This window comes from Hibiscus syriacus, unplaced genomic scaffold (genome assembly GCF_006381635.1).
Source record: "Hibiscus syriacus cultivar Baekdansim isolate YM2019G1 unplaced genomic scaffold, ASM638163v2 tig00110721_pilon, whole genome shotgun sequence".
Taxonomy (NCBI): Eukaryota; Viridiplantae; Streptophyta; class Magnoliopsida; order Malvales; family Malvaceae; genus Hibiscus; species Hibiscus syriacus.
In genome coordinates this window covers 865,681-937,769 of record NW_024062839.1, presented here as the reverse complement: position 1 = coordinate 937,769, position 72,089 = coordinate 865,681, and the positions used below count along the sequence as shown (strand labels likewise).

General features: G+C 35.8%; 3 protein-coding genes and 2 pseudogenes across 10 annotated transcripts; 2 read left to right on the top strand and 3 right to left on the bottom strand.

The window, feature by feature from the left end:
* Positions 1 to 15,350: 15,350 nt before the first annotated feature.
* LOC120139067 lies at positions 15,351 to 15,965 on the bottom strand. Its single transcript, XM_039154399.1, has one exon. It carries the CDS (start codon positions 15,963 to 15,965, stop codon positions 15,351 to 15,353), a length of 615 nt encoding a protein of 204 aa, XP_039010330.1.
* A 5,342-nt stretch (positions 15,966 to 21,307) lies between these two features.
* On the top strand, positions 21,308 to 28,860 carry LOC120139077. Of its 5 annotated transcripts, none has more exons than XR_005517587.1 (7): positions 21,308 to 21,509; positions 21,619 to 21,650; positions 21,769 to 21,962; positions 22,367 to 22,417; positions 23,887 to 23,951; positions 24,042 to 24,161; positions 28,849 to 28,859. XR_005517587.1 is itself a non-coding variant. In XM_039154416.1 (7 exons), exons 1-6 carry the CDS (start codon positions 21,436 to 21,438, stop codon positions 24,141 to 24,143), a joined length of 513 nt encoding a protein of 170 aa, XP_039010347.1. In that variant the 5' UTR covers positions 21,313 to 21,435; the 3' UTR covers positions 24,144 to 24,161; positions 28,849 to 28,860. The 5 variants fall into 5 exon arrangements, 4 of the variants coding, with proteins under 4 accessions (XP_039010350.1, XP_039010347.1, XP_039010348.1 ...); XM_039154416.1 differs by having other exon boundaries at positions 21,313 to 21,509; positions 21,769 to 21,957; positions 28,849 to 28,860; XM_039154418.1 differs by having other exon boundaries at positions 21,315 to 21,509; positions 21,811 to 21,957; positions 28,849 to 28,860.
* LOC120139076 lies at positions 24,585 to 25,883 on the bottom strand. Of its 4 annotated transcripts, none has more exons than XM_039154414.1 (5): positions 25,614 to 25,883; positions 25,403 to 25,481; positions 25,098 to 25,330; positions 24,940 to 25,012; positions 24,585 to 24,830 (listed from the first exon to the last, which is right to left on the bottom strand). In XM_039154414.1, the coding sequence occupies exons 1-5, from the start codon at positions 25,725 to 25,727 to the stop codon at positions 24,676 to 24,678; spliced, it is 654 nt and encodes a 217-aa protein (XP_039010345.1). In that variant the 5' UTR covers positions 25,728 to 25,883; the 3' UTR covers positions 24,585 to 24,675. The 4 variants fall into 4 exon arrangements, with proteins under 4 accessions (XP_039010345.1, XP_039010346.1, XP_039010343.1 ...); XM_039154415.1 differs by having other exon boundaries at positions 25,403 to 25,478; positions 25,614 to 25,882; XM_039154412.1 differs by having other exon boundaries at positions 25,098 to 25,481.
* Positions 26,611 to 41,111, bottom strand: LOC120139065 (annotated as a pseudogene).
* Positions 41,112 to 43,372: 2,261 nt separating this feature from the next.
* LOC120139078 lies at positions 43,373 to 50,240 on the top strand (annotated as a pseudogene).
* Positions 50,241 to 72,089: the final 21,849 nt, after the last annotated feature.

Below are 72,089 nucleotides of genomic sequence, written 5' to 3'. Positions count from 1 at the left end.
AAAATTCAGATTCTTGGTCAAAGTCAAAGTCAACCACTTTGACCTTCGATTTGGAGACCTTCGGGTTTGAATTTGGTGAAACGGATTGCGGAAATGGATTTGGCACGTCGAAAACTATCAGGATAGGTATACTCGGAAAAGATTTACGGTCGTTTAAGGGTCGGTCAAAGCCATTTTAAGTTTTAGTCAAAGAAAGTCAACGGTCACGGTCAACGGTCATGGTCAACGGTCAACGGTCGGTCGGGTCAACAGTCGGGTCGGGTCAACAGTCGGGTCGGGTCAAACCGGTTCAAAACTGGTCAAACCGGTTTTCCAGCAGCTCACTCTCCCTACGGCGGCGCGTGCGGCGCGTGAACAGTGCCACGGTGTCGGAAAATTCCCGGAAAAATTTCTAAAAATTATTTTGAGCGATTTCGAGATACTTACAACGATCGGTTCAAATTTTTGAACGGCGGAGAGCTCGTATTTCAACTCGGCCGAATCTTTGACTGCTCCACCTCCTCACGCACCGCCGTCGACGGCGAACAAAGTTGACACCGGCAGACTCGCAACGACACAAGGAACACGATGGTGCAGGAGGTGTCGTAAACGGAACAACGATCGGCGGTGAATTTAAGTTTTTCCCGACGATAGAGCTAAAAAAAACGACGATACTTTGACTGAAAATTCCCGACGTTTGGCAGCGTTTCACTTCAATTAATTTGAAGGGTTTGTTCCTCGCTTGATGATGAGCACAACGGTGGTTTCAATTTTACGATTGGACGTCGAACGGCGTCGGAATCGGCTTTGAAGTAGAGTGCAGGAGGAGGAATTTCACAATTGTTTTCTGTTTTAAAAACAGAAAACCATTCATACGTTTATATTAAATTTTCTGCCGACACTAAAAGGAGTAATGCAGGGCTTGGTCCCTGAATTTCCTTTAACTTCTAAAATGGCCTACAATTTTGAAAACTTCCGATTTAATCCTCAAATTTTGCCAAATTACTTAATTAAATTTTTTTTTCTCTAAATTTATTCCGGGTTGTTACAATTCTCCCCCTCTACAAGAAATTTCGTCCTCGAAATTTACCTTATGAGAATAGTTGAGGAAACTGAGCCTCCATTGACTCCAATGTCTCCCAAGTAGCTTCTGAGGGGCCTCGATTACTCCACTGAACTTTGACCATTGGAATTCGCCTATTCCGAAGAACTCTTTCATCTCTTTCTAAAATCTGAATGGGCTCATCCTCATATGACAAATCCGGTCTCAGCTCTACTTCTTCAACCTGAATAATGTGACCTGGATCTGGAAGGTATCGCCTTAACATAGACACATGAAAAACATCATGAATACGACTGAGGTGGGAAGGCAACTCAAGCTGATAAGCAACAGGTCCAACTTTCTTCAGAATACGATACGGCCCAATAAATCGTGGACTCAATTTACCCTTACGCCCGAATCTCAATACTTTCTTCCACGGTGAAACTTTTAAGAAGACCTGATCACCAACCTCAAATTGTATATCTTTCCTTCTCTGATCTGCATAAGACTTCTGCCTATCAAATGCCTCTTTCAAACGGTCACGTATAAATCTGACTGTGTCCTCTGTCTCTCGCACTAACTCAGGTCCCAACGTTTTCCTATCACGCAACTCAGTCCAACAGATCGGAGTGCGACATTTACGCCCATAGAGTGCTTCATAGGGTGCCATACGAATGCTGGTCTGATAACTGTTATTGTAAGCAAATTCAGCCAAAGGCAAAAATTTCTCCCAGCTACCATGAAAATCGATTACGCAACCCCGTAACATATCCTCAAGTATCTGAATCACTCTATCAAATTGACCATCAGTTTGTGGGTGAAAAGATGTGCTATAATCCAATCTTGTTCCCAAAGCCGTATGTAGCGCCTTCCAAAATCTCGAAGTAAATCTCGGATCTCGATCAGAAATAATAGACAATGGAACACCATGCAATCTAACAATCTCTGAAATATACAATCTTGCCAGCTTGTCCAAAGTATAATCTACTCGCACAGGAATGAAGTGAGCTGACTTTGTAAGTCTGTCAACAATCACCCAAACTGAATCTTTTTTCGAAGGAGTCATAGGCAAGCTAGTAACAAAATCCATAGTAATACGCTCCCATTTCCATTCAGGAATCTTAATAGGCTGTAACAAACCTGATGGATGTTGATGTTCTGCCTTAACTTGTTGACAAGTCAAACACCTCGCTACAAAATTTGAGATGTCCTTCTTTATGCCGATCCAATGATACCTCTCTCTCAAATTCCGATACATCTTATCTCCACCGGGGTGCATAGCATATGGACTACTATGAGCCTCAGTAAGGATAGTCTGTCTCAACTCAGCATCATCAGGCACACAATACCAACCTTTGAAGCATAGAACTTCATCCCGGTCAAGGGCGTAATCTGAGCTTGTCCCCTGCTCTACTTGCTCAAAGATGGGAAGCAAGGAGCTATCAAAGGGCTGCTTAGCCTTGATCTCATCAACCAAGGTCGGCTTAACTTGCAATTCTGCTAACAAAGTGCCATCATCATATAAATTCATCCTGGCCATTAAAGATCTCAACTCCGATACCGCCTTTCGACTCAAAGCATCCGCTACAATGTTAGCTTTACCAGGGTGATAATCAATCACACAATCATAATCCTTCAGAAGCTCTAGCCAGCGCCGTTGTCTCAAATTAAGCTCGTTCTGGGTCAGGAGATACTTTAAGCTCTTATGATCTGTGAAAATATAACACTTCTCTCCATAAAGATAGTGTCTCCAAATCTTCAAGGCAAAAATCACTGCTGCTAACTCCAAATCGTGAGTAGGATAATTACACTCATGAGGTCGCAGCTGACGGGATGCATAAGCCACCACTTTACCTTCCTGCATTAAAACACAGCCAAGTCCTGAGTGTGAAGCATCACTATACACTGTAAAATCCTTCCCGGACTCTGGTTGAATCAACACCGGTGCTTGAGTCAAAACCGCCTTTAATTTTTCAAAGCTCTCCTGTTGTGCCTCGCCCTAGTCAAACGGCACATTCTTCCTTAACAACTTTGTCAAAGGAGAAGCAATGATCGAGAAGCCCTCAATAAAACGTCGATAATAACCAGCCAAGCCCAAGAAACTGCGGATCTCAGATATGTTCTTAGGTCGTTTCCAATTCATAATAGCCTCTATCTTGTTGGGATCGACCTGAACACCTCGCGCAGAAATAATATGCCCCAGAAACGACACTTCTTGAAGCCAAAATTCACACTTGCTTAGTTTGGCATATAGACGATGCTCTCTCAAGTTCGCAGAACGATCTTCAAATGCTCGTCATGCTCTGCTCAGTACGAGAATAGATCAGAATATCGTCAATGAAGACCACCACAAATTGATCCAAATATGGTCGGAACACCCGATTCATCAAATCCATGAAAGCTGCAGGAGCGTTCGTCAAACCAAAAGGCATCACTAAGAATTCATAATGACCATATCTAGTGCGAATAGCCATTTTTGCAATATCTGATCCTTTAACTTTCAATTGATAATACCCCGAACGAAGATCAATCTTAGAGAATACAATAGCTCCTCGCAATTGATCAAATAAATCATCAATCCTGGGTAGTGGGTATTTATTCTTGACCGTCATCTTGTTCAATTTCCGATAGTCAATACATAATCTTAACGACCCATCCTTTTTTTTCACGAACAGAACTGGAGCTCCCCATGGTGAAGTACTATGTCGGATAAATCCTCGATCGAATAATTCTTGCAATTGGACTTTCAACTCTTTAAGTTCCCTTGGAGCCATACGATAAGGTGCCATAGAAATAGGTGACGATCCCGGATAAGTCTCAATCTCGAACTCTACCTCTCTATCAGGAGGTAACCCAGGCAACTCCTCCGGAAAAACATCAGGAAACTCGCTAACTGTACGAATCTCCTCGATCGTGGACAATGCACCTTTGGTGTTCAAAATACAAACAATGAAGGTCTCATATCCCTTCCGGATCATACGATCAATTTCCATCGCTGAAACTATATTGGAGAGATAACCACGCCGTTCACCAATTAACACAACAGTCCGACCATCTGAAGTCTTCAGAGTAGCCCGCTTGTATTCGCAATCCAGCTTTACCTTGTGTTTATTCAACCAATCCATTCCAAGAATTAAATCGAACTCCTCTAAAGGAAGCTCCATAAGATCAGCGAGAAAAATTTCTCCCTGAACCTCGAGAGGACAACGCCGAAATACTTTATTCACTAATACCGCTTGTCCTACTGGACTTGTAACTGTAACAGTATTTTCAGTGTTCTCGATTGGAATCTGAAGGTTTCGAGATACTGAGCTCGATACATAGGAGTGAGTGGAACCATTGTCCAATAATGCAAAGTATGGGGTAGAATAAATAGTAAATGTACCTGCAATAACCTCAGGCTCATCTCTGTCATCACGACATCTAGTTGCATAAACCAAAGCTGGCTGTCTAGCCTCAGAAGCTGTTGGCCCCTCTTTTGCTGAGGTCGGGCTCTTGTCTGTCCTGGACGCTGATCCTCGAGTCTTTCCTTGATTACGATCTCTAATTGGGGTCTGCACTGTAGTCTGCGAACGCACAGGAGTTTGGGTAGTGGTCTGCTCAAACGAAACTAACTGAGGACAATCCCTCCGATAATGACCACTAGATCCACACTGATAGCAAAGACCCATCTTCTTACGACACTCTCCTGAGTGCTGTTTACCACAATACTCACAAAGGGGCCCATTATAATACGACGAGGAACCGCCTCGACTGACAGCTAAAGGTGAGGATGTTGCAGGCCTGAAACGTGTATTGCTTCTCTGAGGGGCTGAAGTACGAGTCCTCTTTCCGGACTGTGCTGATGACTCCATCGGGCCTGAAAATTTCTTAGATCGATCTTGATCAACACGCTCTCTACAGAAGCTAAAACCTCCACCTCTTCCGCATCTTTGGCTCTGCCCATCACCACATCAAATATCTCATCCTGATGGGTTATAACTTGCCTACGCAGCTCGTATCTGAGTCCAAGGGCAAATGTACGACATCGATCTCTCTCCGTAGGTACCATACTGAATCCATACTTCAGCAATTTCAGGAACTCGATCTCATATTCAGAAACAGTCATGTCTCCCTGAACCAGGTCTTGAAACTGTTGTCGTCTCTGAGCTAAGTAGCGCTCTCCCAGAAAACGACTCCGAAAGTGATCCTTAAAGAAATTCCAGGTCAAACGATCGATAGGAACACTACTGGTCACTGACTCCCACCAAGTGTAGGCATTACCATCTAACATTGCTACAGCACCCAGATATCTCTTAGTTGAGTCCAAACCCAACTGATCCATGCGTCTCTCTGTATCCTGGAGCCAATCCTCAGCTTCAGTAGGAGCTCCACCAATCTGTCCCCCAACAGTTCTAACTCCATTGGAAATCAACGTCTGTGAAATAGGAACCTCAGATACAACACCAGTAGCTCTAACTGCTCCCTGTATTAACTGCAGAAACTGTCTACTAAAATTCTCATCCAATGCAACTCCAGTAGACTCTGACTCAATATCGGTCGCTCCTATGATCGGTGTAGTCATGCCAATACCATCGGTAGGTGGCATATTCGTTGGTGTCGTAGGAGCAGGATCACCTATTGGAGGTGGGGGATCTACTCGTATCTCATCAATCGGATCTGCAAATCTAGTTACTCGACCTCGTCCACGACTAGTTCGACGACCACGTCTAGCACTCATTTTGGTAGATCTCGAGATTACTACAGAAGATAAACTTAAGGTTAGATAAGCACTTGGAGTCTCGAACATAGTTAAAATCTTAATAACTTTGTGACATGGCCTTAGTAACTCGTTTTGTAAAATATTTCAAAACTGTATTTTCAATGTGGACTCATACACAGTCCGAGGGTTAAAAACCAAAAGCTCTGATACCAATAAATGTAACCCCCTAGACCCGGCCTATGCGTTTCGACTAAGTCTAGTGGATCACATTATGATTATTAAAGACATTTTTCGAAAACCGTTATTCCATCAATATAAAATCACATTATAATAACATGAAATTATAAACAAATTATACTATCAAAATCCAACTCGTAAATATAGTACCAATAAATGATAATTTAATTTAAAACACGTCTTCAAATTCAATATCACAATAAACCGAGCAGTATTAGCAAAAGAGTTATCATTATAAAATCCGATATTTTAAAACAAGGTCCATGCCACCAAAATAAAGTCAACTTGCCAGATAAAACATTACAATTTGATTTACTTCAAGAGATATGTTGATCCTCAAGTGCTCGTACCAAGGTATCTAACCAACAGTATCTGAAAGGGGAAAACATTTTCAAAAGGTGAGCTAGGCTCAGTGTGTCCCAACATTTCCATAAAATCACAATAGGTACAAATCATAGTCCAGTAATCTCACAAATTCGTAAAAGAGTTTAACTTTTTGAAATCATAGTTTAAACCCTTTTCTGGTACACCATCAGTAGTTCCCAAAAGTATTTTCCATATAGCTTACTTTATGCACATAGCAAAAAGAAAGCCGACTTAAGGATAGGCTATGAAGCTTGTATCCTTAAGCCCAAGTCAATAAGTCCATATAGCTTACCCTAAGCACACAGCAAAGGAAAGCCGACCAGCAAAGGACAAGCTTGACCTAATGCCCATCTTGGGGCCCTCAAAGTCACATTAGGGCCCAGTTAGCTTGATCACCCGTTGACTTTGTTCCTCAATAGGACTTGTTCCTGGAATCTGATCAAATTGCTCAAGTTTCATGTTATCCTTATGGATACTATAATGCCTCTGAAAAATACGTGAATACTCTAGTGTGTTCCATATAAACTACATGACGGTTTATATGTTTTGAAATGAGTTTAATACAAGTATTGATTTACTGGTTTAGAACCATGTCAACATGGTAAAGTGATTTACGATTATGGTTTTATCAAAAATATAAATTGTTTCTGATTTATGGAATCATGGGAACTAATGGATTATGAACTATGGTTTTATGTTTCACTAGTTATACTTGAACTGCTTTACTGGAATATTATATGGGTAGACTGGAGGTACAGCTCTGATCAAGCTGGAAATTTCTTACAGACCTAAGGTGATCCTTGGGTAGGCTCTCAAGCCCCAATGCATTCCCTTGGGTTAATCATTTGACTACTTATGGTGTACATGTAGAAATTGATTATATGATTTATTTCAATATCATAGATATGGCATATTATTGGATCACGATCCAGGTATTATGATTTATGGCTAAATTGATTTTTACTGGACTTTTATATGGATAGGATTACGAAGTATGGGTCACAGAGCTCTGATCCAGCTGGTAAGACCTTACGGACTTAAGGATATCCTTGGATAGGCTTATAGGCCTAAGGCATATTCTTAGGTTGGTTTCCTTTGCTGTGTGCTTAAGGTAACCCTATGGATCTAAGGGTATCCTTGGGTAGGCCCAAGGTATATTATCCTTGGGTAGGCCCAAGGTATATCCTTAGGTTGGTTTCCTTTGTTGTGTGCTTAAGGTAACCCTACGGATCTAAGGATATCCTTGGGTAAGCCCAAGGTATATCCTTAGGTTGGTTTCCTTTGTTGTGTGCTTAAGGAACCTATGGATCTAAGGGTATCCTTGGGTAGGCCTATAGGCCCCAAGGAATATCCTTAGGTTGGCTCCCTCTTTGCTATGTGCTGAGAGAAAGCCCTACGGATGCAGTTCTGGGGAACAGCATAATGGAGTTTGGTTGGGGGTTCAAACTATGGTTTTAAAAGATTATATTTTTACTGGTTTTGATTGGAACAGACTATACATCATATTCGACCTCATGAAAAAATGATAGTATGAAATGTTTCTTATGAACTGCGATTCATGACTTTTACTTGATGTACTACTAATGGAACCCCAGATTATCCCGCAAACTGGTATACGTCTGATTCAATAAGCAAATTATATGGTTTCCCATTTATCTGCATGTCATGTAGCATAATCTGGTAGTTATTTTCTGTTTTGAAAACAGAAAACCATTCATACGTTTATTTAAATTTTCTGCCGACACTAAAAGGAGTAATGCAGGGCTTGGTCCCTGAATTTCCTTAACTTCTAAAATGGCCTACAATTTTGAAAACTTCCGATTTAATCCTCAAATTTTGCCAAATTACTTAATTAAATTTTTTTTTCTCTAAATTTTATTCCGGGTTGTTACAGCATCGCTCTATGAGCCTATTCTCGTAAACAAGACTCAATTGTTTCCGCAAAGATAAATTTTATTTTATTGGATTGAGGAAAAGTTCTGATAAGAATGTATGCTCAGCTGGTTAAGGATTAACAAAGAACTCGCATTTGTGTAAAAGTTACTTGAAAGTATGGAAGAATAGATGAAAGTTTCATTTCTGCATTTTTTTGACATGAATGAATTTCGAGGACGAAATTCTTTTTAGGAGGGGAGAATTGTAACACCCCAATTTAGGGGCTAAATTTTAGAATTATAAAGTGGTGGATTTAATTAGAATTTTGAAAGAAATTGAGTATTAAATTGGAAAAATTTCAAAGTTGGTAGATCATTTTAAGAAGTGCAGGAAATTCAGTGGCTAAACTATTAGTTTACCCATTTTTATTTTGGAGAGAATTATAAGTTCTCTCCCCGTTAGTTTCCAGAGAAATTTTATAGTTTTCCATCCCCTTCAACCCTCTTTCCTTCTCCGATCTACTCACTGTCCGACCTTCGATTGACGAACCGAAACCACCATCGTGTTCGTTGTCGACCGATGAACAAAAACCCTCAAACCTTTCGTCGTGAATCGTCGTCGTTCGTCATTAATTTCAGTCGGAAGTATCATCGGTTTTAACTCAATTTTTATTGGTTTTTCGTCGATTCACGTCGATCCGACCATCCGTTTTCGACACCTCCCATACCATCATGTTCCTTGCATCATTTCGACTCCACCGGTATTCACCGTTTCTCCGTCATCGCCGTCGTATGGAAGGGTAAGAAATTCAAAGTTTTCGATGTTTCAGAATCGAGCTCTTCACCGTTCAAAATTATGAACCGAGCCTGGTAAGTGTCTCAAAATGCCTCAAAATTATTTTTAGAAATTTTTCAAGAAGTTTTCCGACACCGTATAACTCTTCACGCGCCGCCACTGCACGTAGGGGTGTTAATTTTGTAAGTAATTTATGTTATGGTGATATTTGTATAAAATTGTTGATCGATTGACCGCGTTGACCGTTGACCGGCGTTGACCACTGTTGACCAGAACTTTAACCGACGTTGACTGAGTGTTGACTTTTTTTGGATATACCTATTCTAACGTTTTTTGACGTCCTAAGTCCGATTCTGCAGTCTGTTTTTCGAAATTCAGACTCGAAAGCCTCGAAATTGCCAGTTAAACCTATTGACTTTGACTTTGACCGAAAAGTAACAAATTTCGAAAAGACATATTTTATGTTTTTCGACGTTCTGAATCCGAATCCAAAGACCGTTTCGTCTAATTCAAACCCGGTAAGCTTTTTTGATTGATTTGTCACCCGATTCGATCCGTTTTCAGATTAAGCTCCGTTTTTTATGAAATTTATATTGTTATGTATTTGAGGAATTATTGGAAGTTGAATTAAGGTTCGAGGACGTTTGAATGAAATTTAATGGTCGAACAATATGGCATAGAAATCGAGGTAATACATTACTACCTCTTTATGCTTTATGAAATATGTTGATAAATGATAAATGCATGGATAAATATGATTGGATTATTATGTATATTTGATTGTGGATGGACTCGATCCGAAGTCGTTTAAATGATAAATTATGAGAATAATTTGATTAGGTAAAATTACGAAATACCCTTAGGAGACGTTTGGATGGAGGATTTTAACATTACTAGTGGGAATATTTTTTTCCTACATGTGATTCCCATGTTTGGATGGACAATATTCCTAATAGGGGGTAATAAAATATTACCAATAGTAATTTTTTTCCAAATATTACCGGGAATCCTAATCCCTTTGTGGGCTTAGGTATTTTTTATTTCCCTTCCACTTGGACTAAAATGTCCTTGTACTAAAAGATTTATTTCAAAAATACACTTATTTCAAAATCTATAGTATATTATCATAAATTTATTATCATAACTTTATTTCAAAAATATTCCCAACCGGGAATTTTATTTATTTATTTATTATCATAAATTTTTAAATATTAATTAAGATTAAAAGAATATATGATATATTTTCTCTTTTAATCTACACATTTATCTTTTAAATTTTGAAAACAAATTATATAAATTTTATGAATTTAAAATTTAATAAAAAAATATAAATTGAAAATTTTACAATAATATATTTTCTATGAATTTTTATATAAATATTTTCATTTGAATATTTGGAATTCAACTTGTTAAAAAAATATCATAAGGACAATTTAGTAAAATATGCATTCCAGCAATCTTTTATTCCTTTAACCAAACACTGTAATCATACATTCCTATCAAACAAACCAAACACAATAATGTAACATTTCCAGTAATGTGTAAGGTAATGTAACATTCCGGTAATCTTATTCCCGGAGGTAATGTTACATTCCATGAACCAAACGCACTCTTATGTTGTAAAAATGACACGAATTGACTCTGTAAGTTTGATAAGAGATAATTTCAAGTTTAGAGATTATTTGGGAAAGTAATTAACCTTAGGATCACCAGATTATATTATCTTTGTAAAGAGTTTAACACCGAAATTATCTGGTTATGAAATTACGAAAATACCCTTGAGAAATAAAAATAGTTCGAGTTGACTCCGAATGAGAAAGTAACATGAGATTTTGAGATTAAATCGATAAATTACTGATTTAGTTATTGAGATCCTATTTTTGTACGGAAAATTCCTGATAATTCGTTAGTAACATCTGGAAAAGACTTTTAATTTGGAAATCTCTGAGTTATGAGTAAATACTTGAAGAATAATTTATTGATGGTTCTCTTTTGACAGAATTGTTCGAAAAGACTGAAATGAATGATAAGTTGGAATTTGATTATATGATAGGACGGAAGGAAATGATTGTAATACACTGGATCTGTAAAATGACAAAAATACCCCTGGAATGGAAATGACCCAAGAATATCACCAAGCCCAAGAATGATTTGATATCCGTAAGCTCTAAAATGACGGGAATAACATTGAGCACCAAAATGACCAAAATACCTTATGACCTAGACTAAGTAGATGTTTTGTATTAATTAAGGAATCCAAGTAAATATGGGTGTTGTACTACCCTTAAAAGTTATGGAAATCAACCTTAATAATAAGTCAGTACCTGAACGACATAGAAATTACTTGAATGCATGTTCGTTTTCTTAAGTTGGATCGATGATAATTTTGGAAGTATTCAGCTCAGCTCAACTCTAGATCGCATTCAGTACTAAGAATTTGATATTTGTTCGACAAATCAACCACGAATACCGAATTGAACTAAACGGAAGCACAATATGTATCCGAAATTCAGAAAACGTTCGAATTACTCTGGAAAACTCTGAAGTAACTGGGATAGACTTGACTATTAGATGAACTAAGCAACCTCAATGACTGAGGATTAAATAAGTGATGGGATGAGTCTGGAAACACTGTTGAACTTACATGATGAATTGTCTTTGTGGTTCATGAACAATGAATCAGGTATGTATATATTTCCTAATATCATTGAAACATGGAAATGAAATCAAGACCGTTGGAAGATCTATCCAGCGATGATTACGAAGATGATTTATGGACAATAATTGTTAGTATTTAAGAGTGAATACCCTGGAAAGGCAATAAATTGATAGGTCGACATGCATTAGTTCTGAGAGTTGTTCAGTTTGAATTGTTTGATAAATCGATCGATTAATAGGGATTGTATTTCTTGAAGCTCTGTTTCTCTTTTATTAGCTCAAATCACTCCTGGCATTTTGGAACACTTTCCTGATGCACACGAAAATATAGTGGGATTCTAAAGTATCAACCTTAAATGTCTGGTTAGATCGACTAGTAATTGATTCTCCTCAATAGGACCTTGTTCCTGGAATCTGATCAAATTGCTCAAGTTTCATGTTATCCTTATTGATAACTATAAATGCCTCTGAAAAATACGTGGATACTCTAGTGTGTTCCATATGAACTACATGACGGTTTTATATGTTTTGAAATGAGTTTAATACAAGTATTGATTTACTGGTTTATGAACCATGTCAACATGGTAAGTGATTTACGATTATGGTTTTATCGAAAATATAAATTGTTTCTGATTTATGGAATCATGGGAACTACTGGATTATGAACTATGGTTTTATGTTTCACTAGTTATACTTGAACTGTTTTATTGGAATATTATATGGATATAAATTGTATTTTGTTTGAAATACGAGTATGAAAATCTATTTTATTTCTGAATACTGATAAATGATTTTATGAGTTTATATGTTCTGATAAAAAGTTTTAAATTTTCCGCTATTTTTATAGTGGGTCGCTCCGGTGGCCTAATGTGACACTCCAGATCAGATCGGGTTATCCGCATTGGTCTAAGGGGGTTACAAGACTTCCATTGTTTTCTTTCATTTTTTTATAAAATTATATCCGATAAACGTTCCATAATTAAGATAAAGAAGTATGGGGATAAGGGGTCTCCCTATGTGAGCCCTTGCTCTGGTGTGAAACAATTTGTTTTCTCTCCATTCCATAGGGGTTCAATTGAACTATTTTTGTTGCAGAATAATATTAGCTCAATCAGTTTCTCGGCCAAATTAAGATTTTCCAATGTCTCGTTTAGAAACTGCCAATAGGCCTTTTGGAGGTCAATCTTCATGATTGTTGCCCCTTTACTTCCTTGAAGGTTTGAGAGACTGTAAACAGCCTCCTGCGCAACAAGAATATTATCAGTAGTATGTCTTCATGGTAGAAAGTTGTTTTGGAAAGGCCCCACAATTTTTTGGAGGAGAGGTCCAAGCCTTTGAACCAAACCTTTAGCAAGAATTTATAGGAAGTGTTAAGGAGGCTGATAGGTCTAAATAATTGTGTTCTATTAGCCTCATCTTGCTTGGGGATAAGAACCATATATATGCTCATCATTCTCGTGTTGACTTTTCCACTAATTATAGCATTATTAACAAACTGTCGAACAGTGTCTTTAATTGTGTCCCAGCTGTTCTTGTAAAAAATTGGTTGAATACCATCTGATCCAGGTGCTTTTAATTTTTTTTATAGAAAAAATAGCAGTTCGAATTTCCTCTAAATTAACTTCGTTAACTAGATCCATGTTTTCCCTATCAGTCAGTTGCGGTCGAAATTTGTCATATGGCTCTGCTAAGGAGTTCACTTCCTTGTGAGTAAACAGATTCTTGTAGTAGTCATCAATATGATCTATGAGCATAATTTTGTCCGTGCACCAATTTTCCTTTATATACAAACCCATTATTCTATTTCGCTTTCTCCTAGTTTTAGTAGTTAGATGGAAGAATCTTGTATTTCTTTCTCTTTTCAGCATCCAATCGATTCTTGATTTTTGCAACCACAAGATATCTTCTTGATTAAGGATATTTTGACAATCCTCATGCAGCTGTTTCTCCATGTCTTGGAGATATTGGAATAAAAATAATTAGAAGTCTGAATACCCTTTAAACGATTTTAAAGTCTTCGTTTTTTTCCCTTAAAAATATCATTTACAGCAGTCTCCTTCCAAGATTTTCTCTCTTTTTCAGTTTTAGCTATCGCCTCCACAATATTATTCTTCTTTTGCTTCTAGACTTCATTGAAAACTGTGTTGAAATCAGGATAATTGAGCCACAAAGCCTCAAACCTAAAAGATCTATTCTCTCTATCCATGTTGATGATCTTATTAGTGTTTAAAAGAATAAGGTTACGATCGGAATGGGTCCTTGGAAGATTCCTTACATAAAAGTTAGGAAAGGCTTCTATGGAGTCAATATCGTGGAGAACCTGGTCGAACCTTTCTTGTAATATCACCTGGCCTTGAACCCTTCTCATCCAAGTGAATTTCAAACCCGTACAGTCTGCATCCATAAGGAAACATTTATCTTTCCCTGAATAGGATAATTCTGTCAAGACAATATGTGTCGTTTCCTTCTCTTTCCTCAATTTTTGCAATATCGTTAAAATTACCTATTACTATCCATTGATTGTTAGCATTTCTCGAAAAAAAATTCAAATCCTCTCAGCACTCCAATTTTTTTGAGGATAGGCTTGAGCGTACACAAAGGTAGTATTCTAAGTTTTGTTGTTCTCTTGGCATTCACAGTGGATTGTGTGGTCTATGCTATACAGAATTTTTAAATTGGACATACTAGAGTTCCATAAAACAATAATCCCCCCACGCATACGTTGGGCAGGAACTTCAAAGCTGTTCTCAAATTTTAACTTTCTTTTAATGACATCACCCATACCAGTCGTAGCTTTTTTTTTCTATCAAACAAATGATTTCAGGATTTTCGCTGATCAGCATCTCTTTGCAGTTTTTGATAAATTCTCGGTTTCCCACCACTCTACAATTCCATGAGATAAACTTCATTGGACCTTAGCCTTGTAATTTTGTTTTCCCTGAAATTCAGGAGGTTCTGTTTAGCATAGTTGTCAAGATTTGCAACTCTTTGAGTGCTTGGGAGAGTGCCAGTACTAGGGTCTTCATTCAAAAATATATGTTGATCAGTCGTTCCATTATTTGTACCCTGCTGTTTTTTTATTTCCATATCATCAACTCTAGTTTGCTTGGGTTCGGGATTGGTACTTTCTGCTGCATTATACAACTGATCAGTTTCAGTTTGTCTCACAGGATTCTGCTCTCTACTCTTTGGTTCGTAGTCTTTCTAGTGCCTTCTATATTATTCCTTGTGTTCGTATTCACTTTCAATTTTCCTTTTCCTCCTTTTCTTATGTATCTATAATTTTGAGTCTCAAATCCTTCAGCTCTAGGTGTGATGCTGCCTTTGATTTGAACTTCCTCCACAATTATACTGGTCTCATTTTGCTCTCCCTCATTACTCGGGTTTTCCATTTCATCCTCCAGGGGTTGAAACTTATTTTTTTTCTGTGATCTTGAGAGTTCTTGTTCATGGTTCTCATATTTCCTTTTCCCCTTCTCTCTCTTCTTTGCACCAACATCCATGGGCCATAGTTCTTCTCATTCTTTGTTGAGTTCTCCTCTTTTTGGCTCTAGGAATAGAACTATTCTAGGTATCTTGTGTTTCTTGAGTTGGAGTTTCGTTTTGAGCTTTTTCTTCTTGACCTTTATTGATAATTCTCACCGGAAATTGTTCTGTCTTGTGCCCGACTAAGCCACAATAGAAACATATTGAATGTCAACCTTCATATTCGATGTTGAAGGTAGTGTTATCAACTCTTACTTTGGGAAGAAGGGGTTTGTTAAGGTCGATTTCAACACATATTCTTGTGAATCTTCCCCTTGTTGTCCAAGCTGTTATGTAATCCAGTTTTAGTGGTATCCCAATAGCTTTCCCGATCTGGACTAGCACACTTTTATCGAAGTATTCAATCGGTAAACCCGGGATATGCACCCAAACTGCCGTAGATGACACACTTGCCTTTTCAGCCAAGAAGTTAGGTTTCCATTTTTGCACCGTCAAGTAGTGATCCATAATCTTCAATGGCCCCTTAGTAAAGACCTTCATTCTATCCATTTGAATATGAAATTTTATGGCATAAAATCCGTTTCCCAAATCAATACAGTCAAAGTCACTTTTTAGTTTCCATAATGCAATAATCCGACTAATTAACGTCTTGTAGGCAACTGTTCTTCCCACTAATTTTATTATGAGAACTTTCCTCCATGGTTTTCGGATTCTTTCCTTAACTTCTTTAACAATCTTGATTGTAGGAATGCCATCAACTTCAGGCTCGCTTTCTTCATCCGATTCAACATCTTCAACTTCGATTGTTGTTGCACTATTGAACATGTTGGTAAATAAACCGAGTACGAGTAATTTCCCTATAACCAGATTAGTGAGAATGCGAAATAAAAGCGGAAAAATAATACCCGAAATTGATAACGGAGTTCAGCCAATTTGCTTACGTCTCCGGACTGCTGCAGATCTTTTACTAAGAGAGAAAATTTACAGGTGTTTACAAAACACTCACTACTCACAAGAAAGCTCTCTAGTATTGGGAAAAAGAAATGATTTTTGGGATGGTTTTGAAGCTAAATGAGCTAGGGTATTTATAGTTGAAACTTAAGGACTTAATCTTGTAAATACCCTAAAACCTAGGGATTAATTGTGATTATCCCATTATCATTTTTCAACAAACATCTACCAAACTTTGAAAAACTATTTTTCAAAGAAACATTTACCAAACTTTGAAAACCATTTTCAAAGAAACATTTACCAAACTTTGAAAACCAATTTTTCAAAGTTGGTTGCCAAACTTGAAAACCATTTTTAACAATACTTTCAACAATCTCCCACTTGAAGACTGATTTTAATCTGTCTTCACACCTCGATCAATGCAGCAACATTTCTGGTCTTGTTAGTCTAGCATGCCAACTGAAGCTGAACACAACTTCAGTTTGTCCGTGGTTACTGTCTTTGTCAACATGTCTGCCGGATTTTGAGCTCCACTAATCTTTTCAAGTTTCAAAATCCCATCTTCCAGAAGAGACCGGATAAAATGATATCACAATTGTATGTGCTTTGTTCTGGAATGAAAAGACAGATTCTTTGCTAGATGGATAGCACTTTGATTGTCACAATACAAGACATTGTTTTCTTATTTCTTGCCTAACTCTTCCAAGAAACTTTGGAGCCAAACCATCTCCTTGATGGCTTCCGTAACAGCGACATATTCTGCTTCAGTTGTGGAGAGAGCAACTATCTTCTGTAGTTGAGAAACCCAACTCACTGCAGTACCTCTTAGAGTATAGACATACCCTCTAGTGCTCCTTCTAATGTCAACATTTCCAGCTAAGTCAGTATCTACATAGCCTGTCAGTATTGTATCTCCACCTTTGAAACAAAGTGCTTTGTTTGTAGTACCACGGAGATATTTGAGGATCCATTTGACTGCTTCCCAGTGTACCTTGCCTGGATTATTCATGTACCTGCTAACAGCTCCCACTGCATGAGCAATATCTGGTCTAGTACAAACCATAGCATACATTAGACTTCCAATTGCTGAGGCATACGGCACCTTCACCATGTGTGCACGTTCTTCATCCGTCTTTGGTGACTGTTCTTTGGAGAGTCTAAAATGAACACCTAAAGGTGTACTTACTGGTTTAGCATCTTGTATATTGAACCTGGAGAGTACTTTGTTGATGTACTCGGCTTGTGATAACATCAAAGTCCCCGACTTTGTGTCTCTCTTGATCCTTATCCCAAGAACCTGCTTTGCAGCACCCAGATCCTTCATAGCAAACTGCTTCGACAATTTTTGCTTCAAGTGTATAATCTCTTGCATGTTTGAGCCTGCAACGAGCATGCCATCAACGTACAACAATAAAATAATGAAGCTATAGTCGAACCTCTTGATGTAGCAACAATGATCTGCTTGGCATCTGGTAAAACCACTGCTACCCATGAAGCTATCGAACTTCTTGTACCACTATCTAGGAGCTTGTTTTAAACCATACAAGCTCTTCTTCAACCTGCATACCAGGTTTTTCTTGCCTGCCTCTATGAAGCCTTCTGGCTACCTCATATAGATTTCTTCCTCCAAATCACCATGAAGGAAAGTTGTCTTTATATCTAACTGCTCAAGATATAAATTCTCTGCAACTACAATTTTCAACACCAGTCTGATTATGGACAGTTTTATGACTGGAGAGAAAATTTCATTGTAGTCAGTACCTTCTTTTTGCTGAAAACCTTTGACAACCAATCTTGCTTTGTAGCGTTAGCTCCCATCATGCTCTTCTTTGATCCTGTAAATCCACTTGTTATGGAGCGCTTTCTTGCATGGTGGTAATTCAGCTAATTCCCATGTCTGATTTGACATAAGCGAGTCCATCTCATCTTTCATGGAAGACTCCCACTTGACTGAATCCTCCACCTGCATTGCTTCATCATAGCACTCTGGTTCACCATTGTCAGTCAGCAACAAGTATTGCAAAGAAGGAGAATACCGTTGGGTTGGTTTAGGAATTCTGGAGGAGCGTCTTAGTTCCGGTGTGCCTGGTTCTTCTTGAACTGCTTCAGGACTGATCTGAACATCATTTCCAGAAATCTCCTCGAACTCAACAAATTCCTTTGTTTCAGCTTCAATGTTTGAGCTACTTGATTCTATGGTTGATCTGTCTTTGTACATCACATTCTCATTGAAAATGACAACTCTACTTCTGATGATCTTCGATTTTCGTAGTCCCAAAACCGGTAACCAAACTCATCACCACCATAACCAACAAAGACATATTTGTTGGACTTGTCATCAAGTTTACTTCTTTCAGCAGAGTTTATTTGTACATAAGAAATACAATCAAACACTCTTAAATGTGAAAGATTTATTTCTTTCTTGCTCCAAACTTCCTCTGGTATTCTGCCATCCAAAGGAACCGAGGGCCCACGGTTGATCAAGTAAGCTACAGTGTTGATAGCTTCAGCCTATAGAAATTTGGGCAATCCGGCATGTATCCTCATGCTTCTGGCACGTTCATTCAGAGTTCTGTTCATGCGTCTGCTACGCCATTCTACTGCGGTGTCATGGAACTGTTGTCTCCATCTTGATCCCATTATTTGCGCAGAAATCTCTGAATCTACGATTTATGTACTCTCCTCCATTATCAGACCTCAACCGCTTGACTTTTAGACCACTCTCATTTTCCACCATGGTCTTCCATTTTCTGAAGGTATCAAAAGCTTCTGATTTTTTCTTCAGAAAATAAACCCACACACTCCTTGTAGAATCATCGATGAATGTGACATAATATAATGAGCCTGCAAGAGATGGAACTGGAGATGGTCCCCATACATCAGTATGAACCAACTCTAACTTTTCAGCCTTGGGTGTCTTACCAATCTTTGCAAAGCTGACTTTCTTTTGTTTGCCAAAGATGCAATCCTCGCATAGTCCGACATCTACATTCTTTAGATCCGGCAACTTCCCCTTTGACAAAAGTGTTTTCATCCCTTTCTCGCTCATATGGTCAAGCCTTTGGTGCCATAGGTTTGATTTTCCATCAGCATCTGCTACTGCAATGATATTCTCTAAATTTGAGGTTATATAGAGAGTATCAGTTTTCTTACCACGAGCAATGACGAGTGCTCCTTCGGTAATCTTCCATTCACAGCCTGAAAAGGTTGTACTATATCCTTCTCCATCAAGCTGTCCTGCAGAAATCAAATTTCTTTTGAGGCCAGGAATATGTCTCACTCCTGTCAGCTTCCAGGTGGTCTGGTTTGGCAGCTTTAATCGGATGTCTTCTTTTCCGATGATCTTCAAGGTTTCATCATCAGCTAGATGAACCCTCCCAAAATCACCACTGGCATAGTTCTCCATGATTTCTCGGCATGGGGTGGAGTGGAAAAATGCTCATGAATCCAAGATCCATGATTCAATCGGACTGTTGACGCTTAGAATCATGGAATCACCTGTATCCTCTGTCACGTTGGTAGATTCCTGTGTGCCGATATTTTTCTTCGGTGCTCGGCAATCCTTTTTAAAGTGGCCCTTCTTGCCACAGTTATAACAGGTAAAATCTTTCTTTCCCGTTCTGGATTTGGATCTGCCACGATTTGAATTTCTTTCTTAAGTTCTCCCTCTGGACTCCGTGTGCAAGGCTGAGGAGGTTGATGCTTCACCCGATTCTCTCCGTCGAATTTCTTCACTCAATACCAGATCCTGAACATCGTCGAATTTTAATTTGCTGTTTCCTGACGAGCTGTTGACTACTGTAACAGTAGCATTCCAACTGTCTGGTAGAGACGATAAGAGAATTAAAGCTCAAAATTCATCATCGAATTTAATTTCTATGGAACTCAACTGGGTTGTGATTGTGTTGAGTTTATTTAGGTGTTGAGCCACCGATGCCCCTTCCGTCATCCGCAAATTGAACAATCGCCTCACCAAATGAACTTTGTTTGAGGCCGATGGCTTCTCATACATACTGGAGAGAGCCGCCATAAGACCCGCCGTGGTCTTTTCCTTGGCTATGTTGAAAGCAACATTGTGGGATAACGTCAGTCGGATAACTCCGAGGGCTTGTCTGTCGAGAAGAGCCCAGTCTTCATTCTTCATGCCCTCTGGTTGCTTTCCTGAGAGAGGTTGATATAGATTTTTCTGGTACATAAAATCTTCAATCAGCATCTTCAAAAAGCCAAAGTTCGCACCATCGAACTTTTCAATTTTCACCTTCCCTTCGTCTGCAGCCATCGCTCCCACTCGAATCTGGCTTCTTTGGATCGTTCTGACAATTTTCGCGAACCGCCGTGTATTAGAACACCTCCGTCGACAAATTCGTATCGCCGACAAAATTTTAATATTCACGAAATTCACTATTCATGTACCCGAAATTGATAACGGAGTTCAACCAATTTGTTTACGTCTCCGGACTGCTGCAAATCTTTTACTAAGAGAGAAAATTTACAGGTGTTTACAAAACACTCACTACTCACAAGAAAGCTCTCTAGTATTGGAAGAAAGAAATTATTTTTGGGATGGTTTTGAAGCTAAATGAGCTAGGGTATTTATAGTTGATACTTAAGGATTTAATCTTGTAAATACCCTAAAGCCTAGGGATTAATTGTGATTATCCCATTATCATTTTCAACAAACATCTATCAAACTTTGAAAAACTATTTTTCAAAGAAACATTTACCAAACTTTGAAAACCATTTTCAAAGAAATATTTACCAAACTTTGAAAACCAATTTTTCAAAGTTGGTTGTCAAACTTGAAAACCATTTTTAACAATACTTTCAACAGAACATCCCTGTAAAGAAGGGAGAATCTGCAACCATATCTCTCCGGGACCTTTGAGTAGCATTCTCTCTTCCTGATCAGTGCTTGGAGTCGTGCATGGTCTTTTGCTGCCTATATTCACTTCCTCTGCCTTCCCTGCCGTCGATGTCACCGTGGTGACTGGCGGGGATCGCTTTGTATTTCTGCAATTGACATCTCTAACTAATACTACTTAATATTATCTTTACTAATAAAATAAATGGTTGAATTTAAAATTAGAATAGAAAAGAGAAAAGAAAACAATAAATATGGCTTAGGCGGGCTGTGGGTTGAATGAGAATTAGGAAATTGTAGTAAACGGTGCGTTTTCGCAAGGAGATGAACGAATAAAATTAACGAAACGCTTTTTGAACAATAAGTCGGCCATAAATTACCAGCCGCGACGCAATCGCGAATCAACCTCCGGAATCTGCAGTCCGCCATACTTACGCGGCGGTGCAAAGTATAAGAGAGGAGAGGAGAGGAGAGGAGAGGAGGATGTTGGAAAATCCTACATCCACCGCACCCGATGCCGCCCCTCTAATCAAACGCTACGCTCCTCCTAATCAACGGTAATTTCTTAACCCTAAATTTCCATCCTTTCCCATTTTCTTTCATTTATACCTCTTCCGTTTCCGTTTCTATCTTTCTATGTTTTTAAATTATGCCTCGAAATTGCAGAAACCGTTCTCTCGGCCGCCATAAGTCTGGAGGTCAGCTTCATCATCAATTATTTATCATTCCTTATTTCCCGGTGGTTTATAGATATTTTTAAAGAAGATTTAAAAAAATAATTAATTTGATAAATTGAGTTATAATTAAATTTTGCAGATTGGTTTCATTGGACTAATAATGTTTATGGGAATGATTCAGAGAAGAACCTAGGTGCCGCATCGAGAAACAATAATCTGGTCGGGGATGCTGGGAGCAGCGCTATCCTGAATGAAGACCTCCATCGTCCTATTTTAATACCTTTAGAAGGCTGTTCTAGAAGTGATGCTTCTCGGCTTTTAAGCTATCGTACGATGTCTCTACACACTTTGAATGATTTTTGTGTACTTTTATTAAGAAGACTGCCCCTGTTTCTGAATTCCACCAACATTGGTTATTCCGTTATGTATGTGAAGTTAGAGTTATTGATTTTCTTATCATTACATTTAGATGAATTATTCAACCTAGGGTTGGAAAGGTTTTTTTCTTCTTTTGCTGAAGCCTAATTATTTTCGTGGACGACTTTTCCTGGTTGGTTAAGTGGTGAAGGTTAAAGGGTAGTTGGGGTGGGGCTTAGGTTAAAATCCACTTTCCTCTCTTCTATTGTTGTTTGACAAGTGTTAGTTTTGATAGAAATTTTAAACTTTTTAAGAATCCATGACTCCATTTATACAATCATAGGCTGATATACGTTCATTGTTTATCTCTACAAATGCAGGTTGGGCAGCTGCCTTACATCGCTACCATGATACTTCTATTGATTTGTCTGGTGAGTGGAAGAATAGAAAACTTATAAAATTTTCCATTTTACGTTTGATTTGATTGGATTTGTGATCCTTTATAGGGAGAAAACCTTGTAGTGGTACATTATCTACACGATAAGAATGGTAAATGAGCTTTGCAAGCTAAATTGAGATATAATTTTCTGAACTCCCACTGTCAATAATGGCATCACATACTTTAAACCCACAAAGAACATGTGTTGCCTTACTAAAGTTGGATTGTGTTTAACCCTGCAAGTCACTCTTCTTTAGGTCACCTTTGTTGGTTTCTATTGCACTTTCACCATAGAACTTGAAGAAGCAATTTCTTTACTACGGAAACTGCCTTGGGAATGACATCTTCCCTACTAGATAAAGGTCTTGCACCATAATACAGAACCCCATTCTCAGCTTGTAAGGCATATAGTCGAGCAACTTCTAAATTATAGACACAAACTACACCTAGTTCGTCTCTATTACTTTAATCCAAACCTGCAAGATAGCGAGTTTGCTGTTCATTAGTCTCATTCAAACCAACTCTAATGGACAGGTTTTTAAATTCTGTAGTATAGATAGGGATGGAATCATGGAAAAAAATTCTTTTAATATATTTATATATTATTAGCTAGGACGGTTAAAAAAATATTATTAGCTAGGTTTATATATATATATATATATATATATATATATAAAATTAGCATGTAAGGTACTGAAATTATGACACTAAATTAAAATGTACTTTTATTTTATGTTATTAAATGGAATAAATTAATATTTTATTAGGCTTCTTTATTTTGAATCACCGTGTGAAAATTTGAAAATTATGTTAAATCGGGTCGTGTCTAAGTCAGATTTCCACTTAATAATAACATTAACAGACTTAAACAAAGCTAACATAAAAAACAGACTTGATGCATCTACAAGGTTGTCATATTTTCAAGTTTCAACATTATCATTGGAGATGTCCAATGAAATAAGATATTGGGGATTAATTTGGGCTTTAAGTTAATTCAAGCTTTAGCACAAACCAGCGAGAATTGAACTATGCTAGAGGATGAATCATCATTTTAGTATAAAATCTGTTGTTAAAACATATGTAAAGGTTCCTCATCCCAGGCATGGGTTATGAATCTTCTTAAAATAATTTCCACTAACTCGTATCCCATTCTGTTTCACTGATAGTAAGATGTTAAAGATTTTTCAATGACTTGAAAGTTGCTCTTTCTTTTAGATTTTATGGTCGCAAGCAGTTCTATGTATTTCTGCTTGTTGTGTAGGGGCTTTTGGGAGTGTCATATTAGCATCCTTTCAAGTTTTTATATTTTATTTATTTATTTATTATTTTTCTGTTTCCTCTGTTTCACCTCATGTCTGACCTTGTTGTCATTCTCATGTATTGGTGGATAGTTTCTTTTGCATTTCTTGAGTTAAAGGACCACAAACGATGGTTTTAGTCTTACTGTGGTTCTTGTTTCAGAAAGACCAGTTCTGTACTCTGGAAGTAGTGATTCAGCCTGGAGGAATTTCAGACTTCCCCATCAGGTTTCTTCCATCCCCTACTTCCCCACCTCTCCTTGTAAATCTTGCGGCTTCTTTCCTCATGCATTTATCTTGTTTTTTTTATTTCCTCAGATGATGTCCCCAACAAACACTACTGCACCTTCATCTGGTTCACAGATGGATTTCTTAGCTGAACTACGTCGTTCAATTCGGAATGCCAATACCGACAACTAACTACAGACAAAGTGTGGTGTGTGCGGATGTGGACTTGTGAAGTACTTTATGAACTTTGCACTCTAAAGTACCCCGTTTGTATGTGTTGATTAATACTCAAATCAAATGTTTACTTATTTGGGACATGATGTTTTTATTGTAAAGCATGGTCCAGGGCATCTGCTCCTTGGACATGTAATTTTCATGAAAACGTTATGAACTATTTAAGCTATAAAATGTTATATTACTTCGGAATTCTAGTTCCTTTTATGCGACAGTAGTCGGAGAGAGGTATGTTGTTGGACTCGTACGGTTTTTGATGAATGTGAATCTCTCTCGTATCAGATGTGAGCTTTTGTTCTTGTAAAACGGAGGTTTTTATCATGTGTGCTCTTAGGGAGTATGATTGCTGAAATGAGTTGTAATGCCATTCTTAACCATCTTTCATTACAGCTTCAGGATTTACATAATAATTAATATTTTCTAACAGGAATGAATGGGAAAATTTTGTATGATGATGAACAGTGACATGCCAATATGTTTATGGTATACATCATTCTTTCCAGACAGGAATAATTCCTTGGGCTGCTAAACGCTTTTCAACCCAGAACACTACATGCCTTGCTGTAATTTTCTTCTCATCAACAAGGAACGGCTCCACAGTGCTTGCTACCGAGCCATATGAAGACAAGGAGAATCCTTTTGGACCTATGCAAATGGTTGGAAAATGATCAGATCAGTATTTTTTTTGGTACAAGATCAGATCATTACTTTAGTAATGGAAATTCTGGTTTTCAATTTGCCCAAATTATTATACCTGTAAGGACTCCATCAGGGAAGAAGGCCCAGAACGAGTAGGGGCACCCCTCCTTCACGAATGAACCTTCCAACTGTAAAGTTTGAAGATATTAATAAACCACATCGGGTAAGTTTCATATGGATTAATTTTTGAGCGAAAATATAGTAGAACGAAACCTTGTTGTCCTGGAAGGTGAGTTCAATTTCAGATATGTCATCTTGAGTTTCTAGTATTGTTTTCAATGAAGGGATGACATCCTCCATCATCAACTCCGGCAATGCTTTAGCAGGAGCCTTCGCAGCAGGTTTGGGCTTTGCTGCCTTCGCTTCCTCCTTATCACCACCACCGCCAGCGGCGGCTGATGGCTTTGCTTCCGCAGGAGGAGTAGTTGCGTTTGTTCCAGTAGTGGCTATATAGCAGAAAAGCAACACATCAAGTTCGGAAGGACTTTCACATGCACAGATAAGAATGGAAAAGCTACCTGTAGAAGTAGAAGATTCTTGAACAGCGGAACAGGCGACACATCCGCGAGAAATAATTGATTTTCCGACCACAACCTGCTGATAAAAAGGAAGTTCAGAACTCCAAACTTACTGAATAACACATGCTTAAAGATGGTTGCATGATTGGACTATTGCTGGGAAACTAGGGGTAAAAAAATTATACAAAATTGAAACATAGTAATAAAGTACCATTGATAGTGTGGAAGGCAATGAAGAGGAGGCGAGTCTGGAGCTGGAACTAAGATATGAAGTAGACGATGGAAAGCTTGAAAAGCCAATTGGTCTTGCTCCCAATATCGCCATTTTCTTACTTGAGAATTTTTTTTTTCTTCTACTAATTTTTGTTCAGTCATCAAACATTTCTGGCTTTTTTTTTCTTAGTTTATTTTGAGGTAGAGGAAGAAAACATTGCTGAGCAGAACAAAACTGATCAATAGAAGAGAGCTTCCTGATCCACAAAAAGTTTAGGAGAATATACACCACTGCTTTCTCAAAATTTATTTTTTCTGAATGTAGAATATTTCATTTTGTTATAACTGAAATTACATTTTTTTAAAAAGGAAAATAGGAGCAAACCGGTGGTCGAATCACAATCCTAACCACCCAAAAAAATCAAAGAAAAATAAGAAAATAACATTTTTTTTTATTGCTCTTTCCCTTTTATTATTACCTCTATAGTTGATATCATGGTTAACAATCACAAATGCCAGAAAGATAAAAACTTTCAACAATAAGGAAAAAAATGGAGCTTAACGCATCTCCTTCAGCCACATATGCTGATAACATTTTATTCCTTAATAGCCAAAATTAAATGATAAGTTTGCTGTCTATATCAATAAAAAGAGATTTTTTACTGCTAAGACAAGGACCTGCAACATTCCTTTTTCTACCATGAAGAAAGATTGGTAGAAAATGGTAATCATTTTAACCAACTGAAGTAGCCATTGCATATAAGTTTTGTATTAGGAAAAAAAAGATTTTCCTGCATATGTATGAACCTAATTCTGTACAACATCTAAACAGGCTCAGATTACCTAAACGGAGGAATACACAAAAATGAGATTTTGGTCAAAACTCTGCTCTGTACAGTCTCATACGTTTTTCTGCTTTCATCCTTGGAAATCAAGGAAGGTCCCAATGATGAATAAACGTGATGGGTTCAGTAATTTGAAGAGAAAAGATAAAAGACGTCAAAAGCCTTGTACAACCAAATGTGCCCCCCATTTGTATAAGCCCTGAAAATGGCTGGCTTTAGTCTTTTGGTGCTCTTCTATCTGAAATTCGCCAAAGAAGGAACATATTAAATTTAGAATATAAGACAAATGCTAATCTGCAAATGGATCTAGAATGAAAGCGCATGTACAAAGATCCCGTGTGATTTTCATAAACTTGAATATCAACTACTTGTACTTGAGAAATTAGAAAGCTTAACACCACGTTCTACATATCATAACTGGATGGACCTTCAGCCATGTAAACAAAACAATGGATGTAGTGAACAGAAAGAAACGATGCTCAACTTTAGAGGTGGCAATTGGAAGGGAATCGGGTTGGTTTGGGTAGGAACATTTTGGGTTCGGGCTGTTTCAGTTTCAATTCTTTTTCGAGTTCAGGCTTTTCTGGATTGGGATCTTTTCGAGTTCGGGTTCAGGTTTGTTTAATATTATATTACATTTAATATTTTCAAATTTTAAATCCATGCTTAATAATAAACATATAAATTTTACTAAAATATTCACAATTATAAATAATTCCGTTTGATGCTATTTACAAGAACAGTGAATTCAATGTTTTATATCAAGATTCATTAGTTTTATTAGTTGTTTAGTGCTTTTAATTCTTAGACCGTATTTTTCCTCTTCCATTGAAAAGATTTTAATGTATTTTTTACTTTAAACTTTTTTTTTCTAAATTTTTATCAGTTGTGGGTAGAGATATTCCTTGGTAATATATAAATATTTGATAATACATAAATATTTGTTATATCTAAATCATCCAAGCCAAGAATCAAATGATCCAGTGTAAAGTAGCTTTATCGTCCAATAATCTAAAGTTAAAATATTGCCAACGGAATGTTATTACAAAAATTAAATACTAATACCAATAGTATAGAGTTTTTGTGTAGTAATCTCACTTTCTATAAATTTATTATTTCATTAATGCAAAATATATAATTAATTTATTAAAAAAATTAGTGAAATCATATAAAGTATATAACTAATTTATTAAAATTTATTACAATAAATTTAATAATCAAATCTTTTAAAAATTAATTACAATTTGGTACATTATTTTTAGGGTTAAATTTAGTTTGGGGTTTAGCTTGAGTTCGAGTTTTTTTTGAGCTTGGGTTTTGAGGTTCAAGGTTTTTTGGGTTCAAGCCAATTTGAGCCTGAGTTATTTTTCAAGTTCGGGACTTTTGGGCTCATGTTTTCAGGCTTGGGCTCATTTTTGCCAACTTTAATGACCGGAGCGCACCACACATGTAAAAAAAAATTGTAGATAAAGAAGGAATATTACCTGAGCTGGTCCCATTTCCCGGACCCTTTTCAGAATGAACCTTCTTCAAAAATGATGCAATGAACTCATCCAACTTCACCAACCAGAGTGCAAGTGCAGATGATGTTTGGACATTGTGGGAAAGAATGTTATGATTTCTTCAATAACAGTACAACCCCCTTGTTCAATATGGTGGCATTCACTCAACCAATAGTCATTAATTGCTGCAACAAAACCAGCAACTACCTGCAAACATGATTTGAGATGGTCCATTTTACAAATAGTCTCAGTATAAAAATTTACCACACAACTTCAAGAAATCTAAGCATGTAATTGCAAAAGAAGACTACCTGCAAAAACTCAGACAAAGATGATGTCCGTCGTAACCGTTTGACCCACAGCCTGTGAGCATACTTCGTCCAAGCACCCACTAAAGCATCTTTAGGCATAAATGACTGCACAAAAAGTAAGAAAAGAAATAGACAATGATTAAATAAAAATAATGCATAAAGTTTGTCATCCTTTTAAATATTTTACATATATAAATGAATTGTACATAATATTCACATCTTCGACTGAAGAAAGTGAAGATGCAAGAGATTTCTCTCGAGCCAACATTTAAAATTACATAATTTGTTAACAAACAGTAGATAATTTGTTCCCTTACATAGTTTAATGTAAATCATATCATCTACTAGCTAGTAGTTATATTCACCATCATCTTCACAAAAAATTGAGCGGAGATTTCATTACCCATTTTATTTCTTGTAAAAAGGGTTAGCATTGTCATTTATGAATATTTAAGTACAACTAATAAAACATATAAAGAAACCAAAAAAAAAAATCTAATGAGACACTAAAGCATGAGTTTTATGTGCCCTGACCAACAGTTCTTGCAAAACAATGATGGTAAAAGAAAGATGAGCATGCATATGCATACTATGTCATATAATAGGGATGTATGGAATTTAGGCAGGTGCCTGTGTTATTTAATTTCATATGAAAATGTAATATATGATTTAGTTTTATAAAGAAAGTAAGGTAGCTAGACAAAAGGCAACAATGAAATGAAATGCACCACAATTGCATGGACTGCGGCTTTCAGCGACTGCAACTGTGAGGGTAGGACTTTGAAATTTGGAAAAGTACTATTGTCTCCTTTCTCTCTGCACGTAGCCACATGAATGGCATACTTTTTTTCTAGATCAAAATCAATCTCTAATGTCGTATGGAAAATCCTGCAATGCTTCTTATCTCTCCAGTACAGATCATGACAACTCTCACACCTGGTAAGTGAATTAAGATAAGACCACTTCTTGTGTTTTACAGCATTAAGGTTCAAGTAAAAGTAAACCCATATCCACACATCAAATTCTTGAAGACGTCTCAACATTTGTCTTTTTTCTTCTCCCTTCTTCTCAGAATGAAGAACTATAGCACAGCATGAGGTTGGAGATTCATTCACGGCCACTGTCAAGATTAGGTTGTCAACATCAGAAACAGGAGAGCAACTGTCTTCTCTTACTACATTCATCTCAGGTGAATCAGATTGCGTGTGCCTGATTTCTGCATCAGGTAAGTGTCCGCTTGAGATTTCTTGGCATAATGAAGTTTCCCGCTTCTCTAAGGATTCAATAAGACGAGCTTCACGTTTACCCCTGTCATCCAAGACGACAATAGGGCCCGCAATGCCTGCACCATGATAAGATACAAACAATGATAATTATTAAAAAGTGCTCAACACGAGACCAGTCACTTTATTGTCTGCAGAAGGAAAACTGAAAAGAACTCCAAATTTTCTTTCAGGTTAAGCTTCTTTTTTTTTGGATGAAGTGTTCACTTTATACTGAAAAGACATATTCTGAATAAAGAAATGGGAAGCCAAATTTAACCAATAGTATAACAAACGAAGAAATGGACATCCAATATGATAAGTCAGGAGGGTTACCTCTTCGGTGTCTATGATTTCCCAATGACCATCTTCAGAAGATTCAAAGTAAAACCTTCTATGTCCAGGGTCATATCCATTACAAGGGCCCAAGAAAAGCCAATATCTATTGTACCTACGATCAGAGCCCAAAAATATAGATTGCATTGGGTGTATATAAACTCCTACTTCAGTTTGTTTAGCATCTTTTCCACTGGTAGAATGTTTCTTCTTTTCAAAAAACTTTGTATTGACGATGAGCCAACCAGGCGAGAGTCTGAAGATGTGTGTGGTTCTTGTCCACCACTCCTTTGTCCACCGTAGACCCAAGATGGCGTAGGAAAATTCTGTTGGATTGATGATCTCTTAATTTTTGCTCCAGAACCATAGTGAGGGATGCTGGGAATAAACTCAACAATGGCTTTAACAGGATTCTGAAAAATAAAATAATTATTAAAATGAGAAACTGTCAGGTATGGAACTAAAAAAAATTCATAACATCATAGCAGAGCAAGAAATATTTAAGCAAGAATAGAATGAATACCTAAAACCCTCTAAATAGTAGTTTATATTTGGTGTAAATATTTTTTCAAAAATAATCATCTAACAGATCATGGGTCATCAAGGAAAAGAAAAGAGAAAAAGATCCATAAACAAATAGTGACCATGTAAGCAACATACCAAACAAGGGAGCAGAAAAGGAGCTTTTTCAATCTTTCTTCTTTTATGTGTATTTATTTATTTTAATTTTATTGGGGGTGAAGAGGCAAGAAAGAAATGGGAAGTGGCTGTCAACTTGGCCAGATGAAACGGTTTACCTCCATTCGGATACTAGAACCAGCGCTAAGAAGATCAATCAAAGCCACTAATGCATTGAGCTTCTCTTCAATGCTCAAGTCAGAATATTCATCTTACGTAAGTCCTAGCAACCATACGTCTCCTGGATGGCTTTCATCAATTTCAGTGTAGACTGTTAGCATTTTACTTTTACTTTTACGATGGTTATCATGCTTTGTTTTCCTTTGATAGTAATTTCCCGAGTCACACTCAGAATTTAAAAGAAGGTTTCTAGCTTAGGTTTTGAATAAGAAACAATCTTAAGATGTCTGATTGAAAACTTAACTAAACAAACAACATTTTTAACCTTTAATACTAAAAGAGAAAAATATCCAGAGCCAATTGAACCTTTATATAAGTCCTCAAGTTCTACAAGTTGAAGTTGCGATTTCCTTTTCATTTCCAACCACGTTCTCCCAGCCTTCAACAATCCGAATCCTCAAACCTAATTCAAGTTCCAAAAAAGCTGGAAACTCGAGCCAAAGGAAACATACTGCGAATTCCAAAAAATATCAAGGAATAATCATTCAATAACAGAATAAAGTAAAACAAAAATACCCCCTCCACCTCATCCAAAGAAGACGATAAGAGTAGGAAAGAATTAAAGTATTCCACACACGAAGCAGCTACTCAGTATTACCATCATAAATAAAATATAAAAATATGTAAAAGAACAAATTGAAGATTTCCGATGCCACCATCATCAGAGTAATGAAGAAAAGAAAACGCACCCATTTCCCTGGAAACAAATTAGCTTCCAAATTCTGGGTTCAGTGCAGAGAAACTTGTGAGAATTAGAGTCTGTCTAAAAGAACCAAAGATAGAAGAGAAAACAGCGAAGTGCAAAAGCTCAAGTGGGCTGTCCAGTGGAATTATAGATAATAAACACAAGATTACAAGCATAAAGCTGACATTAAGAAATAGAAGAAGAAGGGGACACTTACTTAGAAGGCAGGGAACGTGATATATATAGAGAGAGAGAGAGAGATAAATTGAAGAAGATGGTCGGGGTTTAGAGCTGAACGACTGCCAGAGATTTTAGAAAATGCCAGTAGGGTTTTGGGTTTATCATCTTTTCAGTTTTTTCCTTTTAATAAATAAATAATTTACTCATATATATATATATATATATATATATATATATATATATTGGTAGGGGTATTAAAAAAACTCAAAATCGTTAACTATAAACGGTTAACCGTTAATAAATTAAATTAATAATTATATTTTTAATTTATTATATTTTTATACAAATATCTTAATATAATTTTCTATTATTTATAATTTATATATATTTAATAAAATTTGTATACAAATAATTTAATATATATATTACATTTTTAATTTTTATTTCTTTAAAAATATAAAAATATTATTACACCAATATAATTATGTTTATTGTTTGGTACTAAGATATTTTGAGATGTATATAATTACACAGATGTAAGTATGCGTTAAGTGTTATATTTTTTTATTTTATTCACTTACATCTGTGTAAGTGTGTGTTAAGTTATATTTTTTTGTAATATGAATTATGAAAAAAATGACAAATAATTATAATAGGTTAATCTGTAACTGAACCGTTAATAATGGTTAACCGTCAGCGGTTAACCGTTTCTTAATATTTAGATTACGGTTAGAAAAATTTTATAATCGTTATAATGGTTACAACCGTTTAAGCTAAATGTTTTACTTTTACTTTTTCATTAAAAATAGGATAAACTACACGGGTGACCACCAAACTATTATTCATTTTCGTTTGACCATCGATGTTTTGCTTTGATCAATCAAATTATCCAACTATTTAAATGCTTCACTCGAGCAACTGATCGTTAATTTTTAATGGAGGTGGCGACGTGTCAGTTACTAAATTAGCATAATTTTTATATTTAGTCCTTAATATTTACACATTCTATCAATTTAGTCATTGTTTTAATTCAATTAAATAAATTTAACTTAATAAATTAATTATACAATTAGAGTTGACACGTGTCAATTTGTGATTAGAAGATTTTATTTATGAATTTTAATTTATTTAATTAAATGATTTTTTTATCTGATTGGGTGGTGACACGTGTCACCAACAAATTATATTGACTTTTTAAAGCTTGTTATTTATGAAAAAATGTAGAAATGAAAAAATATATATAATTATAACCTACGCAAATTATAAAATAAAAGATCACATAAATAACTAAACAAATCTAATATTTTAAATTGTAATGAATGAAAGATTTATAATAAAAACAAATTTTGAACAACTTTTGATGAGGAATTGATTTTGATGACGAATTGGATTATAACTCAATTCCCATTATAATTTTGATGAGGAATTGGATTATAACTCAATTCCCATTATGCTTTTGATGATATCCATGTGTTTATACGTGTCGTTAATCAAGAAGTGAATCTAATATCTCAATAAGGTTATTTTGAACAACTCTCCATTTAAGATGAGAAATCATTTCGGAAGAATAAACTCAACAACCTCAAAGAATAAGTATCATTAAGAAGATCCACAAGATGAGAGAAATAATATTTAGATTATTATATTGTATTTCTCCAAGAAATAAGGATGAAAGTGGAATGATGGAGGATGATCTAATCAACTTTCGCCATGTCATAAAAGTTCCGACTCTCATAAGTGGATTAATGTCATGGAAGAAGAGCATAAGTTCTATAAAGATAATTAAGTTTAAGAACTTGTCTCATTACTTGAAGGTGCAAAATTAATTGGTTGTGAATGGATATTTAAAACCAAAATGGATGCAAAAGGTGATGTTGACATGTATAAGACATGTCTTGTATATAAAAGATATACTCATAAAGAAGTCGTTAATTTTTTAGAGACTTTCTTTTTGGTTTCATTGGAAGATTCTTTCAAGATAATTATGCTTGTTGCTCATATTTGATTTTGAGTTACATAAGTTGGATTTCAAAATTGTGTTTCTCAATGATAACATTGATGAAATATTTTATACGGTGCAGTTACAAAATTATGTCAAATGATACAAAACTAATTATATGTAAATTTAGGAAATCCATTTATAAGTTCAAGTATTACTCTCGTTAATTGTATAACAGATTTCACCAAGTGATTATCTCGTTTGATTTTGAGATGAATTTTGTTGATAATTGTATATATTATAAGTTTAGTGGGAGTAAGCCAAATAATACCCCTTATTGCTAAAGGAAACAAGTTTACTCTTGATTAGTGCCCTAAGGATGATTTTGAAACTAAAGAAATTTATAAAGGTTCCTTGTGCTTCAAAATAAATACAGAACTTAATATATACTCAGATTTATATGCATTCAGACATAGCGTATGATTTTATGATATTAAGCAAGTATTTATGCAATTTAGGTATAGATCGTTAGATAGCAACCAAATTGATTCATATGATACATTTAAGAACACAAATGTTACATGCTCACATATCGGAGGTCTAGTTAGTAAGAGATTATCTGGTTTATGGACTCCGACTTATTGGAATATAGATGCAAAAATTTTGTTACATGAACTGCTAATTATAGATTGATAAGAAAGACTAATTGAGTTATTTTGTGACAACTAAGTTTCAGTCCTTTATTCCATATATAATAGAAACACCTTAAATCTAAGCATATAGACATTACGTTTCTAGTTAAAGAAAATTTAGAGTGGTTATGTGTTTATAGAGCATATTGGTACAAACTCATAATTGCACGCTTACTAAGGAATTATCACCCAAGGTCCTTCATGAGCACACAACTCATATGGGTGTAATATTATTTAAGGACATTCGGTTTTAGTGGGAGTTTGTATTTAATGTTTGCTTATTTATAATTTAATTAAATGATTTTGATATAACAAAGGAATAAATTGAAAATTTTTTTAAAATTAATATTTTATTCGATTCAAGAATATGTAAGTTTGTAAAAAACAGTTGAGGTTCAAAATGTCAAAAATAAATTAAAAATGTTTATGAAATTTTATAAAGTTTTAAAATACTTTTTAAATATGAAACAAGGTCATTTTAAGCAGTTTTTTAGCCTAGTTTCGAAACTCCCACTTGAAGGTTTCGAAACCCCTATGGCAATAGCTAGTTTTTTTCTTAAGGTTTCGAAACCCCCTGCCCAATGGTAATTTTTTTTCAAAGGCATGTTTCGAAACCCCCTTGTATGGTTTCAAAACCTTTATGCATGATTGCATTCAATGCGCGATTTATTACTCCAAACTCCTTGCAATAACCCTAAATTGCTAAAAAACAATGAGGGCATATAAAAGGAGTCTTCAAACAGCCAATAAAAGACAAGAAAGTTATTCCAACAATCAAAGATAAAAAAAACCAAATTCATAGTTCATTGTGTCTTTCTTACATAGAACACAATTCAATTGATTATATTTTTCTTTCTAGTATTCTTGGGTGTGTGAGAACTTCAGGTTGCAAACAATCTATCATTGTGAGGATTTTCATAGTTTGCTCATTTGTAATTTCTTAGGAAGGGTTGTACACTTGAGACTTTAGGGTATAAGTCTAAGTGTTTTGTAAGGTTACACCTTGTCCTAAAATGTTAGAACAAATTAGTGGATTTGTTGAAATCCTTAGTGTGGAAGCTAAGATAGTGGATGTAGACTTCATTGAAGAATTTGAACCACTCTAAAATTGCTTGTGTCAATTTTTCATTTTCTTGCAAAAAACATCCATCATTTTTTCTAATTGTCAATTCACCTCGTCTTGGCCATTCCATTGATTTTATTGACTCAACACTTATTATAAACACAATTTCACTTACTTCAGTTTAAGGACATTTATTTTAAAGTTATTTTCTATAGAAATAAAGTTTGTTTTGGTTTATATGCACTCTGGCTTCGATAAAATTTGATCTCACTAACGAGGACCAGTTGGAAATAGACATGTGTGGTTTACATTGCATGTAATTTTTATGCTACACTTCATGATTGTTCTATGTTATTTGACTATATTTGTATACGTGACCATTGATGGGTCTACTCATGATTGATATGAAAAGGTCACTTTGATCCTATATGGATATAGTTGATGGGCGAGATTGTTATAGAATATATTGTATGATAACAATTTTTGAGCTCATAAGGTTATACATTTATCAGGAAACATATGTTGCCCAAGTTGGAGATTGTTAGATTAAAATCTATAATTATGGGCATATATTTTTAATGTTATTGTTATTATAAAATATGACATAAATTAAGTGACCAAATATGTTATAAATTCATAAGGTATTAGAAGTGTCATGGAAATAAAAATGTAGATAATATTAAGGTTGTATTTGTAATTTGATGAGGCGCAAAGTTATAAGTACAAACAATAATTGATTCTTAAATCAGCTATATAAAGGGGTTATAGTCACCGAGAAATACACACTCTCGTATTTACTCTTATCCTCGTCAAATAATTTATACTTAAGGGAACTCTATCTTCTTGGAAGATCACAACCAAAGAAATATTTAAGATTTCAACCTATCAATTAATTTAGGTACGTTTCCTCTAATGTAATATTTTTTCTTGACGATTTGACATGATTAGATCCTGGTTGTTTTTCATATTTATTATGATTTAGTTCTACTAATTTTACCTGGGATCGCCATGGAATAGTTGTAGGAGGGGTTGCACGAAGACTTGATGAAATACATTCGACTGAGTCAGTAGACGCTAGCAACTTTACAGAGGAACTTCGTATGACAATCAAGAATAAAAGGGATAAAGTGATTATAGAAGAGGGCGATATCTCCATCATTAACTACTTGACAAATCCATAACTAGACATTTTCAGTCATTGGATTGATGCACAACGAAGCACGCAATACTTACCATGTCCCCAACCCCCAAGTTCATTATGTTAACAGAGGACACACCAGATTAATACCTACCATATCCCCTACCCCCCAAGTTCATTACGTTAATAGAAGACAAATCGTCCATTAGGCTTTATCAAGGATCAATCCTTTTTTATTTATTTTTAACGAATCAAAATATATTAAAAAAGATGTAATTCTTGATATTATTGGCATTTGAATCCATCACCTTTCCATTCGAAAAGAAATCTAAGGCTCTAAAAGAAACAACTCTGAGACAAATAAATAGGTGTTTCAACCCATTGATATAGAACAAAACAGAACTTCGTAAATAAAGGCTTAAATTGATATAATCCTCTACACCAAATATAAATATGCTCAATTTGCATATCAAGTTTAGAATTACAAGGAAGTATGTTGTAGCATTGGCTTCACGATGTATGAGAATGAATTCAATCTTCCATTGTTTTGAAATTAGACTCATAATAGATCAGACAAGTTACATGGGGCTGGATGCGGCCATTGGAGAAGTCATAAGTGTAAGAGCTTTTGCACAGTCCGTTTGGCATTGAAGACGCTCAAGTCTTTGGGACCAGGCTAATTGAAGTCCTTTAAAATTCCCAGAGTTCGGCTTGCAATGGGGATGAAATACCAACCACTTTATTAAATCTAACGATCCAATCTCCATCCTTATTCCGGATGAGGCCACCTACCAATCCTAATGAGGAAGTATGATGTACTTCGTCATATGTGTTGAGAGTATACCAGCCAGCAGGCACCGATCTCCATTGGATAAGTTCTGGGCGAGGAAAAGCAGTACCAGTTAAAGAATCATGCGTCGTAGTGATGAAATAATTAGCCCAGTTTTTGCTGAGGTTGAGTAATTGATCATTAGTGAAGATCGAACTAGAGAATATGGATGAATTTCTTCATTTCCAAATCTATCACGCAAGGAAAGAGAATAGAGTTTTCCAAGGAATTTTTATATATGCAAAAAGTCTATTGGAATCAAGATTCATCATAATCCAATCATTAGCTTCAAGAGTGAAGAAGTCCTGAAACTGTTAATGGCGAATGATCAATTGCCAAAGAGTAGTAGTTTGCATGCAATTTTGCAACACATGCAACGTAGTTTCATTAGCTGAGCCGTATATTTGACATAAAAGATCATCGATGAGGTTTCGTGCACAATGATTGGCATTCGTTACTAATCGATCTTTATAGGAAAGCCAAAGGAAGTGTTTAATACACTTCGGGATAGGTAGACGCCAGAGCATGTACTATTTAATGTCTTTGGGACCCCAAAGTTCTTTAGTAAAAAGATCATAAACGTATTTCACAAAAAAATCATCATGTTTGTCGTGAAACCAGTAATAATGATCAATGTCTGCATTGGGATTAGGAGGATGGACATTTAAAATATACTGAAATGTGAAAGGTTGATGATTTTGTTGAATGAAGTTCCAGTTCCAGCTGTTGTTTGACTGAGCAATATCACAAACCATCAAGTTATCTTCAATATGATGCTCTCTTGCTTCCAGTTAGATAGGCGCCCAAGTTTCGACAGCCAATTATCGTGGCAAAATCTAGTAGAAGCAGCATCACCTACAGACCAAGAGATAAAGTCATAGAAATTATCCCATACCTTGGATAGAGATCTCCATAAATGGGAGCAATTCAGCCTTATGATAGAATGGGCATGTAGAGAGCACCTTATATTTTTGTCGAAGAAGTTTTATATAGTATGTCTCTGTGTTCGAAGCAACTAAAAACAAAGTTTCATAAGGAAATCCAAATTATGCTGCTGTAACCTCCTGATGCGAGACCTCCATTATGTCTTGGTTGAGATAAGTCATCCCAACTAACAAGTGGAATGCCACGAGATTGACTGTTAGAAGTCCATATGAAGTGTCGAACGATCTTTTCAATATCATGGCAAACTTTAGAAAAAAATCTACAAGTTTGCATGAAATAGGTAGGGATGGCCATAAGAACAGAGTTAGCAAAGTAATCCACCCAGCAAAAGAGAGGGATCAAGTCGACCACCCTTGGAGCTTCGATTTAATTTTATCAATAATGAAGGTGTAAAATTTGCAAGTGGCATGCTTATGCATCACTGGCATTCCGAGATAAACACCCAACTTAAAAACCTGTTTGATGCCAAGATGAAAACAAACTATATTTGCTGATTCAAAGCTGGTATTGGGCGAGAAGTAAACATGAGATTTGAGTTTGTTTACTTTGTGACCAGAATAATGGCCAAATTCAACCAGAATATTGTCAATCAAGATTGCTTGTTCAGCAGTTGCCTTGGTATATAAGATTAGGTCGTCTACAAAGAATAAATGACTAATAGGAAGGTCTCCCTATATTAGCTTAAACGGTTTCTAATCACTTCTTTCAGAAGCAAGCTGAATACGGTGTCCAAGTATTTTTATAGTAAGAACGAAAAGATAAGGAAAGATTAGATCCCCTTTCCGAACTTTGCATTGTGGTTTAAATTCAGAACTAATGCCTTAATTAAATTGGATCTGCATAGAAGAGGATGATATACAATGCAGTATGAGTCGGGTGATTGTAGGGGGAAAACCAGTTTTATACAGAGTGTCAGCTATAAAGTCTCAGCGTAAACGATCAAATGCTTTTTCAAGTCCACCTTAATTGCAATCCATCCATCATCTTTATCTTTCTCGAGTTTCATGGAGTGAATAACATCTTGGTTAATAATGATATTCTCTGAGATGCTATGATCTTGAATAAAACTTGTTTGGTTAGGAGCAACAAGTCGAGGCATAATGTGTTAAAGGCGCCTGACAATGATCCTGGTGATCAACTTATATAAGACAGTAAAAGGTTGATGGGTCGAAAGTCTTTGAAACTTGAAGGACTTGGTACTTTAGGAATGAGAGTAAGTATTGTTTTGTTCAAGGAAGGCTCAATGTTGCTTTCGAAGAAAATATCTTGGATCGTAGAGCAAATCAAAGTGCCAATAATGTCCCAATGTTTTTTATAGAAATGTGCATACAACCCATATACTCCCGAGGATTTGAGTGGAGCCATAACAAATAAGGCTTCCTTTATTTCCATGGGAGTTGGAAGAGTGTCTAGATTTTGCATGTCTTCAGGAGGTAGGATCAGAAAAAGACCAGAAATGGGAAAAGTGTCATTCACCTCGTCATAAATGGAAAAAAGTTTCTGAAAGTAAGTATTAGCTTCTTACCAAAGAATAATTGTGTCTGAACACCAATCACCAGTGGAAATTTGGAGAGAATAAATCCGGTTAATCCTCCTATTAAGAATGGTTTTTTTATGAAAGTAAGTTGTATTCCTATCGCCAAAGTTAATCCAGTCCGATCGGGATTTTTGTTTCTATAGGATTTCTTCCTGATCAAGGATTAATTCCAGTTCAGTTTGAAGTTTAGTCTCAAGCCTAGAGAGGTAGGAACTTCATTTTTTTATCGAGATAGCGTTGGATGACCTTGAGGCGAGCCATAACAGTACGCTTGCGATGGGAGTGCTGACAAAAAAATAGAGCGATTCCAGTTATTTACAGTGACACTAAACTTAGAGATATCATTCGTTATTGAGATAGAGGAGTCCCAATTATCAAGCACAAACTTATGAAAGTCTTTGTGAAGAGTCCAACCAGCAAAGTAACGGAAGAGACGTTGTTACGATTTATTAGGATTTTTACCAGTAACTAGCAAGAGAGGCCTAAGGTCTGACATAATCCGAAGGAGATGATAAACCATCGTATCAGGATAAGATACAAGACATTTGTCATTGCATAAACAACAATCAAGACGATCTGCACAAGTTCTTCTGTACCAAGTGAAGTCTGGTCCTTGGTATCCCATATCATGTAAGCTTGAGTCGAAAACCGCTTTGCTAAAATCTTGATCCGAGGAAGGAATGATGGCACATCCTTTACGGTCATTAGGGAACAAAGCAGCGTTAAAATCGCCTAAGACAACCCAAGGCTCATTAATATGACCAGAGAGTAATTAGAGATATGACCAGAGCACCTTTCTTTTAGCAGGATTCAGACTTGCATAAACGAAAGTAACAAGAGCAGAATGGTTGTTGGACTTACTTTGGATCCGGCAGTGAACGAATTGGAAATGGCTGAAGAGAACATCAACCTGAATATGATCGTACCAACATATCCAAATGCCTCCAGAAAATCCATCAGTTTCAACTCTGAAAGAGTTATGAAAATTGAGCTTGGTAATAACTTTATCGGTAATATGATTACTTATTCGGGTTTTAACAAAGCCCACAACATCTGGAAAATAGTCGCGTAGATACTGACGTGCTACGCGAATGAAATTCCGGCGACCACAGCCTTGGGCGTTCCACATAAATATATTGAGATACATAAATAAAATAATATAAGAAAGATAGGCAGGACAACCCATTATTCGACCATAGCATCACTAACCTTTCTAGCTGTAGGGGGAACTAGAACTTCGGCTGGAATACTTGGGTTATCCCCGTCTGTTAATTTCACAGCTTGATATTTGTTTGGATCAAGGTTTTCACCCGAGCTTGAACGTGGCATTTTGGAGGAAGAATCTTCACTCCCTATGGTACGTAAACCTTGCATGGGGTTTTTTACTAATGCATGAGGTTTAGTTATTTTGACTCCAAGGTTGGCCTTTTCTTAGTAAGGTGTGGGACAACTGATACATTTTTTGGGTGAACTAAGGTCTTTCCCTTAGATTTGTTTTTATTTGAGGGAGCATTTTTTGGGGCAGACAGTGAAGTATTCACAAGATTTGATTGCGACACATAAGGTGGTAAGGTGGGCTCCTCTTCAGTCGCCCTAGAATCTGGCTGTAATTCCTGATTATTAGGAATTGCTTCAAATATGGGATTGGATTTTGTAATAATGGGGCCAGAATCCTGAATCATTTGTTTTGCAGAATTTTGGTTCCTGGAATTACACTTTTTTCATTCCACCAGCATCCAAGGTCCGAACGCTTCATCCGAAGCTGGGTTTTCGGTAGCCGAAGACGGTGGCAGAGGAGCCTCATTCACTGGTTGGTCATTTCTCTGCACTTGAAGCTGTGGACACAGATCTTTATGATGACCATATATGCCACAGTGAAAGCATATAGTAGGTAGCGATTCATATTCTATGATTTGGAGTCGATCATTTATGAGAAGCTTGGATACCAGAGGCCGATGAAGATTGAGGCTAATAGCTAGTCGAGCAAAACGCCCCCTGCAACCATTATCTGTTTGAAAATCAATTTTAACAAAAAAACCAACCTGATTTCCAATAGCTTCGATGATGCTTCTTTTATAAATAGTGATGAGGAGACCAGGTAATCGAATCCATGCCATTAAACGACCAGGATAAACTTGAGTCGGTTGAAAGTCTATAGACCATGGTTCCACAGTTATGTAGTGGCCAAAAATGGTCCAAGGTCCTTCTGTGAGCACCTTAAGATAGTCGCCATGATAGCTAAATTTCACAAGAAAAAAATCATTCTCAATATCAATTAGTTTGAGAGGGTGAGAGGGTTTTAAATACCGTATATGAGATTATGAAAGGTTTTATATCCAACTCTTCGTCCAAGAACTTTGAAGACGAGCGTTAGATCCATGCTTTTAACAGGAAGAGTTTGAACTCGATCAGAAAACTCTATGGTTGGAATACCGTTAGAAGAGCCAATAGTGATGTCATCTTCAAGAAGTTCGATATCATCATCCTCTAAATCAACAGCTTTTGAGTCAGGTTGAGAAGCAGTGGCCTTTGTCACGATGTCCTTGTAGGATATAGCGGGTGGGAGCCATCACACTCCATCAAAGAAGAAGCGCTCTCACAAGCCATGGCAGATGGATCAGACGGTTCTTCACCTCTTCTCCTTTGCTTTTTGGGTAGTTTGGGATCTACACTCGAAATGCCATATTTAAACTTCCTAGTATAATATATGTTTAAATTCTTAACTATAAAAATATATATATTATTTTTCCTTATTCACTGAATATATATTTTAAAATATTATAAGAATAAAATTTAAATATTTAAGTTAAGATAAAAAAATATTTAATAGTTAATAATTTAATATTATACTAGGAAACAAGATATATATAATATGTAGTCTACTTTAAATCAAAATATGATGTCACCCTCTGATTGGTGGAAACTGAATATATTAAATTAAAATAAATTAAAGCCTTCAATCGAATGACGACACATGGTATGATCTGATTCGAGGATTGAATTTATTTTAGTTTACTTAATTTATGACCAAATTGAGATAATATATAAGTAACAGTGACCAAATGTAATTATACTAATTTTATTAATTGCCATATCAATACTTCTGTGATTGACAAGAATTCAAAAATGGTGGTCAAAATGAAAAGAGACTATAATTGAGTGGTATCTGATATAATTTATCATAAAAAATATTATTTAGACAAAGTTGTCACTTCGACGTGACGATTTCCTTGAATACTGTGACAAATACAATATATTCCAAAATAAACTTTTATATGTAATATTGGGCTAATTAATAAAATAGTTTACCCTGTTTGGAAAAAAAACCAAACAAGCCATAAAGCAAATTATTATTATTTCTAAAAAAGTGAATATATTTAGGTCCAAGATCCTTTTACAAAAGTTGAGGACTGTTTAAGATTTGGCAATGTTAAAGGGTAAGATCACGAATATTGAAAATATTATGGGTTCCTCTAGAAATATTGACACTTTTACAGGTAAACACCACCTAAAACTGAAAGCCAAAATAAAATAAAATAAAATAAAAATCTAAAAGTAGCCTAAAAATGATTTTTTGGGTTCCTTTCTTTCGCTTGTTTGTTCAATATACCAAATGACGATTTTTTTTTATTATTCTCTGTAGTTCTCTTGCTCAAAATAGTTTGAGAATTGAGCCCTTAACCTCCACTTGTTTGTGTCTTGTTACTCTTTTTTCACCCCCTCTGTCTCCTCAGATCTTAACTTCCTAAGGAATTTTTAGGGCCGCGAAATTGGTTCGGCGAATCAGCGGCGGAATTGGAAAGCACCCGGTCTGATCCGAGAATCCGATTTTGAAATGGATGATTTGTCAGGTTTATTTGCGAAAGATTTTGGGATCAAACCCCAGGGTAAATCACCCCTATGGCTCCTCCTCGGAACCCTTCTTCGGATCCTAATTACGGGTACCGATCCGATTACACTCGATCTTCATCCGTCAACGCTAAATCGTCATCAAAACCCATTTTCGACGATCATGATCGCGACGGACTCTCTTTCAATGACGTCTACGGTGGACCTCCCAAGTACTCATCCAAATCTCGATCCACAACTGCGCAAACCTCGTCGTTCGATTATGACTCCTTTTTCAAGGAGTCAAAGCCGCCGGTATATGACAAACCTGTTTACGATGACGATCTTTTAGATGGATTTCCGGGGATCAAGAGCTCTTCCACGACATCGGCCGCCAAGTTCGATGATGTATATTCGAACCCAAGGTCTCCAACTCATCACAAGCATAAGTCGGCCAGCAGCTCACCATTTGATGATCTGCTTGGGATCTAGGGAGGAAAGAGACGGAGACAAAGGTTAATAGCGAGAAAGTGAAAGCCGAGAAAGATGCACCTTTATTTAATGATTTCCTTCCTGGTTTTGGCCTGAGTAGCTTTCCTACATCAGCGAGGTATTTCCGTATTATAAGGCTTTCATTTGAAATCAATGAACATTATACTGATTTTTTGCTGTGCTGTTGTTATGCATTCTTTTGTGGACACCACACTTTATGTATCTGTGCTGTTTTTTTTTCATATCAAAGGGTATATACTCACAGGTGCTTAAATGTTCAATCTAGTCTGAGGTTCCGAGATTTGGCTGCTTAGGTTTTGGCACATATTATATATACTGGGCGGTATATTAATGAAATGAGCATATGTACATATCAATTCTATGTATGGAATTGGTTAAGCTGGGTGCTTATTTTCTGTTTGTCTGTTGTAAATGTTGGCAAGTTAAATAGTTAATCATGTTCTCTTTCTTATGATTCAGTTGCGATATTTTTTATTATTGACTAAAGAAGGCAATTTTCATGCAAATATAGACTTAGATGAGTTGACAAGTTAATTGTTTGTCCAACATATGTTATACGTTGGAATTTTTATATAAAACCACATTTGTGTGACTCAGTTTTAGATTTCCGATGACAATTTTCACTTAGACAAGTAGGAGATTCTGGATTTATGCATCAATTAGTGGCTGTTATTTGTCTGGCTTCTCAACTGCATGGCCTTAGCTTTTTCCTTAAATTTTATGTTCCACGGAAGCAACACTTTGCCTGAGTTGATCACACTGAATTATCTGATCTAAATGTTGTGTAGTTATAAAATGTTGATACATTGCAAATTTATATGTGAAACAAATAATATGTGGATTTTTTCTTCCCTGGGGAAGATATTTACTTTGGTTCAGCCTGCATATTTGATGGAGCATCTCATTTGGAGTAGCAACCACCATAGCAATCTACATCTAGGATCAGGAGGGCTACCTAAGGCCCGTGTTTTTTCTGCTTGAAGGTGTACCTTTTTTGCTGTGTACTAGTTGCCAACTGAAACATATGCTTTCCTTCAATTCCGGTGTGAGGGTTTATGCTTATTCTGTACCTCTATTGAGTCTCAAAGTTGATGAATAACATATAAAAGTCATCAACCCATATCTTCTTCAGATGACTCGATTTTGATGCTTACTGATACCACAATAATTATATTCATACTTTCGTGGTGTGTGTGTCGCTCCAGGTTCATACTTGCATGAATATGAATTTTTTATGAAATACATCACATAAATGCAGATGTAGCTTTATTAATCCTTATCTGGTCATCTACTGGATCTGCAAATCTCTTTTGCTGGTTGAAAAATAAGTCATCCTCTGTTTATTTCTATTTTCTATTTTAAAGCGGAAAAATTCCTAGATTAAATTCATTGGTTAGGTGACACTCTTTTGGTTATTGAATGTTTTTGTAAATCTGGCCAAAAAAATGCAGTTGTAAATGAATTAGGATGAAATATACTGCTAGAAATTTTGAGATTTTCTTATGAGTTATGATTCAGATAATATCTTCTCTCTCTCTCTCTCATCCTTTCTTCATAATTAATTTCTTTTAGTTTTGGAAATTTTAGTTAGAAAGATGGCCTTAACTTTTCCCATAAACTTCAGTAAAAATCAGTGTTGTCATTTATTCTGTTTTTACTTGTAGATATTTATTCTGAAGCCGGACTTAGAAGATACAAATAACCAAAGATATAAAAATGTATTGTCATTCAATTTTGATTTTGTTTAATTGGGAACTCTTAGTGCAAATAACTGCTGAATTAAGTGCAAAGAAGGGTCACTAAAAGGGGTCCAAGTCTTGATATCATGCATCTTTCTTTTCAATTCTGTATTTTTCCAATGCTGCCTTATTAGTCTCTTCTTCTTATCATGCCTAGCTTTACCATGCAAATGTCTGCTGATATCATACTCCATTCTCTGGACAGGTCAACTTCAGTGGCTGGTCAGTCCCAGAATCCACCATCAAATTCGACTAAGACTGGGTCCAATTTGATGGAGGACCCATTTGTTGTCTTAGGATCGACATCAAACCCTGCAGATTCGTCCTCTGGGTTGGTTACAGACTCAACAGAAGTAATAAGTGAACTTAATGGACCTGGGAAGACAAGAGTGGAGAGTTCATCTGGTAGTGGGGGAGTGTTTATTGATTTAGATCCTCTTGATAGTATTGGAAAATCTGTACCTTTTGTGTCATCTGAGGTTAATAAGAGGGGGAAGGATAGGAGCCCTTTAAGAACTTCAAGTGTACCACAAACTTCAGCTAGTAAAGGGCCAAATGATGAAGAGTTTGAGCACTATACAAAGAATAGGATGCCTTCTACGAGGAATTTTCCAACTAATTTTCGTAGTTCTAGTAGTCGAGCTACTAGCCCTCCTGGTTACTCGAATGTTGGTTCTAATGATACTAGTTTCCAGGTAAATACAACTCCAAGATTTGAGAACTTCGACACATTTGATGATGTGTGGCTCACTGTTTCCGAGATTCCCCTCTTTACACAACCTACCAGCGCTCCTCCACCTTCAAGACCACCGCCTCCAAGGCCACCACGAGCTTCAAAACAAATGCCAGGTTCATTTTCCACTAATGCAAAAAAGAAGGTTAATGAATTTTCTTCTTTCTCAAATTCAACTCAGTACTCGAACAGCTCTCAGTCAGCTTATACTGCAGCAAGCAGCAATGTTACATCTCAAATTGACGAACTTGAAGATTTTGCAAAGGGTATGGCCCAGAATAACTTTGAACAGGCTGAAGTTTTTCCAGGTGATGATTTTGAGACCAGTTCTGTTGCTGCTGCTTCTGCTGCTGCCATGAAAGACGCAATGGATAGAGCAGAGGCTAAATTTAGGCATGCTAAGGAAATGAGGGAGAGAGAGAATTTGAAGGATGCTAGAAATAAAGAACCTTGTCAAATGGATAAAGATGAGAGAGCTATGCAAGATGCTTTGGATAGAGAAGTTAGAGAAAAGCAAGAGAGGCTGGAGCGTGAGAGGCAACAAAGGGAAATAGAGGAGGAAGAGAGAGAGAAAAGGAGACGTGAACTGGAGAGGGAAAAGGAAGAGGAGGAGAAAGAACAAAGAAGGCTTGAGAAAGAGAGGGAGGGAGTTAGGCAGATGGAGAGAGAAAAGGAGAGGGCCAGACAAGCTGTTGAACGGGCTACTAGAGAGGCACGTGAAAGAGCAGCAGTTGAAGCTCGTGCTAGAGCTGAAAGGGCAGCTGTTGAAAAGGCAGCCTCTGAAGCTCGGCAGCGTGCAGAAAGAGCTGCAGTGCAGAGAGCACAAGCTGAAGCCCGTGAAAGGGCAGCATCTGAGGCTAGAGAAAGAGCAGTTGCAGAAGCAAGAGAGAGGGAAGCACGGGAAAGGAATCAAGCAGCAAAAGCTGAAGCTGAAGCAAGGCATAGAGCTGCTGCTGATGCTCGAGAAAGAGCAGCTGCTTCTGCGAGGGCAAGCCAGCAAAAGAATGATGACGATCTTGAATCCTTCTTTATGGGTTCTCGACCCAGCAGTGCACCAAGGCCAAGAGCTAACAATTCAGTGAGAATCATAGGCTGCAATGCTGTATTAATCCTCTGAGTCATGCTGTAGTGTCGGATTGTCTGGTTTCTAACTGGAGTTGTTGCTCATGTAGGATCCCATGTTTGATGGACAAAACAAGAGAGGACCTGAAGTAGCATCTAGCGTCAAGAAAGCGTCCTCAACTGCAAACATTGTTGATGATCTCAGTTCTATTTTTGGAGGTTCTTGCAATATACAAGATACATTGATTTTTGTAATTTTTAGTATCATGTTTGTTCTTCTCCATAGGTGTAATTGACTAAGCTACTTTGATACTAAAGCTGCTGCATCTTCGTCTGGAGAATTCGAAGAGGTTGATGGGGAAACTGAAGAAAGGAGAAGAGCCAGGTTGGAACGCCACCAAAGAACTCAGGAGCGTGCGGTATGTGCTCCATGTTGCATAATTTCATTAATCTTTTTCTTCTTGTCTAATTCTGTACTGCTTGCTAGCCTTGGTTTACCATTGAGTTTGCGTATCCAGGCAAAAGCATTGGCTGAGAAAAATCAGCGTGACCTTCAAGTGCAAAGGGAACAAGCTGAGAGACATGTAAGTGGTTGCAGTATTTTTTCCTTCTTTTTTTAAAGTATTGTTTATTCTATTCTTTATCTTCTTCTTCTTACAATAAGGACTCTTGCTTTAAACCGTAGCCTCCTTATTGTACACATACTGTATAAGTTAACTTGTGAAATAGACTCTGGGATGGTTTACTCAATTTTTATACTAATGCTAACGTATAAAGGAAATGGGTGGTTTTGATTTATGGATAAAACTTGCATGAGAAAAAAGGATATAAATTTGTATATAATTCTATGATATAATTTGTTAAGACTTCTAACCATGTTATTATTGATGGCTTAAAATCTGGTCAATGCTTTGTGCCAATTTTGTAACTCCAGTATTGTTAGTGAGATGAGTTTGAACTAGGGATTTATAATCATATCTGAACATAAAATTATGCTGACCTGTGCAGCACCCAAATGATATGATAATTTGGATTTAGTTGGCTCAAGTGATATTTTTTTCAGAAAAAGTAGTTGGCTTAAGTAATTGAATGTATAAATGCACATGATGTGTTGAAAGAAATAGTATTCTCTGGAAAGAATTATGCTGCCTTAGAATATATGTTATGTGCAAATCAGTGGGTTTCTACTTGTGTATGCATATGTCTACCAAGGTTTTTGTAGTAATAGCTGTCCGTCTAATATTTATCATTGTGTTGTTTCAGAGGATTGCTGAAACACTGGATGTTGAGATCAAGAGATGGGCTGCTGGGAAAGAGGGAAATTTGCGTGCTATGCTGTCAACACTGCAATATGTATGATATTACTACCGTTCATCTTGTTTGTGCTCTCTTGCAACAGTTGGAATAGACCCTGTGTTTATTTCTATTATATATTGTGCTGAGTTGTCTGTTCTCATTTTATTGCCTAAATACCATCGGTATGATATTTTACTTTTTTTAAGGTCTTTAGTACATGCTATGGATGCACCTCTTTGCCACTTTAACCATTCAACTGAAGGTTTAATTGTGTTCCAACTGTTAAATTTGTTGTGATGTGAGCACCGCTGTGATTTTGAATATTTACTCTTTTGAAAATTTCATAGTAGGTTCTATTCGTCAGTTTGGTTTGCTTGCTTGCATGCTCATAGTAAAAATTTCGTGAATATGTGATATTGTTACCGTTTTAACTAATTTGTCTCCTGTACCTGTTCTTTGATGGTTAGGTTCTTTGGCCAGAATGTGGCTGGCAGCCTGTTTCTTTGACAGATTTAATAACAGCTGCAGCAGTTAAAAAGGTTTACAGAAAGGCGACTCTTTGCATCCATCCTGATAAAGTCCAGCAAAAAGGTGCCAATCTTGAGCAGAAATGTTGCAGAGAAGGTTTTTGACTTGCTCAAGGTACTTGAAAATATTTTGCCTGGAGAACTGTATGGTTGATGTGCTATTTTACTGTTAGAGCCTCATTTGTACTGATTTCTATTTTTATTTGTCTCATTTTCTTAGATGGGAAATTGTGATCTTTGTGTATTAGCATATTAATGTCATATTACTTGTGCATTTCTTTCCATCTTGTTTGCGTTCTCACACTGAATTGTTTCTCTATGGTAAATAGGAAGCGTGGACCAAATTCAATTCGGAGGAGCTTTTCTGAGTTTCAGATCGTCGACCTTTTAGCTGAAATTTGTGGCTTGGCAAAGTAGGCATTGGGTTTGAATGAATACATGACTATCCAGTTGGTATAAGCTCTCTCTCAACTGCTGCTGCCTGCTTCACTTTGATGGTTCATCAAGGAATGACATGCGATGCTTGCATCAAAGGCTTGTAAGGTACTACGTATGGGAAGGGTGAAGTACGTACACTCTTCTTTTGTTCAGGGTTGCTGTACATTAAATCTTCATCCGGCTGCTTCAAATCCCCGGGTTGAGTGTAGATTATATATAATTCACCGAATTGGCCTGTACAGTTGAGGGGATATTTTTGTTGATTCTTTTATAATATTTGTTTTGTTTGTGTTATTGTTTCCCTCATTTCCCCAACGAATTATGTAATGGTTGTTTGAGAGATGGAGGTGGATGATTCATATAATTATCATTTGTTTCCTCCGTACCACGTATACTTTAGTCTGAACTTGCTATGCAAATTGAGCATATTTGCCTTCTCTCTTTATATTTGGTGTAGAGGATTTTAACAATTTAAGCCTTTATTTACGAAGTTCTGTTTTGTTCTATATCCATGGGTTGAAACACCTATTTATTTGTCTCGGAGTTGTTTCTTTTGGAGCCTCAGATTACTTTTCGAATGGAAAGGTGATGGATTCAAATGCCAATAATATCAAGAATTACCTCGTTTTTAATATATTTTGATTCATTAAAAATAAATAAAAAAAGGATTGATCCTTGATAAAGCCTAATGGACAATTGTATGTGTAATCTGGTTTGTCTTCTGTTAAAGAAATGAACTTGGGGGTAGGGGATATGGTAAGTATTAATCTGGTTTGTCCTCTGTTAACGTAATGAACTTGGGGTTTGGGATATGGTAAGTATTGCGTGCTTCGTTGAGCATCAATCCAATGACTGAAAATGTCTAGTTATGGTTTTGTCAAGTAGTTAATGATGGAGATATCCTCTTCTATAATCACTTTATCCCTTTTATTCTTGGTTGCCATACGAAGTTCCTCTGTGAAGTTGCTAGAGTCTACTGACTCAGTCGAATGCATTTCATCAAGTCTTCGTGCAACCCCTCCTGCAACTATTCCATGATGATTCCAGGTAAAACTGTTAGAACTAAATCATAATAAATATGAAAAACAATCAGGATATAATCATGTCAAATCATCAAGAGTAAAAATATAAGATTAGCGGAAGCGTACCTAAATTAATTGATAGGTTGAAATCTTGAATATTTCTTTGGTTGTGATCTTTCAATAAGATAGAGTTCCCTTAAGTATAAATTTTCTTACGAGGATAAGAGTAAATAAGATAGTGTGTACTTTTTGGGGACCATAATCCCATTTATATAGCTGAATTAAGAATCAATTATTGTTTGTACTTAGAACTCTGCCCCTCATCGAATTATAAATACAACCTTAATAGTATCTACACTTTTATTTCCATGACACTTCTAATACCTTATAACTTTATAACATAATTGGTCACTTAATTTATGTCATATTTTATGATAACAATATACATTAAAAATATGTGCCCATTATTATGGATTTTAATCCAACAATCTCCCACTTGGGCAACATATATTTCTTGATAAATGTATAACCTCTCAAAACTTGTTATCATACAATAGGTATTCTATAACAATCTCTTCCATCAACTATATTCATATAGGATCAAAGCAGCCTTTCTCATATCAATCATGACTAGACCCATTAATGATCACGTATACAAACATAGTCAAATGACATAGATTAATCATGAAGTGTAGCATGGAAATTACATGCAATGTGAACTACACATGTCTATTTCCAACTGGTCCTCCTTAGTGAGATCAAATTTTACCAAAGCCAGAGTGTGGATAAACCAAAACAAACTTTATTTCTGCATAAAATAATTTTAAAATAAATGTCCTTAAACTGAAGTAACTGAAATTGTGTTTATAATAAGTATTGAGTTAATTGAATCAATGAAATGGCCAAGAGGAGGTGAATTGGCAATTAGAAAAATGATGGAAGCTTTTTGCAAGAAAATGAAAAATTGACACAAGCAATTTTAGAATGGTTCAACTTCTTCAATGAAATCTACATCCACTATCTTAGCTTACACACTAAGGATTTCAACAAATCCACTAAGTTGTTCTAACCTTTTAGGACAAGGTGTAATCTTACAACACACTTAGACTTATACCCCAAAGTCTCATGTGTACAACCCTTCCTAAGAAGAAATTACAAATTAGCAAATTATGAAAATCCTCACAATGATAGATTGTTTGCAACTTGAAGCTCTCACATGCCCAAGAACATTAGAAAGAAAAAATACAATGAATTGAATAGTGTTATATGTAAGAAAGACACAATGGACTATGAATTTGACTCTTTTTTATCTTTGATTGTTGGAATAGCCTTCTTGTCTTTTCTTGGTTGTTTGAATACTCTTTTATATGCACTCATTGATTTCTAGCCATTTAAGATTGTTGGAGGGAGTTTGGAGCCGTTTGGAGCAATTAATTCATGCATTGAATGCAATCATGCACAAAGGTTTCAAAACCATACAGGGGGTTTTGAAACCTGCCTTTGAAAAAATTTGACCGTTGGGCAGGGGGTTTCAAAAATTAAGAAAAATTTGGCTACTACCATAGGGGTTTCGAAACCTTCAAGTGGGAGTTTCGAAACTAGGCCCAAAACTACTTAAAATGACCTTGTTTCATATTTAAAAAGTATTTTAAAACTTTATAAAATTCATAAACATTTTTAATTTATTTTTGACATTTTGAACATCAACTTATTTTTACAAACTTGAAAATTCTTGAATCGAATAAAATATTAATTTTACAAAATTTTCAATTTAGTCCTTTGTTATATCAAAATCATTTAATTATATTTATAAATAATCGAACATTAAATACAAACTCCCACTAAAACGGAATGTCCTTAAATAATATTACACCCACATGAGTAGTGTGCTCATGAAAGACCTTGGGTGACAATTCCTTAGTAAGCGCGCAATTATGAGTTTGTACCAATATGCTCTATAAACACATAACCACTCTGAATTTTCTTTAACTAGAAACATAATGTCTATACGCTTAGATTTAAGGTGTTTCTGTTATATATAGAATAAAGGACTGCAACTTAGTTGTCACAAAATAACTCAAGTGGTCTTTCTTATCAATCTATAATTAGCAGTTCATGTGACAAAACTTTTTGCATCCATATTCCAATAAGTCAGAGTCCATAAACAAGATGATCTCTTGCTAACTAGACCTCTGATATGTGAGCATGTAACATTTGTGTTCTTAAATGTATCGTATGAATCAATTTGGCTGTTATCCAACGATCCATACCCAAATTGCTTAAATACTTGCTTAATATCATAAAATCATATGCTATGTATTAATGTGTATAAACTTGAGTATATATTAAATTCTTCATTTATTTTGAAGCACAAGGAACCTTTCTGAATTTCCTTAGTTTCAAAATCATCCTTAGGGCACTAATCAAGACTAAACTTGTTTCCTTTAACAATAAGGGTTATTATTTGGCTTACTCCCACTAAACTTATAATATATACAATTATCAACCAAATTCATCTCAAAACCAAACGATATAATCACTTGGTGAAATCTGTTATACAATTAACGAGAGTAATACTTGAACTTATAAATGGATTTCCTAAGTTTGCATATAATTAGTTTTGTATCATTTGACACAATTTTCTAACTGCATCGTATAAAATATTTCATCAATGTTATCATTGAGAAACACAATTTTGAAATCCAACTTATGTAACTCAAAATCAAATATGAGCAACAAGTATAATTATCCTGAAAGAGTCTTTCAATGAAACCAAAAAGAAGTCTCTAAAAAATTAATGCTTCTTCATGAGTATATCTTTTAGATACAAGACATGCCTTATACATGTCAACATCACCTTTTACATCCATTTTGGTTTTAAATTTCCGTTCACAACCAATTAATTTTACACCTTCAAGTAATGAGACAAGTTCTTAAAATTTATTATCTTGTATAGAACTTATGCTCTTCTTCCATGACATTAATCCACTCATGAGAGTCGAAACTTTTATGACGTGACGAAAGTTGATTAGATCATCCTCTATCATTCCACTTTCATCCTTATTTCTTGGAGAAATACAACATAATAATCTAAATATTATTTCTCTCATCTCGTGGATCTTCTTAATGATACTTGTTCTTTGAGGTTGTTCAGTTTGTTCTTCCAAAATGATTTCTCATCTTAAATGGAGAATTGTTCAAAATAACCTTGTTGAGATTTTAGATTTACTTCTTGATTAACGACATGTATAATCACATGGATATCATCAAAAGTGATAATGAGAATTGAGTTATAATCCAATTCCTCATCAAAATCAATTCCTCAAACCTTATATCTCCCTTCAAACTCAACATCCTCAAAAAATAACATTATAGATCTCATCTTAAAAATATTCCTAATTATGGAATTATAAAACTTAAAATCGCTAAATCGATTATAATAACCAAAGTAGTTGCTAACTGTTTTAGAATTTAATTTCTCCTCATATTTCCTAATTTATTACAAAAGAGAACAACCCTTTATAATATATTATTGTCTCTTTTGAATTGGACCTTAACAACTACATTATGCTTTTATTTACTTTTTTTTTTATCTTTATATACACTTTTCAAGTGAGTACTTTCAAACTTATCATACTTTAACTTTTTTCCTCTTGTACACAATGAAAAATGCACACATTTAGAGTTCATTTCTCCCTTTGAGTTGATTAAACTCTATAGGAAGCGATACTGAAATCACAAGAAAAAATAACTTTTCAAAATCGATCTTAAGTGTGTCTTAAGTCTTGAAGCAATATGAAACATATCCTTAATGTACTTACATTTCCTTGACCCTTATATTTTATAGACATCGAATAAGTCAAAATGATATCATTTAAACCTTATTGTTTTGGGGAAACATTTCTCAACTTCGTTAAGAAAACCATTAGTCCTAGTAATATTTTCTGATTATATGCCCCTAAAGGCTTCTGTAGATACCTATTTTTATGGGACTTATTTATATTTATTATAGTATTAGTATTATATATGTCCTTTAGTCTTTTATTATATTGTATTTGTAACATCCTCAATACCGGGTTAGTGACTAAATTATAAAGTCTCATAATTTGATGATTAAAATAGAATGATTGAATAGTATAAAGATTTATTTGTAAATTATTGTATGGATTTGAATTGAAAGGAAGAAAGAATAGAAGGGCAAAGAGGTATTTTCTAAAGGAATAAGAAAAGAAGGGTTATATATGTACCCACGTGGGTTGAAGAGGGGAGAACACAAATGCTTCCAGAGTTTTTTTCTTCTTCTTTCTTCCTTGTACGTGTAAAGCAAAACAAAGGTGAGTGTTCTGATTACTGAGTTTCTTGTTAAATTTAAGATTGTGTTTTGATTATTAGATGATAACTAAGCTTAAGGAAAGCTTAGGTTATCTTAAAATCAAAGGATGATGGAGTTAGAAGAGATTAAAGATTAGAGATTCTTGAATGAAATCTTAGAATAGAGTTCATATCTAGATTTGGAAGTTAAATTTGACTTGTCATCAATCTAGTTAAGTCATATTAAGGGTTAGAAGTGGAATTAAATCATGTTGCAAAGTGATATAATTCTTGGATTTCACAAGGAGGATAGGATTCTAAGGTTTAAGATGAAATAAATGAGTATAGATTGGTTTAAGTATGTGTACTAGAGTTAAGACTACAAAAGGGGATGAAACATGAAAGATTTAAGCTGAAATAGATAAGTTTTCGGGTTCAAGAAATGAATTCTGGGCAGAGTGCATCGGTGCACATTCAACGTGTACCGATGCATCAAGAGAAAATCCCAAAATTTGTTGAAGGTGCATCGATACACATGGAGTGCATCGATGCACTCATTTAAAATAAATGAACATCGAATGCCATTAGTGCATCGATGCATAAGAAGTGCATCGATGCACTTGCTTAGAATACAAACATCGAATAAGATTTATGCACCGATTCATGGGTAGTGCATCGATGCACCCGTCAAGGGATGCATCGATACATGGTGTAGTGCATCGATGCATACCTTCAATAAGAGATGGAAATAGCTTTCTTTTAGCCTAAGGATTTATAGTTTGGAATATATCAATTCGTATGCTGATAAGTATCAATGTATTACTATGTAGATTTAGAGCGTAATCTTATTCCAGAACAATCGAAGGATTAGAATCAAATCAAAGCAAGGCTAAGGTGAGTGTATTTTATAGTTAAAGTGTATAGAGACTAGACTTGTGATAAGTTTATCTCTGATAGTTGAATTAATGATTCCATACCCATGTATATGCATACATATACTATTGTAATAGTGATTGCATGCATAATTCATTATATGTTCATATGACATTGAATGAATGAATATCATTGCTAGAGAATATAATCCAGGTATGTGAAATAATGGAAAAGATTATGTGTTTATATGAAAAGTGATGAAAGAGATATGAAATGAGAAATGTATTCATATTAAAGCCCATGTTATATGATACGAGAGCTATAGGTATAGTTGGCATGCCAAGAGTCGAGGGTATATTAGTCCTTCGGGACGTATCCAGTGGTCTTTCGGGACGTATCCAGTGGTCCTTCGGGACGTATCCAGTGGTCCTTCAGGACATAGTGGTCATTCGGGACAAATATTGAACAAATGTTCAGTACCCCATGAGGGAATTTACTAAGCTGTGGTGACAGCATTAGTGCACAACCTCAATGTACTCAAATACCTCTGTTCTCAATAATGTACATGGGCAATTGAAAGATAAATTAAGGTGAAAAGTGATACAAGAAGATAAGTTTCATATGTACATGAAATGATTATATCGGTTATAGTGAAATGTATACATGTATATTAAAATGTCATGATCAAATGGTAAGAATTCATATTCATGAATCTATAACTACATGTTTATTTACTACCTCACTAAGTCTATGACTTAGCGTGTAAGTGATTTACACGTAGGTACCAGGAAACAAGAAGAGCAGTACTAGAAGTGGCAATAATATCATCACTACTAAAAGATCAGATCAGAAGTAATTGGCAAAGTAGGTATTTTGGGTTGTGTATAGAGTGTTGACATGTAATAAGCTGTTAATTATGAATGCTCTGATCAATTTTGTATTTCGTGATCTCTTTTATGTAAATTAACGTATTTTGTTTGAATCAAAGTTTAAAATTTCCCTGTATTTCTTTAAGTGACAAAGTTTGAAAAGTATGTATACATGCCAATAAAATAGTGAAAACTTCTGATCTGATAGAATAATAAGTATGTTGTTTTGCTAATAGAATGATATTATTGTGTCTTAATAGATGTTTGGACATGGTAGTTCTAGAAATGAAGCGAGAGATAATAGAACCGCTGAAAATAGCAATTCACCTATCTTGGCCAGGCATATTGAAGAACATACACCCTCTGGAGTGCCTGTGAATGAACAAGATGTATTTTTTAGAACGTTAGACGCAATATTGACGTGTTTCCAACCTCCTACTATTTCAACTCCGAAAATGAATATTACGAAAGAGTTGAAGGGTTTAGGATCTCCAGAGTTTACAGGGGAAGCTAAGGAATGTCCTGTTACTGCGGACCTTTGGCTTAATGACGTGAAAGTCATGCTTGAGGGACTTCATTGTTCCGATGCTGAGAAGCTGGATGGAGTAATTTCCTTGTTAAGAGGGCAAGCAAGGATCTGGTGGACCAATGTTACATTGAGAGTGTCTAGCAATCAAGTAACTTGGTCATTGTTTTTAGAAGAATTCAAGAATAAGTACATCAAAAGATCAATTTGTTCGACAGATGAAACAAGAGTTCATGAATTTGAAGCAATGAAATCAAACTGTATATGAGTACGAGTGTGAATTCAATAAGTGGAGCTGTTTTGCTGCCGAGCTTGTTCCTATAGAGAAGGATGCTTGTGAATGGTTCGTAGAGGGGTTACGTCCTCGGTTGAAGTAAATGCTGATTGTATTGAATCTATCCTCGTTTCAAGATGTAGTCAATCGTGCCAAAGCTTTGGAAAGAGCTCAGAATGAGAGATTTAAAAATTCAAGAGCTCAGACAGTCAAAAGAACGTGTACTTCTTCAAGTTCTACACCATCAAAAAGGGCAAAGATGCTGGTTTTCGACCCCAAGGGAGATCAGAGTCAGTGGCATCCTCCGCTAGAGGATCAAATCCGATGAGAGGTAGACAAACTCAGTCAGTGGGATCTGGAGCTGGGAGAGCTAATCAGAGTCAAGTCAGACAATGCCCACATTGTGGAAAGAATCATTCAGGGATATGTAGGATAATTTCTGGAGCTTGTTTTAGATGTGGGGAGACCGGACATTTTGTTCGGGATTGTCCCAGGGTAGCCGATGATTCTGCACAACCAGAGAGGTCTATTTCTGTAGGCCAAAGGGGAAGAGGTAGAGGCAGAGGAAGAAATCAGTTAGAGTCCTCTGCTCAACAAGAGATACGTTCCACTGCTCGAGTGTATAATCTCAAGACCAATGAGGATCGGGATGACCCAGAGATTGTAATAGGTACCTTTCTATTGTTTGATAAATATGTTATGGTATTGATTGATACGGGGTCTACATATTCATTCATTACTAGTAAGTTAGTGAGAGAATTGAACATTCCGTTAGAAACTACTAGCAATGAGGTGATAATGACGAATCCATTAGGGCACAAATGCTCGTATAAATATGGTGAGTCGAGGATATCCCATACGGATTCAGGGAATTGAATTTCCTGCTAATTTGATGGAATTACCTTTTGATGAATTCGAGGTGATACTGAGAATGGACTGGTTATATCGCTACTATGTTAATGTTGACTGTAGAATGAAAAGAATAACGCTGAGAAGTCCAGAAGGGGTAGATGTGGTGGTATTTAATGAAGGATGGAATCCATTGGCAAATGTAATTTCTGTAATTTCGGCGAAGAAGTTAATACTACATGGATGTCAAGGGTTCATTGCTAATGTATTGGATGTTAGAACTAAGGAGAAAGGGATTGATGAAATTCCTATAGTCAGAGAGTTTTCTGACGTTTTTCCTGCAGAGTTACCAGGTTTGCCTCAAGATAGAGAAGTGGAATTCTAGATTGAAATAATGTCTGGAACTTCACCTATTGCAATGGCACCATACAGAATGGCTCCAAAAGAGTTGCAAGAATTAAAGATTCAATTACAAGAATTGCTGGATAAAGGTTTTATCAGACCGAGTGTCTTACCATGGGGAGCTCCAGTTTTGTTTGTTAAGAAGAAATATGGTTCAATGCGTCTCTGCATTGACTACAGACAACTCAATAAATTGACTATCAAGAATAAATATCCATTTCCTCGAATCGACGACTTATTTGATCAATTAAAAGGAGTTTCGGTATTCTCAAAAATTGATTTACGTTCGGGTTATCACCAATTGAAGATTCAAAAGAAAGATGTTCCAAAGACGTCGTTTAGAACGAGGTATGGTCATTATGAGTTTATCGTGATGCCGTTTGGAGTTACGAATGCACCAGCAGCTTTCATGGATTTAATGAACAGAATATTCCAACCCTATTTGGATCAGTTCATGGTGGTTTTCATTGATGATATTTTAATATATTCAAAGTCAGAGGAAGAGCATAGTTCGCATTTGAAAATTGTCTTGCAGATTTTATGAGATGAGAAGCTTTATGCTAAACTTTCTAAATGTGAATTCTGGTTGAGTGAAGTGACATTCCTTGGACATATAATTTATGCAGAAGGAGTTCGAGGGGATCCTCAAAAGATTAAAACTATTCTGGAGTGGGAAGTTCCAAAGAATGTATCGGAAGTTAGAAGTTTTCTGGGATTAGCTGGTTATTATCGAAGGTTCGTTAAAAACTTTTCCATAATAGTATTACCCCTAACTAAGCTGTTGAGAAAGAAGATAAAATTTTTTTGGACACACGAATGTCAAGAGAGTTTTGAAAGGTTAAAGAAGATTTTAACAGAAGCTCCAGTGTTGATTCAACCCGAGTCTGGCAAGAACTTTGTAGTGTACAGTGATGCGTCTCATAATGGTTTTGGATGCGTGTTAATGCAAGAAGGCAAAGTAGTGGCCTATGCTTCGAGGAAACTAAAACCTCACGAAAAGAATTATCCTACACACGATCTGGAGATGGCGGCCATAGTATTTTCTCTTAAGATCTGGTGTCACTACTTGTATACAGATCATAAGAGTTTAAAGTATTTGATGACTCAGAAAGAGTTGAATTTAAGACAAAGAAGATGGGTGGAATTTTTCAAGGATTATGACGTAGTGATCGATTTCCATCCAGGGAAAGCGAATGTGGTAGCGGATGCCTTAAGTCGAAAGACGTTTGCAGCCTTACGAGCTTTGGATGCCAAACTATCATTTCGAGGAGACGGTGCCATATGTGCGGAATTGGCTCTCAAGCCATCATGGCTAGATCGAATTAGAGTATTGTAGGCTAGAGATGAAAAGTGTTCAAAGAAGCTACATCATATAAGGAATGAAGAGTGTACAGATTATGAGATGAAAATGGATGGGAACCTATATTATCAAGGGAGGTTAGTGATTCCAGATGATAATGAATTAAAGATTGATCTATTAACGGAAGCTCATTGTAGTCCATTAACGATGCACCCAGGAGGAAACAAAATGTATATAGATCTCAAGAGTCGATATTGGTGGCATGGAATGAAGGACATTACGGAATTTGTATCAAAGTGTATGACTTGTCAACAAGTTAAAGCTGAGCATCAGGTTCTGTCGGGAATATTACAATCAGTATCAATTCCTCAGTGGAAATGGGAGAATGTAACAATGGATTTTGTGATGGGGTTACCTTTAACTCCGAATAAAAAGGATTCAATCTGGGTGACGGGAATATTACAAAAAGGACTATTCAATATGCCGAACTATATGTTAGAAAAATTATACGTTTACATGGTATATCTGTTTCCATAATTTCTGATCAGGAACCTAGATTCACATCGCGATTTTGGAAATCATTATATGGAGCATTGGGAACTCGGTTGAACTTTGGTACAACATTTCATCCTCAGACCGATGGACAATCCGAGCGAACTATCCAAATTCTGGAGGATATGCTTAGAGCTTGTGTAATCAAATTCAAAGGATCGTGGGAAAGGTATTTGTCACTTGCTGAATTTGCATATAACAATAGTTATCATTCAAGCATCAAAATGGCTCCCTATGAAGCTCTTTATGGAAGAAGATGTCATACGCCCTTGAATTGGTTTGAGCTTAATGATAAAGAAATTATTGGTCCCGATTTGATTCAGGAAATGAAAGAAAAAGTTCAAGTGATTCAGAGTAACATCAAAACAGCAACTGATAGAAAGAAATCGTATGCAGATTTAAAGAGAAAGGAAATAGAATATCAAGTTGGAGACAAAGTGATTCTGAGATTTGGACGTAAAGGAAAATTGAGTCCTCGGTTCATTGGACCCTCTGAGATTATTAAGAGAGTAGGATCAGTAGCATATCAGCTAGCTTTGCCATTTGAAATGGAAAAGATACACAATGTCTTTCATGTCTCAATGCTTCGGAAGTATCGATCTGATCCATCCTATATCGTGAATACTGAAGAGATCGAGGTTCAACCAAATTTGACTTATTAAGAGGAACCTATTAAAATACTAGCTCATGAGGTTAAACAACTAAGAAACAAAACTATTCCATTGGTTAAAGTCTAGTGGAGAAATCACAAAGTAGAGGAAGCAACATGGGAGCGTGAAGAGGACATGAGGATTAAGTACCCCTATCTCTTTGTGTAATGAAAATTCGAGGACGAATTTTCTTAAGGGGGAGATTTGTAACATCCTCAATACCGGGTTAGTGACTAAATTGTAAAGTCTCATAATTTGATGATTAAAATAGAATGATTGAATAATATAAAGATTTATTTGTAAATTATTGTATGGATTTGAATTGAAAGGAAGAAGGAATAGAAGGGCAAAGAGGTCTTTTCTAAGGGAATAAGAAAAGAAGGGTTATATATGTACCCACGTGGGTTGAAGAGGGGCGAACACAAAGACTTCCAGAGTTCTTTTCTTCTTCTTTCTTCCTTGTACGTGTAAAGCAAAACAAAGGTGAGTTTTCTGATTATTGAGTTTCTTGTTAAATTTAAGATTGTGTTTTGATTATTAGATGATAACTAAGATTAAGGAAAGCTTAGGTTATCTTAAAATCAAAGGATGATGGAGTTAGAAGAGATTAAAGATTAGAGGTTCTTGAATGAAATCTTGGAATATAGTTCATATCTAGAATTGGAAGTTAAATTTGACTTGTCATCAATCTAGTTAAGACATATTAAGGGTTAGAAGTAGAATTAAATCATGTTGCAAAGTTGGTATAATTCTTGGATTTCACAAGGAGGATAGGATTATGAGGTTTAAGATGAAATAAATGAGTATAGATTGGTTTAAGTATGTGTACTAGAGTTAAGACTATAAAGGGGATGAAACATGAAAGATTTAAGCTGAAATGGATATGTTTTCGGGTTCAAGAAATGAATTCTGGGCAGAGTGCATCGGTGGACATTCAACGTGTACCGATGCATCAAGAGAAAATCCCAGAATTTGTTGAAGGTGCATCGATGCACATGGAGTGTATCGATGCACTCATTTAAAATAAATGAACATCGAATGCCATTAGTGCATCGATGCATAAGGAGTGCATCGATGCACTTGCTTAGAATACAAACATCGAATAAGATTTATGCATCGATGCATGGGTAGTGCATCAATGCACCCGTCAAGGGATGCATCGATACATAGTGTAGTGCATCGATGCATACCTTCAATAAGAGATGAAAATAAATTTCTTTTAGCCTAAGGATTTATAGTTTGGAATATATCAATTCGTATGCTGATAAGTATCAATGTATTACTATGTAGATTTAGAGCGTAATCTTATTCCAGAACAATCGAAGGATTAGAATCGAATCAGAGCAAGGCTAAGGTGAGTGCATTTTATAGTTAAAGTGTATAGAGACTAGACTTGTGATAAGTCTATCTCTGATAGTTGAATTAATGATTCCATACCCATGTATATGCATACATATACTATTGTAATAGTGATTGCATGCATAATTCATTATATGTTCATATGACATTGAATGAACGAATATCATTGCCAGAGAATATAATCCAGGTATGTGAAATAATGGAAAAGATTATGTGTTTATATGAAAAGTGATGAAAGAGATATGAAATGAGAAATGTATTCATATTAAAGCCCATGTTATATGATACGAGAGCTATAGGTATAGTTGGCATGCCAAGAGTCGATGGTATATTAGTCCTTCGGGACGTATCCAGTGGTCTTTCGGGACGTATCCAGTGGTCCTTCGGGACAAATACTGAACAAATGTTTAGTGCCCCATGAGGGAATTTACTGAGCTGTGGTGACAGCATTAGTGCACAACCTCAATGTACTCAAATACCTCTGTTCTCAATAATGTACATGGGCAATTGAAAGATAAATTAAGGTGAAAGTGATACAAGAAGATAAGTTTCATATGTACATGACATGATTATATCAGTTATAGTGAAATGTATACATGCATATTGAAATGTCATGATCAAATGGTAAGAATGCATATTCATGAATCTATAGCTACATGTTTATTTATTGCCTCACTAAGTCTATGACTTAGCGTGTAAGTGATTTATACGTAGGTACCAGGAAACAAGAAGAGCAGTACTAGAAGTGGCAAGAATATCATCACTACTAAAAGATCAGATCAGAAGTAATTGGCAAAGTATGTATTTTGGGTTGTGTATAGAGTGTTAGCATGTAATAAGTTGTTAATTACGAATGCTCTAATCGATTTTGTATTTCGTTATCTCTTTTATATAAATTAACGTATTTTGTTTTAATGAAAGTTTAAAATTTCCCTGTATTTCTTTAAGTGACAAAGTTTGAAAAGTCAATGTGACTTCTCGAACTCATATTCGGGTCGGATACGGGTTAGGGGTGTTACAATATTATTATTATATTATATACTCATTATGATATATTACTATTACATATTATTATTACTATTATTACTACCTTTAATTAATTAATTAATATTGTTTAATGTTATAATTATAGATAATGTGGTCAGATATACTAATTTCTTTTCTATATTGTTGCAGCCCAAAAATAAAAAACAGTGGAAGCCGCAAGTAACCCACACATGCACAACACGCTCCTATGCTCCGTCCACGCGCCGATGGTTCCCCTCCGTTCCCGTGACCGCTGCCAGCAACCAATCGTGCAAATTACACCTTCGACAAAACATGGAAATGTAATATTCACAAAAAATAGAAAGATTCGGGAATATCCTTCAAGAATTTCAAATCAATTTTCAGATTTTACGGGATTTTCAAATCTTATTTCCATTGAATGCAAGAGATTTCTTAATCTCCTTCTTAAGAAATAAATCCTCCATGAAAACTATATATAAAGGAAACAGAGGATGAGTTCCAGGGGGAGGTGGGGACAGAGGGAATCCACGGGAGAGAGTGAAAACCAAAGTAAATAAAATAAGAGAGAAAGGAGACTCCCATTTTTGGCCGACCGTTTCCGGTGATCGGAGGATCCATTCAATGATCCGAACGGTGGAAAGACTCTCAAGATGCCGACGAACAACATTCTTTAAAATCAAGCTGATTCAACGATGGTCGACAGCAAATCTGAGAGTGAAAGCCGAAACGTTTATCGGCCATTTTGCGTTGCTAGAGACCGTTTCATGCGAAAAGGTCGGATCCGCGACCACGACACCAAAACGAAACTTCCTATGAAATTTCGTCTCGAACAGTGACCGGTGACCAATGGCGTGCGGCGGCGTACGATGACCGACAATAAGCATTCTGGTGGTTTTCACGGAATTTTCATTTCACAAAATGTCAAATATATATTTAAATTCGACTATAAAAAAGTCGAAAAATTCGACCTAAATTTGAAAATAAATCCACTAATTAAGAAAATTTTTGAATTATTCGAATGACATTTTACAACTCGATTCGGGTTGCAATGTCATATTTAAACTTCCTAGTATAATATATGTTTAAAGTCGAAAAGCTCGACCTAAACTTGAAAATAAATCTAGTAATTACAAAAAAAATTTGAGTTATTCGAATTGCATTTTACAACTTGATTTGAACTTGAAATTTTTTCAAGTCGAGTCGAGTTTATGATATTGCAACTCGAAGTCAATTCGAGTCGAAAAAATCGATTTTTCTAGTCGAGTCAAGTTTTGCTCACCCTTACTTTTTTATATTTTCTAATGATAATATATTTTCGATCCCTAAAGTTTTATGAATTTACTCTTCTAAAATCTTATAAATTCATACTTGATATAAAATTTTGGGTTTGTCCCTACTCATGAACACAACCTTACTAAATTAGATGGACAACTGAAAATCAAGTTGCTTTAAGAATGGAAGACCCATTGCAAATGAGATTCATTCTCTTCAGGAAAGATCAAAGAGCACTGTTTGTTAAGCTTACATATGGACAGTAGCGAATGTCAATGGAGCTCGGGGTGAGCTGATGTCCACTTTAAAATTCACATTTTTAGTTTATTTTATAGTAATATTCATCCTGAAATTTTACTTATTCTAAAAAAAAATTCTATTATATTGAATGGTGTAGGAATGAATACATGAATTATGTTTCTCGTTGCATTGGGTGCAAAGGTTGCCTTTTTTACAATGGACAATTCGAGAAACCTGATGTCTATGGAAACTGGGGGAGAGTATTTAAAGGAAGTTGTCATTCCAAGCTGAAAGAGAAGGGCCGGGCCTCCTTTCTTTCAGGGCCTGCTTCAGCAGAGTCTATCCTCTCATTCTCATTTCAGCCAATACTCTACTTTAGGGGTCAACATTCGATAGAGTCAAGTTAAGTCGAGTAAAAAAAATTAAGTTAATTAAATTGATAAATCTTGGCATTAATTTTATTTTTAAAAACTGAGGTTATGTCAAGTTTTTGAAATTCGAGTCAAGTTTCTATACAAATTTAATTATAATTATTTATAATGTTATGATACAAATTGATTATAAATTATAGATTTTCTCTAACTATATAAGCTATACATATATATTTGTTCATATTATTTTTCACATTATAATGTTATTAAATAAATTAAATATAATCTAAACTTATATACTCCCTCTGTCCCATGAAATATGTACATTATTGACTTTTTTGGTCAATTGTTTAAAACTTTGATTAATTATTATTTAAAATTTATTATTGGTAAAAATATATAAAAATATTTTTTTAAACCGTTAATTAATTAGTTTTCAAATATATATATTTTATAAATTTTAGTTTTTTAAAATATTTAAAATGATCATTGTAAAAATTTAAAGAAATTGACTTTTGAAAAACCAATAAAGGGTTTTTATGGGACAGGGAGTAATATATTTAATATTTTTGAAAGAAGGTATCTGATGATACAATATTGGTGAGAGAATAAAGAAGTCAAAAAATTGATGAAAAAAGAATTTGCAAAAAAATACAGCCAAAAGATTAAATTGAATAAAATAAAAAATTAAGAGACTAAATTGAAAAAAAAGAATAAATTTGTAGTTAAAAATATTCATTGAAGTTAAACAAATATTCTATAGTGGTAGATGAGTAAGCAGCTCAAATTTAGTAAAAATAGACTTAAATAAAGGTTTAATTGAAGAAATTATGCAAAATTGGAGAACTAAACTAAAAAAGAAAAAAAGAAAAACTTGGTCAAGCTAGCGAGCAACTCAGATCTTGAGGTGATCTGCTCGCCTACCCTCCTTCTGAAGCGAGTTATGCTACAAGAAGAAGAAACTAAATATAGTTAAACTTGTTCTCCTTAGTTTACCCAAAAAATAGATTCAATAATCATTATCTCAAATAATTCAAATTTAATAAAAATTAATTTTTTTGAGTCGAGTTTTACTCATCCTTACTCTACTCTACAATCTAAAATAGTCATTCAAATGAACAACATGCAAAAAATAGCATCTAATGGCTTCAATAATTCCTCAATTTCTTCATTCTCCTCTTCTGACGTTACATTAAACAAAGAATAAATATATAAAATCAGTGGTGGTCTTGCCATACGTCTGTCCCAGAAGAGCCACAAATGGTCCCGACACACCATGTCGAAAAATTCTACCGGCTTCTTTATCTTTCTTTCACCTACATATGTCTCTACACCTCCGCTAAAGGCATCAACATCTCACATGAAAACCTCACTCAGATCATCATCGGATGAGTTCTCAAACTCTTGATCTGTCTTTTTCTCCAAAAACACTTTAGGATGCAACCATTTCTATAGAGTTTCATCTTCCAGCCCAAATCCTCTCTCAAAGCCCCTTAACATTCCCATAACTGGACAGGGCCAACAAGAGGAAAAAAAAAAGGCGAGCATTGTATCCACCTCATTCGCCTTTCCCCCCAATAATTCTTTTGTCAAGTCATTTATTCAACCATACAGCTACGCACTCCCATATTCTCGTAGACCCGAATCCAGCTCGCACCCATTTACAACATCCTTGATTTTAAACTCGTTAGGGAATTAGAGTTATTCCGCCTAAGGCGAAAATTGAAGACATTCCAAATGGAGATCTCCTCTAGATTAATCAGCTACCCTAATCTCTTTAACTTTACAAACTGTTACAGCTCCTCCCCATCTAGTTATATGATGACAGTCCTCGTGGTGTGACCAGACACACTCCATCGTAGAGGAAAGCCAAAATCTCTGAGTAGTTTTTGAGTCACCTTGATATACTTCATGTGCTCTACCCCCAATTTCTATTTGTTGTTTCATCCCATGATAGGGCTCTTATTTGAGCTCCTTAGTATGCTTTCGCATAAAATTCAAAAAGGCGTGGTCCAATCTTTTGAGACAGTCCATAGTCGTAGGGTGAGCATTCAATGGAGTCGAGTAAAATTTTTTCAAATTATTCGAGTTGATGAGTCGTATTTTATGACTAGAACTTAACTTAAAAATTTTTTCGATTCGAGTTGAGTTTAAAAAGTTTGGAAAAAATTTGAGTCGAGTTATTCAAGTTTCTATACATGTAAAACCCCAAATTCTGGACTAGTAGTTTCGAGTTAACTTGAAAGGTAAGCAAATCCCATAATTTTGATATTTTAAGTTGTTCGATTTAATTGGGTTGGATTTGGGCCCAATTAGCCATAAAAGGAGATTTTTAAATATAAGACAAAATACGAAGGACTAAAAGTGCAATTATACCATTGAAGGAAAACAGGCTGATTTTTAAGGGGTTTATTTCAATTTGGACTTGGGGTGTCCCATTTTCTCTTTATCTTCTTCCTTTATCTTCTTTTTCTTCCACTCTCCAAGTCTTCGTAGCATCAATTGATGGTAAGAACTCATTTTCTCAACTTTAATAAGTTGCAAATAAGTCCCTCTTATTCCCCATAACATTCTTATATTAAGAAAATAATTGCATCTTTGTTGGCTAGAGGAAAAATTATGAAAAATCAATCAAGTTCAAAAAGGAGAGTGTTTGCTAGCTAAAAGAGGTTCAATTCAGGATTCAAACATCAAGGTAGTGTATTTCTAATCATTTGGAGTATTAAGCTTCTATAAATTTCAAGTATTTGCTCAGATTTGTGTAGTTGAGCCTATTAGGGTTTAAATTTGATCTTAAGATTAAAAGATGTTATAGGTGTTAATAATACGTTTTTATGACATCTTAAGATGCTAACCAACTTACTAAAGCTTCGAAACAAGATTAGAAACCAAACCAAGTCATTTAAGATGATTTTGGGTGATTCCCAAGCCTAATAAACTATTTTAGGGTTCGAGTATCGATATTGGGATGGACAATATCAATATTGGTTAAATTGAGGCTAAAATTAGAGATTTCAAAAGAGAGTATTCATACTGCCAATGTGGGCAGTATCAATACTCAGGGTGATAGTATCGATATTGAGGCCCCTTTTTCGCAACATAATACACTTTTGGCATTGATACTCATAGGGGTATCGATATTTGACCCTAGGGTATCGATACTGCAAGTAGAGTATCGAATACTACTCACTTTTGGATGGTTAGATTTGACCCGTTTAAGACCCTTAAGAGCTAAGTACGATCTGTAATAGTAAGACTTAGTATGTGAGGGATATAAATGATCAATCATACCTAGAAACACTTGTAGGAGTAGGTTACATCATGTGTAACCATATTAAGCGTAATACACCAAAGTATCTTCAATCGAGGACATATACAGATAGTGGGGACCAAGGATCTGTAACCCTCCGACCCGGTCTGTAAGTTAGACCCAAACCTAAGTGGTCACATGTCCTATTCAGAGGTTTTTTTTAACAACTTATAGAACATTAAATATAATATAGAATGAAATATTAATAATATAGATATAGAGATATATGTTCGTACAAAATAAGTAGTTGATCTCTCCTGATGCCAAATCTGCTAGCTTACGGTCTGCTGTTATCTGAAAAAGGTAAAAACTACAGAATGAGCTAAAAAGCCCAGTGTGCTCCATACAGTGTATAAAAACATATTAACAAAATATTATAATAAAATTTGTTTATGCAACATGTTTTGAAAACATGAACACTACCCACATCCTTTCACAATCTGTTTGTGTAGGTTCCCCAGAACCATACACCCCGCACAACCAGTAAGGCCCTGAGCACACAGCCGAGGAGCCAGCAGATAATCTTCCTCCAATAATATTCCCCCCAATGATAGTAATTAACATGAATATATTCGTGTAAAACAATGAATAATTCTTTAAAAACATAAGAATGTTTCAAGCTTGAAAACCATAAACAGAAATACAGAAATCAAAAATCAAATCAGTAATGTATGGTAATTCAGATGTTGGGTAATCAGTATTCAGAAAACAGTATAAAATACCATAACCAGAAATCATATCAGAAATATGCAGTAAATCAGAAATCAGATACGCAATATTCAGATATTTATATACTTTAAAACAATAATATAACACTATCAGGAAACACACCTGTAACAGTCTGAGAAACCAGATAGGGAAGCCTACTACTGGGTTTGTCGATTAAGCTCTGTTGCAGCGCTAGATCCTACGAATTGGAAAAATCCATATTGGAATCCTAATATAAATAATCTTAATATTTATTTAAATAATATACGGAAACCTACAGGTAATTCTCGTAGTACGCAGTTCGGGCTGATCTGATGAACAAACAATTCCAGACCTAACTGATCCTCTCTCAGTTGGAACACCAGTACCTTCATAAAATATTTTATTGAATCAATTCCTTAACCAAAACTCAATTAAATAATCAAAATATTAAAATACTAAGCCTTTTTGGGTTCACATGCTCGATTCAGGAATTTCGGGTCAAAATTTGGCAAAACGAACTTCGGAATCATATTCAGGGTGTAAAAAACATAAAGTATGACCTTTCAGGTATTTAAATTCTTGGTCAAAGTCAAAGGGTTTGAATGACAATTTGGAGATTTCAGGTTCGAATTTGGTGAAACGGAATTCGGATTCGGATTTGGAACGTCGAAAAATGTCAGGATATGTATACTCGATCAAAATCAAAAGTCGTTTAATGCCCGGTCAAAGTCGGTCAAAGTTCTGGTCAAAAGAGGTCAACGGTCAAAGGGTTGAGTCGGGTCGGACCAGTTCGGACCGGTCAAACCGGTTTCAAGCTGCTACCGAAGCTTCCCCACACGTAATGGTGGCGCGTGGGGGCGCGTGTGACGTCCTACGGTGTCCTATAATTCACAGAAAAATTTCTAAAAATTATTTTGAGCGATTTCGAGATACTTACAAAGCTCGGTTCAAATTTTTTAACGGCGGAGAGTTCGATTTCAACAAATCAGAAACTTTGACCGCTTCACCTCCCCACGCGCCGCCGTCTACGGAGACCAAGGATGACAACGACGGACTCGGAACGGCACAAGGACACGATGGTGCGGGAGGTGTCGTAAACGGAGCAACGATCGACAATGAATTTAAGATTTTCTCGGCGATTGTGCTAAAAAAACGTCGATACTTTGACTGGAAATTCCCGGCGTTTGACAATATTTCACTTCAATTAATTTAAGGGGTTTGTTCCTCGCTCGATGATGAATACGATGGTGGTTTCAAAACGACGATCGGAGGTCGGATGGCTTCGGAATCGGGTTTGGAAGTTGTGTGAAAAAAAAAAAGAAATTTGAGCAATTGGTTTCTGCAGAAACCAATTGCACGTCTAAATAACCAGAGCCTGCCGACACTTCAGGGGTAAATTCATGGCTTGGTCCCTAAATTTTATTTAACTCTAAAACAGGCTACAAGTTTTAAAAACTTTCAATTTAGTCCCCAAAATTTACCAATTTACAAAATTAAAACCTCAAATTTCATTTAAATAATATTTTCAAATTTTTCGGGTTGTTACAATTCTCCCCCTCTACAAGAAATTTCGTCCTCGAAATTTACCTTATGAAAATAGATGCGAAAATTGAACCTCTATTGACTCCAATATCTCCCAAGTAGCTTCTGATGGGCTACGATTACTCCACTGAACTTTAACCATTGGAATACGCCTATTCCAAAGAACTCGCTCATCCATCTCTAAAACATGAACAGGCTCCTCCTCATATGATAAATCAGGTCTCAGTTCCACCTCGTCAACCTGAATGATGTGATCCGGATCTGGACGATATCACCTCAACATAGACACATGAAAAACATCGTGAATACGATTGAGCTGGGGAGGTAACTCAAGCTGATAAGCAACAGGTCCAACTTTCTTCAAAATGCGATACGGTCCAATAAATCGCGAACTCAGTTTTCCCTTACGTCCAAATCTCAATACCTTCTTCCATGGGGATACCTTGAGAAAAACTTGATCTCCAACCTCAAACTCGATATCCTTACGTCGCTTATCTGCATATGATTTCTGCCTATCAAATGCCTCTTTTAAGCGATCACGGATCAATCTGACCGTATCTTCAGTCTCTCGAACCAAGACTGGACCCAAAGTTTTTCTATCTTGCAACTCTGTCCAACATATAAGAGTACGACATCTACGTCTATACAGAGCCTCATACGGTGCCATGCGAATACTCGCCTGATAACTATTATTGTAAGCAAACTCAGCTAACGGCAAGAAATCTTCCCAACTACCACGGAAATCAATCACACAACCTCGTAACATGTCCTCCAACACCTGAATCACTCGCTCAGA

Excerpts from the sequence above, each read along its gene's own strand:
- LOC120139067 (XM_039154399.1), bottom strand. The coding sequence starts at position 15,965 with ATGTTCAATAGTGCAACAACAATCGAAGTTGAAGATGTTGAATCGGAT.
- LOC120139077 (XM_039154416.1), top strand. The coding sequence starts at position 21,436 with ATGTTGGAAAATCCTACATCCACCGCACCCGATGCCGCCCCTCTAATC. Across the intron at positions 21,651-21,768 it reads CGGCCGCCATAAGTCTGGAG|ATTGGTTTCATTGGACTAAT; the intron begins GTCAGCTTCATC and ends TAAATTTTGCAG. Across the intron at positions 22,418-23,886 it reads TACTTCTATTGATTTGTCTG|AAAGACCAGTTCTGTACTCT; the intron begins GTGAGTGGAAGA and ends TTCTTGTTTCAG.
- LOC120139076 (XM_039154412.1), bottom strand. The coding sequence starts at position 25,727 with ATGGCGATATTGGGAGCAAGACCAATTGGCTTTTCAAGCTTTCCATCG. Across the intron at positions 25,482-25,613 it reads TGCCTTCCACACTATCAATG|CAGGTTGTGGTCGGAAAATC; the intron begins GTACTTTATTAC and ends CCTTTTTATCAG. Across the intron at positions 24,831-24,939 it reads CCCTGATGGAGTCCTTACAG|GTCCAAAAGGATTCTCCTTG; the intron begins GTATAATAATTT and ends CCATTTGCATAG.